The sequence below is a fragment of the Chanos chanos genome, chromosome 5, assembly GCF_902362185.1.
Source record: "Chanos chanos chromosome 5, fChaCha1.1, whole genome shotgun sequence".
NCBI classification, from domain to species: domain Eukaryota; kingdom Metazoa; phylum Chordata; class Actinopteri; order Gonorynchiformes; family Chanidae; genus Chanos; species Chanos chanos.
In genome coordinates, this window is record NC_044499.1 from 37,203,315 (window position 1) to 37,268,314 (window position 65,000).

Here is a 65,000-nt window from a genome sequence, read left to right on the forward strand (position 1 = left end):
TTTTTAGGTTCAGATGTATTCTGTGTATGTTTTCCTATTGTTTGCATTTGTTGGAGTGCGGGTATTAGAGGCAGCTGATTGGTTAGAATACAGAGGGGAAGTGTGAAAGAAATAGAGAGGTTTTTCCAACTTTGTACTTAGGGAGCACTCATGGAGAAGAGCAATAGAGGTGATGGTGAGAAAAAACTATCAGGATGTGACAGAAAAATTCTTGAGAGAATTTTGTGTGTGTGTGTGTGTGTGTGTGTGTGTGTGTTTGTGTGTGTGTGTGTGTGTGTGTGTGTGTTTGTAAGATAACAGAGAGAGACTTCCCTTACATTCTATGAGAGTTGCATGGTAAGGCTTCACTGGGGATAATGTCTCTCTCGATATTGATTAGACCCTGTTACCACTTCTCCATCTACACCACTGTAATGAAATTGCACTGGACCCATTATAGGCCCAGCTAGAGAAACACTTGATTACAACACAATGACTTATTGAGTCCCTAAAATAAGATTAGACCTGTCTCCCACTGGAGGTTTCTCTTAAATGGGCCGTTTTAAATATGATGTCCAGAAACATACATACAGTTACACATGCAGAAACAATATACAGCACAACATACAATGTCCTCAAACAAAAACTAACAAAGAATTTACATGATATAAAAATCAGTATGAACAGTTCATTTACTCTTTTATACCTTTCTATCTTACTAACCTTGCAATACAATACATTGTAATGATTGAAAGCGAGAGAGAGAGAGGGGGGGGGGTGTTTTAGAGAGGGGAGAAAGGTTGTTTGTGAGGGAGTACCTTGTGTTAGAGGAAGAGCATGCCCATCATTCAGTGGCTTTAATGGCTGCATGGGGGTGAATCAACGTTATTTCTCATCTCTAAAAGCCTCAGCTAATGAGATGTCTTCTCAGTGTCCCCACCCAAATGCCCCACCCCCACACACCACCCACCCATCTTTCCTATCCCTCCTACTCCTTTCCCCCATGATGGATGGACTCTCTCTCTCCCTCTCTCTCTTTCTCTCTCTTTGATTAATCATTGTTACCACAGTGAGGTAACCCTTGGACCAATGACCTCAGAGGGAAAAAGAAAGAAAGAAGGAAAGAAAGAAAGAAAGAAAGAAAGAAAGAAAGAAAGAAAGAAAGAAAGAAAGAAAGAAAGAAAGAGAGGGGACATGGAGGAAGGCGGTCACATTTGTTCTGTAATAATATGATGAGTGTAATAGAATTGTGGGGTGTCTGATGTCTTGTGCTGTCTGGGCAGTCTTGAATGATTGTGTCCAGCTCAGACAGGAGTCACCTCCACTGCATGTAACCTCCACTGATTACGACCGCAGCTGCAACAGCCAAACTTTCCCGAAGTATTACTAGAATAATCTAGTTTTAGGTCTATGGAGTTGTTAGAGTGTTTTACATATCGACTCATACATCACACATATAATATTGCAATAATTCTGTGAAGTGTTGTTGTGTTACTGTGTTAATGTTGTTGTTCATACAAAAGATATATCTTTAGTTATCATAAGGTACCATCTACAAAGTAAAATAGTGCAAGTTTTGTCATAGTGCTACTGTTGTCAAGTATAGACACTTTAGCATCTACTTGCTCAGGCTGGATCTGATTACTTAACCTCTCCTTCAGTGAGTACAGATCTGTAGCATTCTCACAGCACGTTCCAAATGCACAGGGCTAGTGTTACCAAAGCATGCCCTCTGTCGAGCATAACCCTGCAGGTACCATAAATAATACGCTTGGTAATGAAATTAAATGTACAGAAGCCTACTTATTTATGCATTCTGCTGCTGCTGCATTCTTAAAACCCCATTCTTTGGCGTTCAAGAAACCCTTTCTGTGAGTCAAATGTTTCCTAGTCAACAGTGAAGAATCCCCTTGAAGCTTCTATCGCACTGCAATTTGATTATGACCATCTGAATCTCATTCTAGATTTCATTCACATCAGTGCATTGGTTTCAAAATATTGCAGTGCTCTCTCTCCTTTTGAAGTCTGAGACAAACCCGAGTGCATATGTGCATATCCAGACATACATGCATATTCATAAAACAGTCAAACACATAGACACACACACACACACACACACACACACACACACACACACACACACACACACAGATCCTTAATTACATCGTAGTGTGTCTTGGGTTCATTAATGAGGCTCTTCTGCTTAGGATGATTTAACACAAACAAGACAGACAATGATAAAATGATGCTGTAGGCAATCTCTCTCTCTCTTTCTCTCTCTCTCTCTCTCTCTCTCTCTCTCTCTCTCTCTCTCTGTCACACACACACACACACACTACACACATACGCTCACACGCGCGCACACGTCTTTGATTTATCTTCTATCAGTGACACATTTGTGAGACATGACGAAAAATGTGCCTTTGAAGTACTGTCTGAGTTTCAAGGCAGAGGAAACTCAGTGCTGGGTGCAAATAAAGCCCCCTGCACTGAATCTCTGTATCACTGTTGCAATGTCTCCATGTGTCAGTCACTGCCACCCTGAAAATTAGTCTCACAATGAATCTTCTAATTGCCTGTTTTTTCCAGTAATTGTGTCTTTGCTTTAGCAAAATTAAAGTGCTTTTCCATAGGCCAGCTAGTTTATTGATGTTTATTAGTGATAAAAATGTCAATGACTCCACACATACCATGTTTGCGTGTGTATGTGTGTGTGTCCACATCCGTGTGTGTATATGTATGTGTGTGTGTGTGTGTGTGTGTGTATGCTTGTGCGTTTGTAAAATGCCAGGTAGATAATTGGTTATTAATCATTGTCTGAAGCTTTTAGGGGGTCTGTCTATAAACTGAAAGGTAAGCTATTAGGTTGATTTCACAGAGGAAGAGAGAAATGGCCAGATTCCTGAATATTCCATATGTATAAATTGCATTACACACTGTCATACTCTTGCAATTTCATGTAAAGCTTTTAAAGAGTAAAAGAAAACAACCATGCATTTTCTCTTTTAGCTCAAGTTTACAAGACTGGGTTCAATCAAGCGAATTAAACTTTTCAAGAGCATGGTTCTGGGCCGATTCTGTATGGCTCTGCGCTGGTTTCTCTGAGGCGCATTCGCTAGGTCTACGTCCTGAATGTGGGGAGGTTTGGCCATACAAGAACAGAGCTACGGTCAGCTGTCTTTGGGAAATTGGGGTTTACATTTGTACCCCACCACACAAAACGACCCAACTTGTCTGGTATGACAGTAACAGAGACGGTGAACTCAGTTCTCAGTGCTCTTGCCTGGTTCTTTCACTGCAGTGGTGAACATGCTCTACAACACCCTCCTCACACATGCACAGACACCCTGACACGGAGCAGAGTGAAATTGGATTAGAGAGGGTGCCTACATGGCACATTTTCACAGTCTCCAATGTTCACTTGGCACGTTCCAAGGTTGGCACCGGCTCTCGTTCCCTTTCAGTGTTTACGTCCATCGGTTTGCTTATGTGTGGTCCACGTCAGTCAATTCACCCGCGTGACTGACTTAAACCATAAATGTGCCAAATCCCGTGAGAGACAAAAAAAAAGAAAAAGGGTTGAGAGGACAGGGAAGGTCGAACAGCCAATAAAATAAATCAGCTTTAATTTAGAGAAGCGCTCCTTACAACACTTCACGTCTGTACTTTACGTCTACAGTGATCAGGAGCCAAGTTCCGTCTGTTGTATTATTAATGCGTTTGTTTGTTTATTTGTTTTAGAGGATCTAACAAAATTATGCCTCGATGTGTGTGTGCGTGTGTTTTCACAAGCTCTTTTAAACAGAATTCTGAACTGCACAAAATCTCACTAGGGTTAACACCTCGAGGATGTAAATACTAACATACTGATCGATCAACCTATTGATTGATTAGTGACTTTGATCAATCCCTGTTGGCTCGCTTTGATTTATTGCCCATTTGCTGAGTCACTGCGCTGGCCATATTTGGTTTGCTCTGTTTTCATTCATCTTAGAAATTGAAACCAAACTCAAACAGATATTGGAGGAGAAGGAACTAGAACATGAGAACCTATTTTTTCAGTATGCTGTGCAACAACTTTGCCTTTTATCTTTGAATACAAAGTAGTACTAAGAGGAGATAGATTTGTGTGGTTGGATGAAAGAATGAATAAATGAATATAATTAAATGGAGTCAAACGCTCATATGTCAAGGTATCTCCTATCTATGCGTATCTGTGTTTGCAATCCTTCTCTACATCCCCTATGCAATCAGTAGAATCCATGTGAGTGTTTAGTTACTTAGCATCTTACAGTCTTCAAAGCTTTATCCAAGCAAATACACAGCACATCACCTAATTGAGTTGCTAGCTGGCAGTCTAAGCATTTTACAATGATGAAACTTTGATTTTAAACCGGTAAAGTAATCCTCTGTTTGAATATCCATTTAGTTAACAGCTAATGGTCTTTCTACTCATACATTTACTTAACGTCTGACCCTCTTCTGAATGCACATTTACTTAGGCACCAATGTTTTGCCAGGATAACATTCTAATGGAACTCCTTTGGGAGATGACTAGACTTCAGAAGCGTGAGTACTATGGATCCATTACAGGAGAGAGAGTGAGAGTCAGAGAGAGAGAGAGAGAGAGAGAGAGAGAGAGAGAGAGAGAGATGCATAGTGCTATGGAACTATATTGATGAAATGAAGCTAGGGGGATTGTTGGAGAGAAAGTCTAAGGCTATTATACATGTGTAGAAGAGGGCTGTGAGGTACAGTGTTTTTAAATCCAATTTTAAAAATGTTGGAAGCTTCAATATTCTTGTGAAATCTGGAGCATAATATTTGGTATTGTGTGTGTGTATGTGTGTGTGTGTATATGTCTATGTGTGTGTCTGCGTGTGTTTGTGTGTGTATGTGTGTTTGAGTTTGTTTTGAGAGCAGTAACTGTATGCGTGCATGAATTGCGTGTCCATTCATTATCGACCCCATTCAGAGACACAATATCTGCATTGCAGACAAGTGTTTAAAACACAAAGTCTCTTCTCACTTCTGCACTTTCCTCCACCACTGAGTGGACAGTGACTACTTCAGAAGTGGTTGAGTGGTCAGCAGATGTCAATTCGCCACTGTAACTCCTGCCAAAAAAGGGGAGACTTAGGTTGAGTCAGCAACTGGCTCTCCCTCTCCGTGTTTTGTCGGGTTTTATAAAGTATTTTCTACATGGTTAGGGAACAGATTGAAATGTCATTTGAACATCCTGATTGACAAGGAATAAAGATAATCTTTTTCTGATAAAGGGCATTACAGATTTTATTCTGATGAATAACATAATCGTTGCATTATCTTTATTGACTAAAGGGAAGGCTTTCAGTTCCCATCTCCTGAATGCCTTGGGTTTTTGGGAAAATTTACGTCATGGGTCAAGCATTTGCAGTCAGGTACCTCTGTAAAGTGTGGGTGGATTTAGCTGTTTAATCCCTGGTTTAAGAGCTTGGACAACTACTCTCTTGATATTCAGTCTCACTATTCAGCCTCTGTCTCTCCAAACCGAGAGGGTATCTAAACTAGGATTGCCAACAGTAGAAGGTCCTAATGAAACCAAATGTACTTAACGATGAGTAACGAACAGTCTTTATAGGAGGGCAAAAAAAAGTCAAAGCACTTAATTGAAGCTTTTTTCTTTAAGTGCAAAAGCCTGTCTAGCTAAACTGAAGCAGAACTGCTGTATTCATTATGGTGTGATGGGACAGTACCAGAGCACCAGGAGGTTGCACTGGGGAATGGAAAGTATAAAGAAGTTATAATTAAGAAGTTAATAATGTTTTGTTAATTCTGTGGTTTCATTACAGGAACTGGGTGGCTTTGTTAATTCATTAAAATGGCTACTAAGTTGGTCTAGCCGTTACTTTAGCTGCTCCGTAGGGTCTCGGTTGCAAACTCTCTGATTGCTGAAGCAGACAGGGCTTGAGGTATGCGATAACCTGTTGTATGCTCCTTAATCTCATTGGCCCTGAGGTTGAGTGTTGTATTAACCAGGGCAGGGCATGATGGATGTTAAGAGACAGGCCCATGTACCTAACCACAGGAAGCACAAATATTTTTTTATCAAAACGGTTGGAAATGGACCAGAGGTTCCACACAACGATTTGTGTTGCACGGGCTTTCTGCCAAAGAGAGGGAATTTCTTCAAACACAGCTGTCATCAACTAGGTGTATGGAGGCAAATTTAAAAATGAATAAATAATCAAATGAAAGAATGATGAGTTAAATGTAACAGATATGAGTGTAGCTTTTTTATTATTATTATTATTAAAGGCATTTTTCTTGACTGCTCTAGCTTGTTTGTGTTACACAGATGCATGTGTTCTTTGGGCTGGCCATTTTTCTTGATGTTCTCATACATTTTTATTGGATTTGATAAGGCCACTTGTTTGTCATGGTCGCATGAGTCGACAGGTCATACTAACTGCTGCTGCTCAAATGTAGTAAAGAGGAGAGTGGGACACATCCTAACATTTTTTGGGGATTAATAAAATTATGAAGAGATTATTTGAGTTAGATTAATATAAGATCATTTTATGTTCAATTCACACAGACTTCTGTGTTACCATAACATCTAGTAGCTATGTTTTTATTTTGTATACCAACAGTCTGGTGCACCAATTGAGTCGAAAGTGGTGAAAGACAAACGTTAAATTATATTAATTGTCAGTGGCATGAAATATAACCAGCTGCGAGTGAAATGCCACACTGATAGGAATAAAACATCCAGCGTTGTACAATACAAATATACCCACTGATCCGACGGCACTGGCTACGTTTTGAATTTTTTGTATGGGTTGAAAGTCTGCATGCTTCTTCATCACCACGTCTCCATTTGTCACTTTCCATGGCTTGGAGACATTTAATCAGTACATTTGTTAATTAACATACACTTAGCTGAAGATGAAGATAAGGGCTTTGTTAGAATGGATATTGATTAATAATTCTACTGTTTTCTAAATAAACTGCCTTGCCAAATATTAACAACTGGACATGCGTCAGCCAAGAACAAATTTATCTCTGATACCGGAAATAGTCTCTTGAGTCACTCAGGCCACTGAAGCCATGTGTTATTTTTATACTTCTTTTGATTTTTTTTCTTTTTCTGTGATGGCAATGACCTTGGCATGGCAGACCAGGATGGCAAAGCCTTACCAGCGGAAGCACCGACTTGCATAAAATGAAAAATCTCGATGTGTTACTGAAGGTGACATGACGAACGTCACGGCTCCTGGCAACACTCCCAGTGAACCCACATCCCTGGCTAATTTCTCAAACAGGTCCCTTTCCTTCACTAACCATTCAGCCGTCTGTCACTCTCTTTTCTTTTGCCATCGTGTGAATAAAAAGTTGGCAGAAGGTGCAGTTTGTCATTTCTTTGTTATATGCGGGTCAGTTGTTACGAGTAACCCACCACTACGGAGCCACGGCTTATTTCCAGCTCGTAGCCGCTGCAAGTCATCCTGACCTTTAAAGACTATGGCATCTGTTAATCACTAGGAGCCTGAAGAAAATGATAGGATATGTATAGTAATGGTACATATGGGTCCAAAGCACAATGCAGCCACTGAAAAACTAACTGAAGGGAAATACATTGTTGGTGGTTCCACACAATTCATGAGAACACTGATGCTACACCTGACCCCCCCCCCTCCACCCACACCCCTAAAGAGAGCAGAGAGGGGTAAACAGAAAAACTCATTTTTCTGGCAGTAATACTAATTCTTTTTTAAAGGCAGAGCTCATTTTAACAGCAGTGTCCATTCAATTACAGAGTGCTTATACATGGTTATGATGACAAAACAGAGAAGAGTAATAAAATAAAATCATGTGACTAACCTCTGAAAGCATCAGCATCGTTGTATGTAATTATTTATAAGGGCTGTAGAACTGTCACAGTATGCCACCGTTAATATAAGGATATAAAATATTCAAACATTATAACAAATTAGCCCCAAGGTAATTTACCATAAATGTGCATATTAAACTAGTATATACAACAGTGCCCATTCAACCCAGGGTCTTGTCACAAGTTATAGCACCTTAACATCTTTAGATTAAGAAAAAGTTGGATACAAATATGTGAAGTAAGATAAACCACAACACTGTTTAGAAATTGATCAACATGGACATGTGAGAGTGCATGTGTGTTTTTGAGAAACACACTTTGTGAAAGCAGAAGAGTCAGATGAACAGGGGCCATATGGAGGACACCACCTGGTGTGTCTGTTCTTCTTCTCCTTCTGAGAGAGAGAGAGAGAGAAGGAGAGGAAGAGGGAGAGATAGAAAACCAGATCAAAGAGGAAAGCTCCATCTGAATCCACATTCATTCTCATTACTTACTTAACCTGACTTGATTGTGTTTATGTGTGTATGTGTGTGTGTGTGTGTGTGTGGGGGGGGGGGTTGATGTCCATGAGGAGAAAGAGAGAAGATGACAGTTTGTGTCATTGTCAGTGGAATCATTATTGTCTTTAATGGGGAGGCATGTGAGAGGAAAGTTAAATATTAAGATGCACCTCAGATCTTATCTGACTCCAGCCAGTTGAGTTCACCTCACGTGGAAAGGATTCGTCCTTTCGAGTATAAGCTTGCAGATTTGTTATTATTAATGACTAGATGAAGGTTTGTGTTTCTCTTTTAGTCCAAATACTTCAGGCTCTGCAACTTAATCTCATATTTTTGAGCTATATTTTTGTGATTGTGATTGTATGTGTGTGTGTGTGTGTGTGAGAGGGAGAGAGAGAGAGACTTTGAGAACACATCTGAAGAGTTGAGAGAGGTGTCACATTTGGAGTGGATGTGATAATGACTTCAGTTAACACTGAGAGGAGACGTAGCTTCCCATGTGCCACACAGACTACAGAGTGAGAGTTTAAATGCTGTGTCACTGTAATCACAACAAACACACACGCACACACACACACACACACACACACACACACACACACATCTTAAGAGAGACAGAGGAGGTGGTCTGTTCTGTCACAGGTAAATAAACATACATATGTGAGGACATTATATGAAATTCCATCAGAATTGTAATAAAACTGACATGAGCAAATCGTACTACTATTGCTGTGACAGCCATACCTCACTCATTTTTTGCACATATTGTCTGTCTACGATGGAAGATTGATGTCTGTCTTTCACACCCACTTTTTACTGGCAATCATTTCATATGTACCAACGCCAGTGGATGGCCATTGGGCCTGTATTTGGGACAGCCTCTGGCTCTACTTTGTACTGTGGAGAAACATTCCTTTGTCAAAACTCATTGTCTGCAGCAGCTGGCAGGATTTATGATGTTATTTCCATTTTGGTGTGTTCCAGTTATGATTCCACCCCCTCTCTCATTCTCTTTTTCTCTCCTTCTCTCGCTCTCTCTCTCTCTTTCTCTCTCCCACCCTCTCTCACCAATTAGAAAGGCTGATGTGGCGTGACTAATTTAATTAATGCTCATTTCATAATTACCTATGTTTTAATCAAGAGAATAAAGAAAGGAAGGGGGAGGGATGTAGGAATAGAGGGATTGAAAGAGAAGAGAAAGAGGTGTTGAAGGAGAGCGAATGTCATGGTACTGCAGAGGTCTGTCTCCATGTTCGTGGGACTTTGTATAAGGACACTCACACAAACACACACCCCCGCGGGCAAACACTCACTAGTGTTTAATCATAATACTCATTAGTGCCTATTAATATTTGAATATTCATTTAATTCTTCATTGATAAAAACTGCCACCAAATATATCAGCATATGTATCTGATTAATTTTAATGTTTTATTCGTCAGTCCGGGCAGTCGAGAGATGTCATAATTAATAGCACTTAGAAAATGATAGCCACACCTTTATTTAAGGTTAATATTTAATGTCAAAGTTGATGACTGTGTTTCTGTCTGAAGTCCATGGATGTGACGACCTGATACAGGAATATCTGTCGTTTGTCCATGGTAGTTATTTCTCTCTCTTTGTCTCTTTCTCTGTTTCTCTCTCTCTCTCTCTCTCTCTCAGTAGCAGTAAAGATGAACCCCATGTCCCAGCTTTATTATAAGAAGGCGAGCTACTCGCCGTACAGGGACCGGATCCCCCTGCAGATCGTCCGGGCTGAGGTGGAGCTCTCTCCGGAGGAGCGGGCCTTTCTCTCGGCCGTGGAGAAGGGCGACTACGCCGGGGTGCAGCACGCCCTCCGTGAGGCCCAGGTCTACTACAACATCGACGTGAACTGTGTGGACCCGCTGGGGCGCAGTGCCCTTCTCATCGCCATTGAGAATGAGAACCTGGAGGTGATGGAGCTCCTGCTGGACCACGGAGTCAACACGGGAGATGCGCTCCTCTACGCCATCCGCAAAGAGGTGGTGGGAGCAGTGGAACTGTTGCTCACACATCGGAGACCTAGTGGAGAGAAACAGGTGTGTGTGTGTTTGCACAGACACTGATCACAAGGAGGTGCAGAGAACTGAGGAGGATACACTGTCATAATGATGGTGATGCAATGACGATGATGCAAAACATATGTGTGTATGTTCTTTTTATGAGTGTGTCTGTGCGTGTGTGTGTGCGTGCCTGTGTGTGTGTGTGTGTCTGCATTGTTGCCAGCAGCGTATGAATATGTTTTGAGAATAGCAGGCAGAGAGGTAGGAGGTGGTAGCGTTTGATTTTTTTTTTCACAAATTTAATTCTAATTTCATGCATTGTTGCAAATCTCTGTTGGATTGCTTTTTATTATCCCTAAATCTCCGTCCCTGACCGAAACTGTGTAACAGGATTAGTGGCTGTCTGTGTGTGTGTTTTGGGATGAGTGTTTTTTTTTTTTTATTTTGTTATTCTGATGTAGACAAGCATGCAAGAATTCTGGACAGAGAACCTTATGACTTTGCATTGCTATCGCTATAGCAACCATATTGCCCCCGGGACTTCCTAGGTAATACGATATCTCAAAATAAAATACTGTTCGATTTTTAGGAATACAGTCATTTTTCTCTGACACTGCTGTGACATGTTTGTACCTCCCTGTCACATCCACATCTCAGAAGACGTTTTGAAGTGTGTGGCAGTCTCGAGTTAGTCTGCAAGTCTGTGTGTGTGTATGTGTGTGTGCGTGCACGCGTGCGTGCGTGTCTGTGTGTTCAGCAGCACCAGGGGAACTGGGATATGGTAGCCTATGTCAGGCCTCTGAATTCCATTAGTGTCAAACAACAGTAAAACATACAGTGCATTTATGTGTATGGGGTCATTCCACTGAATTGCTCAGAGTAATCACGCTAGTTTTATCGTTATTGTCCTGGCAATGAATAACGCCTTCCATGCCAGTGCAGCTTGTTTGAATCTTTCTCTCCATGAAAAAGAGTGAATGGGTAGAGGAAAGAGAGGGGGGGGGGAGAGAGAGAGGGGGGGAGAAGGGAAGGGAGGAAAAGGGTAATGGAGAGATAGAATGGAGACATGTGTTGGACTGGTCTGCAGTTTATCATTCTGTCCTGACAGTACAGAGCCATATGGGAAGGGGACACTGCCTGTATTTCTCTTTCATCATCTTCTCCTCTCTCCTCTGTCTCCCTCTCTCCTCTCCCTCGTTCTCTTCACATTGACCTCTCACCGTTCCACATTTATCTCACTCAGTTTCCCCCCCGTCCTCTTATTGCATCCCATTGTGGTTCTCTCCACCCGAGTCAACACAAGATGGAAAAAAAGAAGAGCAGAGAGGAGAAGATATGATGAAGAGGAGAAGAAAGAAAGAAAGACATAACTGTTGTTTAAACCAAGTTTCCCTTTTGTGTAGGCTCTACAACTATTTCCACTGCCATTGTCTATTAAATCCAACTCGGATTCTTATTCAAATTGAATTTTCATTCTTAACCAGTTACCTTGCCCATCCTCCTCAAATACTGCTTCACTGAAATTACAGTTTATATCATTGGAGAAACCATTTTGATGTTACTTCTTTCTTTTTTCTTTTTTTTTACTAAGGTCATCCTAAGGTGACTCTAATCAAAAAATCAACATGCCATTAGAAGAAAGAACATGGAGATGATTGCCTGGTTTGGTAATATCTATCCTTTGTAGTTGTTAAGGTCTCTCTCTCTCTCTCTCTCTCTCTCTCTCTCTCTCTCTCTCTCTCTCTCTCTCTCTCTCTCTCTTTCCCCAGGTGCCCTCTCTGATGATGGATGCTCAGTTTTCTGAATTCACCCCTGATATAACTCCCATCATGCTCGCTGCCCACACCAATAATTACGAAATCATCAAACTCCTGGTTCAGCGCAAGGTCACCATCCCTCGGCCACACCAGATCCGGTGCGACTGTGTGGAGTGTGTTTCCAGCTCCGAGGTGGACAGCCTGCGTCATTCCCGTTCCCGTCTCAACATTTACAAAGCATTGGCCAGTCCGTCGCTCATCGCCCTGTCCAGCGAAGATCCCATCCTCACAGCCTTCCGCCTGGGCTGGGAACTGAAGGAACTCAGCAAGGTGGAGAACGAATTCAGGCAGGAATACGAGGAGCTGTCTCAGCAGTGCAAACGCTTTGCCAAAGACCTGCTGGACCAGGCACGGAGCTCCCGTGAACTGGAGACCATCCTGAACCACCGTGACGACCAGAGCGAAGAGCTAGATCCTCGAGAATGCCGAGACTTGGCCAAACTCAAACTGGCCATCAAGTACCACCAGAAAGAGGTAAGACGGGCTTAACTAAAACTGGCCGAGAAGGTCAGACGGAAAACACGAACACATTGCACAGGGAAAATCGAGTTTAGAGTCGTTAGGCTAATGGTCGAAGAGACTTGTCTGTTTTGCGACCTTGAGAGAAATGGGTGCCACACTTTCTCTTATCTGCTAATAGCTGATTTGTTGATGCCAACATCTGCTAATATCTGAATGATCGAGATACTCAGAACCATGGGGATTGAAACAGGTTTTTTTCTTTGACCATGTCAAAAAATCTTGGCCCTTTAGTATTACACATCTCAAATATGTATGGTTTGGATGGTGCAAAACAATATATTAAAGATTTCACATACTCTTATTATACATTTTGCCGTCTTAGACCTGTAATTATTTGCAGAAGGGGAGACAAAGAAAAGAACTTATTTGTGAGAAGCAAGACTGGGAAACAGGATTAGTTGTTTAGTGGTTCTGATGTAAACCTCTGCTGTTTTAGCTTCTAGCAGAGTGCAGTGATCAGGTTCAGTTATAACATTTCCTCTCTTTCTCCGCATCGATCTTCAAACTCTAAGGCATTGAGAAGTAAGAGGAATAGCATTCTTCTCTCTCTTTCTCTCTCTCTTTGAGAAGAAACTGACAATTTCTGATTGTTGATGTGATGTGAGAAGGGATACAACACCCTCCAGGGTAAGAGACCTGAAAGATCAGAAAGAGAGAAGAGAAGGACAGAAAGAAAGTGAGCAAGAAAGGGAAGGGTGGAGAGGGGGATGAAGTTGCAGAACAGAAGAAAAAAAATGAAGTGTAAGATATCCTGGGGGGACAGACTAAGGTATGTGTGTAGTTCTGGAAGCTGGATCAAGGCCCTGAAACACGACCATCTACTTGACATGAACAAGTATTATTCATTCTTAGCCACAATGTGAGAAAAATAAAAATGGAGACTACATTTTTCTTTACCATAGCATATTCTGCTTTGAGGGCTTGTTTTAGGCATTTTGATCTGAAGCATTCTTAATTGATATTCTTAACTTAATTGCCTCAGTAGATATTAAATTGCCCTCACTAAAAATCCTTTTTGCTCTGGAGGGATTTTCTGGTTCTCCTTTAAAATCCAAATTTGTCGTCAAATTGATAAAATTGTACCAGTTTTAAAATGTTAATTGGTATTCTGTAGGGTCAGCACTGTTCTTCTTTGGTCTTTTTTTTTTGTTCTTAGAGGAATGCAAATGGAAGGAGGTATCACAGTGAAGAGAGAGGCCTTGGCTCTCCTCCTGTCAGTCTCTGTGACGATGCTAGCCCAAGTCTGCACCTCCAATTAACTCTAATTGTTTATGTATCTCAGTGAAAGCTGCTGGGAATACAGAATAGGCGCGATACAATACAGATAAAGACACTTACAAGTACACTTACACACACACACGCACACACACACACACACACACACACACACACACACATACACACACATGCACTCAGTAACACAGTGGCACACGGATTCAGAAACATTAAGTGAAAGATGGAGGAAGACAGATCCTATAATAAGAAAAGAGGTGAGTAGAGGAGAGGAGAGGAAAGGAGAGGGGAGGAGAGAAAGAGGAGAGGAGAGGAGAGGAGAGGAGAGGAGAGGAGAGGAGAGGAGAGGAGAGGAGAGGAGAGGAGAGGAGAGGAGAGAAAGAAGAGAGGAGAGAGGTGGGTCATGTTTCAGTAATTAACCCTAGCCAGCTGTGCAGGGCAAGTTAAAGTGAGAGAGGCAGGCTCTTGGGTGCCATGGCGACAGATGTTCTCAAACAGGTTGCTGCTGATTTCCATCATTACCAGACGTTGAATCTCAGGGGTCCCTGGGAAAGCTTCTGTGTGCCCACGGCTGTCTTATTTAGAGAGACCTTACACTCCCCTGTGTCTGTCTCTCATTCTCTTCTCACCCTTTCTCTCTCTGTGTCTCCTTCTATCATTGACAGACCTCTCTTTTTCATTTTCTCTCTTTTTGTTTCACTTCTTTTTCTTCACTCTTTTCTTTTAAGACAGACAGTTATCTTCTCTCTCTCTCTCTCTCTCTCTCTCTCTCTCTCTCTCTCTCACTCTCTCTCGCATGCTCTGTTTTTCTCTACCTGTCATCCTAGCTGAGGTGCTATAGTTGTGTTGACCCAGCTTCTGTTGTGCAACACTTGTAAACACATCTACCTCTGCTCTGGGATGACACTGTGTTCACACCGCACTGTATCCCAGTGGGACTGAGTGTCTGTGAGAGAGCTCAAGGCTTTCTGTCAGCTCCTATGACACCCTCTCTCTGTCTCTCTGTCTGTCTTTCTCTCTCTCTCTCTCTCACACACACACACACACACACACACACACACACACGTGCTCACATGCACATGCACACGCACACGCACATGCACATACACACAGACACACACTTACTTTTCCCTCTTCTCTTTTCTTTGCTGGAGTCTTCTGTTCTATCTTGTTCTCCTGTCCTCTTTTTTCATTTGATTTACCTTTTTTACATTACTCGAAGAGAGACAAAAGTTGAGTGACAGAATAGTCAGCAACCTTCTCTCTCTCTCTCTCTCTCTCTCTCTTTTTCTCTCTGTCTCAAGCAGCCCAGATCAATAGAGATTACATACCCAATATACTTCACGCAGCATTTGAATCAATAGCTCTGGTCCTCTGACTCGGGCACCTGGCCCTGTGCTCCACTGAAGAGCGGCACAGTGGGCATGCTAAGCACACCGGCTCTCCTGACTCTCATCCATCCACACACTGCCTCTGCCCATACACTCACTATTCATAACATCACGGCAGGATCCTGTCCAGAATGGGCAGAGCTGGACATATATTACGGCCGTTTGACCAATAACATTAATGCTCTTGGTCTGGAGAAAAATTCTTTGCTGTCCAAAGTGACTGTCAGATCAAATTACAGTATTTATTGGCTGACTCTAGATGAGCATTTGAATCTGATTGGCTGTCTTGACGTGTCAGCCATAAAAGTCTTGAGCTGAAGCCCCTCTTTTTGGTGTTACTGAGACTCAAGGATTTAGCAAGTACGACAGGTTAAGAAATACTTTGGTGGTGTCGTTCAGATTTTTTCTCTTTTTCCTGCTGAACTGTTAAGCAGAAAAAACGTGTTTACTCAGGAAAAAGTGTGATGGAAGTTGCCTGATACTTTGAGCACTTAAACAAACGCTTGATATACAGGAGACTTTATAAACATATACTTCATATAAACTATAATTACAGACTAATGGATTTATCAATTCATTTGTGTGTGAGTGTGTGTGTGTGTGTGTATTACTCTGGTTAGCACGAGAGAGAGAGTATGTCAAAACCTGACAACTCTCAGGATATTGAGTGAGAAAGAGTGAGAGAGAAAAAGAGTAAGAGAGAACAGGAAGACAGAGAAAGTGGATGCACTATAGAACAAATTGTCGCTGGATAATACAAAACAAATCAATTTTTCTCTCCTCTTAGTCTAAAGGTTGGATGGTATCTGGCCAGCAGAGCTTCTTTTGTCCTGTCCGGAGCAAGTGAAGAGAGGAGATGCGCAACCGATTCTTTCACTCAAACAGTATCGCTTCCCTCGTACTAGACCCCCTGTTGCCTACCCTCTCTGAACAATTCTTGCTGTTGATGGTTCAGTTTGTCAGAGAGATCAAAAGAAGTTTCCAGGCATCCATAAACACGCGCTAAATCTCTCACAGGATAGAGTAGGCCAACGAGAACATTAGCTTACCCTATCTCATTCTACTCTTTCAGAGAATAGAGTAATCCAACAAGGACAGTGCTCAGAGACTTTGAATTGTCAGTTTCTTTTGTCCTTTTACAGAAAGAATATTAGAATCTTTTCCTTCTCAATGGTTATGCTAGTGGTTACTTTCATGAATTTCCTTACAGTAAGGAATGAATTTCATCTCAAAGTACAGTAATCCTCTTACTGCCAAAAGATGGAGAACAGACCTGAACTTAACCCGCTCTCTCTCTTCTAGTGAAGTATTTCTCCCCAGGCACCTCTATCTCTCTCCCGCAGTGTGGCTTTCCTGGCACCGCTAAAAGATAGAGTTCATGTTTTTATCATTCTGTAATAGCTTCTGCTGAACACCGAGCATGTCCTGCTTTAAATGTCATCTGAGGTTAGATGTTACACAAGTACTGGATAACAGCTCATCACAGTACTATAAAACATGGATGTCATTTGTTATTTTGGAGAGAGAGAGAGAGAGAGAGAGAGAGAGGAAGAGAGAGAGGGAGAGAGGGGAAGAGAGGAGAGAGAGAAAAAGAGAGAGGCGGAGAGGGAGAGAGAGAGAGAGACAGAAAGCGGGAGAGAGAGGGAGAGAGAGAGAGGGAGCATAAACATGATGTTGCAGTGTTAAAAGGAAAGAAATCAATTTCAGTGAGAGCTGGATCAGACATATCTGTGCGATGGCTTGTGAAGTATGTGTGAGCTCAAGTTTTTCCCCGTTGCCTGCCTGCGTGCATCTACTCACACCACTTCCTCCTCTTCATTTATTTATCTCTCGTCGTAAGAATAGCACGGCTGGCATAAATTAACAAGCAATCCCAACCTCTCTGAACCAAGCAGGAATGCTTCTACTGTTAGCACAAACTCTGCTGTACAACAGCACTGCATTGATGAAAGAGACAGAGAGAGAGAGAGAGAGAGAGAGAGAGAGGTGATTAAAAAGCATTGTACTCTTCTACGCTTCTGATGTACACAATGTTGTGCCACTTAACATTCTTCCTTGACCTTTGGATCATCTGTATATTGAGTCAAGCAAAAAGAGAAAAGAGCACTAGACTATCTGTGGAGCTGTTCTTGACTACCGTCAAGTGAAACCAGTCACATGCAGTCTGTAGTATTTCAGAATATTAACAATACTGTGCAGTCAGTATTCATCGTATTCTGACGTATGTCAAAGGCTGCTGTATCAAAGTTTTGGAAGAAGAGAGAGACAGAGAGAGAGAGAGAGAGAGATGTGGTTGGGTGACATAGCTGGGGGGAGGGTACTGAAGTGGGAAGTGAAGTGAAACAAAGAAGAAAAGTTTGAGACATATCAGTGAAACATCAGTTGTGGAAAACAAACCATCATTTGGCACCAGTCCATGGCTCATGCTCAGCCAGTCACGTTGATGCTTTCTTTCCCTAAATGGCATATGAGGCCTCCATAGAGTGTGAGTGAGTGTGGGAGAGAGAGGAAGGTTCGAATCATATAAGAGGAGGATTTAACGACGGCTGTGTGTATAAGGGATTACTCAGAAGACGAGTCATTTTCTGAGCATCTGTAAAAACCGCTGTGACTCTCAGGCAAGGGTCTGATCTGAATCACAGTTTTGTCAGTTGAAAGTGGCAGAGCTGATCTTCCTAAAACAAACCTGATCTTAAATTATACCTTACTCCCTCCTTTCAAAGATTTATGGTGTTTATGTTATAGCCGTTTTGATACTTTCTGCTCAGATTAAATATATATTATGTGAGATTAAATTATACATACGTTTAAATTATAGATTAAGCCTATCTATTATTCAGCCGTTGATAAGTGATTGCTCCTACTGTCGTTTGAGACTTGCCGATCTGTGTGGTGATCATTTTTGAGTTGAAACTTTGGAGCACCACTGCATAAATAAATGCTAGAGTACACGTGCACATTCGTCTCCCTCACTGTCTCTCTTACGTGCAGACTGCTCAAAGTAATTAAGTTTGCTTACTTGTCAGTGGCATTGGCAACTAACAGGGCACAAAACAGCATTTCCAGTCAGGTGCGCTAAACGCTCCTTGTGGTCGCTGAACATGCCAGCGGGCATCGCTGGAGGAACGGGCATCCTGCCTGTGTTCCGCCCGTACACAGACACAGACTTGCCCGTGCCAGTATGGATAACATGCTTTGGCTCCGACCGAAGAAAAAAAAAAAGCGCTGAACAGTGCTCTCTCTTCCTTTTTCCTCTCTTTTCTGCATTAGGCTAAACCTTGTGCTCTCAGTGTAATGGCTGCCAGTTACTGAAAATTGCAGAGGTCAGACCTCACACTCCTGCAACAGACCCACTACATTTGTCGTACAGAGCTATCTTCTTCCTGCCTTCTTCCTTTCTCTCGCTACCCTGTTCCTTTCTCTCCCTCTGTCTCTCTGTCACACACACACACACACACACACACACACGCACTCACTCTTTTTGTCCTTCTCTCTTTTTCTCTTCCCTTCCATGTCTCTTTTCTCTCTCTCTCTCTCTCTCTCTCTCTCTCTCTCTCTCTCTCTCTCGGCAGTGAGGTGTCCAATCGTATCACCGGCAGCAGTGGTTATTTTTAACAGCTCTGTGGGTTTGTATGCAGGTTTACGGTCTGTGGTGGATGTTTTTTGCAGGTGGGGGAACACCAGTGGGCTGACTGAGGGGTGTGCGGCTGAGCTTCTGCTGAACAGCAAGCATCTAATCCTAGAGTCATCCAGCAAGGGATGCAATCACTTACAGACAGCGATGGTATTAACCACTGATTTGATATGAGATGTTAGTTCAGGTTAAGCTGAGAATGGAGAACTGCTGACAATATGAACTGTTCTGGGTATTAAAAACTGTTCTCGGTATTAAAAACTGTTCTGGGTGTAGAAACTGTTCTGGGTGTACAAAGCTGATTTCACTTGATTTGGTCGTCTACTCTCCACATACAGAGCGACTTCTTATGCAGCTATTTTGTTCAGACCCTGCAAACACCTGATTCGGCTAATTGTGGATCTGTGCAGCATATGGCTAATACAGCCACATGTATTAAATCCAAACCGGACAAAGAGCCTGCAGGAATGAGGGTTTTTAAGAGGACAGTTGGCCAGCCTTGGATAAGAGCAGAGGGATGTTTTATGTGCTTAGTTTATCTCAGTGGGGACAGCACACAGGTTGTATTGGAATCAGCTGTGAGACTAATTGTCCATTATAGCGTCTATCTGGGTTAGGGTTTATATTCTGAGGATGGACGGCATGTGTCTGAGGAAAGCACAAAAGGTTCTCAAGTCGACAACGCCGCATGTCCGGGGGCTGCTTATTGTAGAGCATGTTGCAACCCCCCCCCCCCCCCCCCCCCCCCCCCCTAAAAAACGAGTCACGTTGTACTAAGAGCAGTTGTGATCTCTTGGTTAGAGCAAGGGCTTCCTCGCCACGGCAACCGCAGGAGAGCCTGTGGGATCTGCAGGGGCTAAGTGAATTAGCATTTAAATCACATCCAAACCTGAACGGTGCAGAATGAGATTGAGCTTCCTGAGAGAAGAGGAGGATGATGGAGAACAGTAGGATGAAGGGAAATGGAGAAGAAAGAAGGAGAGAGATTTGAAGAGGGACAGTTCAACAGATTTTCCCAGATCAGAGTTTTGAATAAGACAAGTTTTGGTTATGCTACGTGTGTGTGTTATGCTCTTGCTTTGCTTTGTGAAACCTCCATGATCTGATTCCATATTTGTTTTGCTTTAGCACTGCTACTAACCTGCTAATGTTAAAACACAAACCCCGAATCCTTGTCCCAAATCACCTGCTTTAGAACCAACGTTAAGCTACAAGCCCTCTACACTGGACTTTGCCTCAACTCTCCTCCTAGCTTTGGATTTAACATTAATACACATGTACTTTCCACTACTCAACTCAAACAAGCCATACTCCCACACAGTTACATATATACCTCCTTGTAAAGGGAATTTCATTGCAAGAGCCCACACAAGCATGAAAGTTTTGCTAGATCTGCCTCAGTAATGCAATGCAGCGGAGGAGTCTGGAAAGGGCCAACTTTGTGGCAAACCAGTCGTACCTAACAGTAGAGGAGAGTGGGCCAAAAACCAGCACAGGTCAGTTCTAACACTGATATTTTCATGGGATCCAAGGAAGCTGTGGTGATGTGTTTATGTAGATGACTTTACTGTGGATGCATATAGACATTAAAGTCATCTAACTCGACAGCGAAAAGTTTGCCAGTTCAAAACAAATTATTTGACTGTTGGTCCAAAGTTGTTGGCTTGTTCATTAGGGAATCTAAACGTGTATGATTTTTTTCACCTTTCTAGTGACTAACAGAAGGCATAGATTTTGATTATCATGCCTGCTTACAATGGCAATGATCCAGCAACTCTGTGTGTGTGTGTGTGTGGGTGTGGGTGTGTGGGTTGGTGGATGGGTGGGTGGGGAGAGGTGGGGTTAAGACACCCTATAAATCTTCATATCTCTAAAATAGTCTTACAGTTTTACAGGTTTATTGCTTCATTTATTGCCATAAAGAGCTTCAGTTAAGGATGTATGTATGTGTGTGTGTGTGTGTGTGTTGGGGGGGGGGGGGGGGGGGGGGGGGTTAAGTTGTAACACCATGTTACCGTTGACCCATGTGGAATTAAAAATGAATGAGAAATGTAAAGATAACAGGTAAATGAGCAGCGTGGAACCCATTGGCGATGACAGTCACGTACGGTTTCATTGGGACTGTGGCCAGGAGCCGTGACATCTGTCGTGTTGTCCTCCATCAGTATTGAAAATAAATTTGTTCATGTTTGATGCACAGCCTGTTGTCAATAAGCCAAATGAATTTATTTAGTGATGTCTGTTCTAACATAAACCTCACATACATTGTTTGTTCTGCCTATTACGTATTAATGAACACGTGTATATGATGAAACCACTGACTTACCCACCTCTGCAAATCTATGAATGAGAATGTGTGGAGAACAAGTTATGTTTTCATTAATGATTAATTGTTCTAAAATTGTTTAACACTTTTCCCCCTTGCCTGAGACCAGTGTTGTACCTGCTGTTCATTTTGACCTATATACAGTATACATAGGTCAAAAAACTTTATATTTATATATATATGTGTGTGTGTGTGTGGGTGTGTGTGTATAAATATAAATATAATATAAAACACACACACACACACATGCACACACACATATATATACACCACATATACAGATATATATTCCACATATATATTTTCAAAAATGTAATCAAGATGGTTAAAGTAGCTGGTCTGTCTGTCCCATATAATACTGAATTATATTGAATATATTTCGTTTACATCAATTTTCAAGTCTTTTCGACGCTATGTGACATTTTGGCAACAGCCTGTTCCCTCTACTCTCCTCAGCCAATGCTCTGTGTGTATGGGCACACATTACTCTTTTACTTTTTACTCTTTGCCTTTCTTTTCCTTCCACATTCTTTCATCCTTTAATTTTAGTCTGCCTTTGGATGACAGTGGGACAATCTCATCTTCTATCACCTATTATTTAATTGTGAATGATTCAACATTCACTCACATAGGATCATTTTTCAAGCATTATGGTAGCAGAGGTAAGTATTTAGATTAAAGAAGCTATTATTAACCCAAAAATCTTTTATGATTCAACCAATTTGTTATGCAAATTGAAATGGAAACGAACTCATTTTAGTTAACCGATATCTCATCTGTCACCAACATTTTAATTTCTCCTCTTTCGTTTTGATTTCTGACACTGTACAGCACAAGGTGCGAATACTATCTTGTCACTTTGTCAAAATCAGAGATAAATCTGTGCTGGCATACCAGCCCCTAGCAACAGATCACAAACAGGACACTGTGTTACATCATCATCTGCCCCCCCCCCCTCCTTTATTTTTCCACCACTCCAACCCTCCCTCTATCACTCTATTAATCTTCAACTCATTCATCTGTTTGGTTGATAAGCTACTCTTTGAACGGGGTGTGATAGCAGTCTAGCTGACTGAGCAGAGCGTTAACTGTTAGCGGAACTTGGGCCTGGCGGTGGGGCGGCATGTGTTAGCTGGAAAGGCCAGCTGAAGGTTAGTGCTGATTTTGATGGATGAGGGACTGCTATGAATGTTCAGCAGAAGAGGAACTACCAGAAAACATGGGGAATACCACAGAAGGTTTACCCAGCTACACACACTCAAAATAGGGCTGAGTTCTTAGTACCCCCCCCCCCCCCCCATATACACACACACTCTCCTTCACCTAGACTCATTATGTGATGTCAAGCACTGCCCCCCCCTTCTCTTCTCTCCCACTATTTTGTGCTTCATCTTTCCTCCTCTCCCTCCCCTCTCTCTCTCTATTCTCCTATCCTCTCTTTATTTTCCTGTCCTTTCCTCTGTGTAAAGATCAATTTTTCATTTACTCAAAGGAGTACAGTATATTTTGATTTTTTTGTTTGGCATTTCATTTGTTTCATCATATTATAACTCAGAGGTGCTCCAGACAGAGATTTTAAACCCAATGATATTTATGGACTTGATCCCTGGACAAATCTACAAAAAATGCATATATATTTATATAAACATATACACATTCTCATACGTATGCATACACATAAATATACACATACACAAAGGTATACGTACACACACACACACACACACACACAGATGTACACATACCTATGAACACACACACACACACACACTCAATCTCTCTCTCTCTCTCTCTCTCTTTCTCTCTCTCTCTCTCTCTCTCTCTCTCTGCAGTTTGTAGCTCAACCTAACTGTCAGCAACTCTTGGCCACACTGTGGTATGATGGCTTCCCTGGCTGGCGCAGACGACACTGGGCAGTGAAGCTGGTCACTTGCTTCATCATCGGACTATTATTCCCAGCATTCTCACTGGCTTACCTGCTAGCCCCTAAAAGTTCCCTTGGCCTTTTCATAAAGAAGCCCTTTATCAAGTTCATCTGCCACACAGCCTCCTACCTCACCTTCCTCTTTCTCCTCCTCCTCGCATCCCAACATATTGCGCGCACCAACCTGCACATGCAGGGACCTCCACCCACAGTGGTGGAGTGGATGATACTGCCCTGGGTGTTGGGTAAGAATCAGTATATGTACGTGTGTGCATGCTTGCGTTTACGGCGCCACCGTGGTTTTTGTTGTATGTGTTCTAAATGTGTTTCAGTCTTATTGTGCGTGTATTCTCTTTTCAGGGTTTATCTGGGCGGAGATTAAGGAGATGTGGGATGGTGGTTTCACTGAGTATGTGCACGACTGGTGGAACCTTATGGACTTTGCCATGAACTCCCTGTATCTGGCCACCATCTCACTCAAGATTGTCGCTTATGTCAAGGTGAGCAAAGGGGCTTAGAGCCAAAATGTTCTCACGAGATGTCAAAATATGAGTCTCATCTGATTCAAAAGGTTTGTTGATAAAAGTGAATTAATCTGAACATGGAGGTTATGTGTGTGCACTGTCCTCTACAGACGTGTAAATTGTGTAAATTTTAGGCCAGGAGCAGAAGGGAATTCATCTGTAATGTTTATTTGTGATTCAACTAATCAATGCTGGAAGTTAAAACCACATTTTGTGTTGAAAAGACGAAATAAATGGGTTGGAGAGTAATCATTTAGGTTTATGAATACAATTAAAGAAAATCTATACTCACTAAGCTACAACTAAAGTGACACTGCTCTACATTAAGCCAAAGATGGCAAACTGAAATTCCCACACTGGGTTTACGGATTAATCACACAAGGTTTCGTTTAGAAAAAAACAACAACTCAAAAGTGAATTGGAGCACAGTATGAATACTTATGATTAACACAATAAACAACTATAGTTATAGATTTCCTTCAATGTTACACCCATTATTAATACAAAAAAAATCATGTGTCAGCAGTTCAGCAGATTGTCTCACGTCTAGTATCACCACGGGGAGGAAGAGCAGGTTATTAATACAGGTGGTTGGCCTGGGGAATGGAATATTAAAACCCTATTACAATAAAATCACTTGTTAATTGCCTCTAATCAGCTATGAAACCTACAATGCAGCATAGGCAAAGCACATGTGTTAGCTAGACACATCCCTCTGGCATGTGTCTAGTTAAGCCATTACATTGGCAATACAGATATTCTAGTTTACGTATCTTGAATATTTGTGTGCATGCTGCGATATAAAACAGTCATAAACTCTCAAATCAGTTCTCAGTTTGGGACACTCACACATACAAATATACACACACTCACAAACACTCACAGACACACACACACACACGCACATGCATACTCCAGACGTCTTGGCCATCTGCAACAGTGTGAATCACCCTGGATAGCAGGGGTTCCTGCCTACACAATTTTTTTTACAGACTGTTTGTGTGTGTGTGTGTGTGTGTGTCCATGTGTAAGTATTTGAATCTGTACACTGCAGTGGACTGTGCTGATGTAGTTTAGTCTTCACACGTACAACTCGTGCATGTGTGTGTGTGTGTGTGTGTGTGCACGTGCGTGCGCGTGTGTGTAGTGTTAGTATGAAATGTTGGGGAGGAATGCTAATGCAGTCGGGGCTAATATGATGGTTTCAGTGAGGGCACAGAAAACAGAATTTAAAGCAAGCTGAGCTCAGCCAAGCATGGCTCAGTGAAGCCAGTTTTTCACCTCTCTCTCTACAACATGAAATTGAAGAGGAGAGAGAGAGAGAGAGAGAGAGAGAGAGAGAGAGCGAGAGAGAGAGAGAGAGAGAGAGAGAGAGAGAATAAGAAATTGTGATATTTAAAGAGAAATTGAGAACAGGGTGAAAAATCCCACTAAGGCTCTGACTGAACAATGCTCTTGTGTCACTTCATGAGTACCTCAGCACTGAGTCAATGTAGATCAATTATGTCTTATTATTATGCAAATTATGTGCAGAGAATAGCATTTTGTATATCTGTGTGGCTTACTATGATGTCAGTCATACTTGGAAAAGTGTCATGTACAGTTTAGTCTTTAGACACCAAAGTGTCACATCAATATTTATATCTGGTAAGAACCTGGGGGGGGGGGGGGGGGGAGAGCATAAAAAAGGGAGGGTGGGTAGTGTAATGTTTCTGTATTTAGAGAGCTCAGAGTGAGTGAAAGATGGAGAGAGAGTTGTTGGTTGCAGTTTGGTGGATATTGTTTTTTACTGAATGTAAAAGGTCTGAAAGTCTGGAAGTACTTCCTGAAAGTCACTCTGGAGCCTCTGATAAATGAACAAAATTGTACTTTGTGAATTGTTCACCATTTAGCCTGATTCTCTCTTTAAAAATATAACATCCACATTTTTAACCTGTATGAGCAATCATAAAGCTCATATCTGTTCGGCTTTGTGTGTATGTGTGTGGGTGTGTGTAAGACAGCCTATAAATCTTCATATCTCTCAAATAGTCTTACAGTTTTGCAGGTTTATTGCTGCGTTTATCACCTTCAAGAGCTTCAGTAAAGGATGGATGTGTGTGTGTGTGTGTGTGTGTGTGTGTGTGTGTGTGTGTGTTTCTGTCTGTGTTTGACATAATTTGTGCATACTTCTACAGAGGCTGCACATAGCCCTCACTTTATGCTTATCAGCTCTATCCATTTAAATTCAGTCATTAGCCTAATTATTTTTCTCATTCTCTTAGTAATAGAAAACAGCTCAGTCTATCTGAACATATACATGACCCAGTATTCTCTTATTTGCATTTATGACTAAGGCTGATGACCTCATCCAGAGTAATTTATTATTGTCTATGTCACAGGTCACGTTCGTCCGTAGCGACACTGAATATGAAGTGATGTGCTTAAGGGTGCATAAGCAGCGAGTCATCGCGCTTTTTATTTGAACTCACTATCTTGAAATTAATGTTTTTTCTCACCTCCGTGCCACTACCTTATTTTTCTCCTCAATTTTTGTATTTCTGCAAAATCGTTCTCACAAAGTATCATGTTAAGAAATACTACCACAGTGTTTGTGAATTCACTGTACAGTCAGCCATTTACAGCAAATTAGAAAAACCTGTGAATATTTGAACATATCACCAAAGCACGAATAAATCAAAGTAAAAGTTATAGTAATGGCCGTAATCATTTAAATAATTTTGTGTTTTCACATTGTTAAAAATAAATGTAGTTCAGAGAGATTTTATTAAAGGTCATAGGCTACGTGCTAACGATGGCACGTAATCCTTTAGTTCTCTGAACTTGTAATAAAATTTCACAAACAAAATTATTTAAGAGTTGGCAACTTTGTAGGAAAAAAATATGGGATTAAACTATGGGATACGTGACATTCTGAATAACAAAGCCAATCAGCCTAGATACACCGCATAACTGTTTTATTCATTTATTTATTTTCATTTTGTCAGTACAACAGCTCTCGTCCCCGCGAGGAGTGGGAAATGTGGCACCCGACGCTAATCGCCGAAGCTTTGTTCGCCATTGCGAACATCTTCAGTTCGCTACGTCTCATCTCTCTCTTTACGGCAAACTCCCACCTCGGCCCGCTGCAGATTTCTCTGGGTCGTATGCTCCTGGACATCCTCAAGTTTCTTTTCATCTACTGCCTGGTTCTGCTAGCATTCGCCAACGGCCTCAACCAGCTCTACTTCTATTACGAGACGCAAGCCTCCGAAGAACCCAATAACTGCAAGGGGATCCGATGTGAGAGGCAAAACAACGCTTTCTCCACGTGAGTTTCAGGAAACTTCAAGGAGGATGATTTCTCCCAGTCGGTGTTAGATGAGGGATGTTTTTGGGGGTGCTAAGGTATAAATGTTGGTCAGATCGGGCATACGTGGCTTGTGCAGCCTATATGGTGTGGGCCCGTGTGTGTGTGTGTCAGTTTCTGATAGATCCTATGAATAATGTGAGTGTTTGATAATGAGATGATACTGTGGTCAGGTGTGCACATGTGCAGAGTGCCATGTTTTCATTTCATTCTTGATTTCAGTACTCAGAATGCCAGATATGTATTTAACCGAACGATGTTGCATTCATGTTTGAGTGTTAAATTGAAGTCTCTGTGTAGGGTTTTTGTAAAAAAAAATGGGTTTAAATTTTGCCAAAGGTTTAAATGGAAGGGATTTCTCTATACTGGAGGACTGTTACACGCTCAACTAACATACCGTTAAATCCATTCTTCAAGCACCATGTCACATTACACGCTCTCCTTTTGCTTTCCATCTTTCATCTCTCTTGCCTTCTTGTCACAAAATTGCCTGTGGTTTCTACCAGCTAAACAAAGCCATCATAGACACACACACACACACACACACACACACAGAGAGAGAGGCAGATCTATACCCCTGCACTGCAGTTCCAGGTCAGCTTTGGTTCTTGCTGATTGAACAGAGGTTTCATTACTCATGAATATTGATAAGGACCTCTTGCTTTGCGATTATGTCCTTATCGATATCCATCGATACGAGTATGCTGCTAGTTATGCTGTTTTATGCAGGATCCAAAAAACAATGCCTCAGACAGAACTGAACATGAATATTTATGAATCTGTTGAAGACAGAGAGAGAGAGAGCATACAAGTGAGAGTGAGAGAGAGAGAGAGAGAGAGAGAGAGAACGCACGCGCGAGAGAGGAGACAGAGATGTTATAAATACAGAGGAAGGGAAAATTACAGGGAAGAGGGGAGAGGGTAGGGGGGGCATTGAGAGAAATATATAGAGAGAGAATTTTCACTGCACAGAAGAAAATAAATTTTACAGAGTGATTTCCATAAACTCTATCTGCTCAGGGATGTCATAAGATATTCATAAACAGTAAGCGAGATAGACTTAACTGTCATAAATCAAACTCGTGGGCTTTACTGATGAGAAATGAGGTGTAACATATTGAAACATTATGGCTGACGAACCCATTTTCTAATGTTTTCCAGTATATTCCACACTGTTCTAATCAAACCATCAGACCATTACACTGTTCTGATTTAGAAACACATAATGAAAACCTGTGGAAAAATCTAGAAGAGGAGAATAGATCATTTCTTTCACTATCTGTCTCTCTCACTGTTTTTCATAATAAAGGCTTTATTAGTCCTGTCTTATCTCATTTTTACCTGTAATACCATAGCTTAATGCCACAGGTACCATTCAGCACCAGTGTCAAATGCATTTCCTGTTCTGCTCCTTTCTTCTTTTCTTCTGGCTTTGCAAAATGACACACTTTATTTTTCTCTGCCAAGACTTTGATGAGAGTTGGCTGTTCAGCACTGAATATTTAATGCTACACAAATAAAAAACATCACACTTACTTTCACCCCGAGGAGGGTTAGAGTATGGACGTGTGCATGCCTGTACACACTGATACGCGCACACACACACACACACACACACACACACACACACACACACACACACACATTCTTAATCTATTCTGTACATTTATTTTTGTTGCTGTAGATCACTGTTGAGGTTATCTGCATGAATGGGACAGACTGATTTATGACTGTGTGTGTGTGTTTGTCTGTGTTTTTGTGTTTGTGTGTGTTATGTACAGTTAGAAAATTAGACATTTACATTGTACATACACAAACATACACACCACACACACTGCTGTGTTTTGTTATCAAATAAACATAAAGCCATCACATCATTGCACATTTTTGGAAGAGTCATTCAACCATCCTCATTCACTTTGTCTGGTACAACATACAATATCTTACTCTTGATGTAAAATACTGTTGCATTGTCTTGTGCAGAAAAAAGTCACTTTTGAAAAAAGGCAGAATTATGTTAAGAATGAGGAATAGTATTTCCCGAATGTCACAAAACTGCACTAAATGGTAGTTTCTCACAAGAAATATTCCAGTAGTTTTAAACCATTCAGTTTCTCCATCTCTCTCTCTCTCTCTCTCTCTCTCTCTCTATCTTGCTCTCTCTCTCTCCCTCCCCCAGGTTGTTTGAAACACTGCAGTCTCTATTCTGGTCGATATTCGGCCTATTGAATTTATATGTAACAAATGTGAAAGCGCGTCACGAATTCACAGAGTTTGTCGGGGCCACCATGTTTGGCACCTACAACGTCATCTCGCTTGTCGTCCTGCTCAACATGCTCATTGCTATGATGAACAACTCGTACCAGCTCATCGCTGTAAGTGCTGATTCAGCCCTAAATACTGCCACCCATCACTTTTCTTTTTTGTACTGGTATATTAGAAATCATTACAATATGAGAACTGGTATATTAGAACTCATAAGAACTTCATATGATATCATGTTGTAATGCAGGACCATGCCGACATTGAGTGGAAGTTTGCCAGGACCAAGCTGTGGATGAGTTACTTTGATGAGGGTGGAACCCTGCCCCCTCCCTTCAACATCATCCCCAGTCCAAAGTCCATTTGGTATCTGTGTCTGTGGATGCACAGCCGTCTGTGCAGGAAGGGCCCTGTACCTCCAGAGGAGGAGAACAAACATGAGAACCTGAAAGAGTTTACTGTAAGAAAGAGTTCACACACACATACATACACACACACACACATACACACACACTCACATGCACAAACACTTGCTTGCGCGCACACACACACACATGCACACGCACACACACGCACATACGCACGCATATAAATAATCACACATACACACACACGCACGCACGCATGCACACGAACAATAACAAACACACACACACACAGGCACATGCACACACACACACACATACACACGTACCAATGCACACGCCCACACACATGCACAATCACACACACACACACACACACACACATATGCAGTCACGTAAACATGAAAATGTCAAAGACTTCACTATTTACCAGTGAGATCTAACGTCAGCACAGTCACCTTAACCTATTCACTGTAAAACAAGTCAGTGTGCATTCTACAGTCAGTAGAATTTTGTTTGCAGAAAAGAATGAAACTGAACTGAATTGAATGTATCAGTCCAGTCATGGATACTGCTGCTGTTTTTGCTGAACTGGACACAGTTCACATACACCCTTCAGTATGCTGCTTTGATTTGGTGATGTGAGATTGTGTAATTCAATCTGGAGCACTGTTTCTGTTCCTGGACTGAAGATGGTGTTCTGCACAACACTTCCAAAACACCCCACACATACGTCATCTTTGCTCCATCAGTGCTGCCTAATATCTCACACATGGATGAGCACACACACACGCGCGCGCACACACACACACACACGCTCTCTATCACACACCTCCACGCCTCCTCACCCTGTATACAGACAGCAGGGTGTTGTGTTCAAACCTTTCTAGTGTTATGTAAGGCAGCCTACACCTCAACTTAAAAGCATTACTGCAGTTTAGTACCCACTCACATCTGATAAAAATCATGTCCTTCCTAATCTTGTAACCTTGTAGGAGAATGTGTCTGTTCATACTTGTGTGTGTGTGTGTGTGTGTGTGTGTGTGTGTGTGTGTGCGCGCGTGCGCACGTGTGTTTGCACGTGTGTGTTTGCATCTGGTGGGTGTGAGTAATTACCACCTCAATGGTGTTCTGTGGGTAATTACTATAGCACTATTCAATTAACAGTTTTTTGTTTAGTTTTGTTTTGGGTTTTTCTTTTCACGTTTTAGTCACCATTTTCTGTTCCTATTGTTTTTTTTCCTTTCAGGAGCGGCATGCAGATAGGCTGATTCAAAATCAGCACTATCAGGTAGGGGAAAAGGAACATATACTAATATACACACATATCGACACATGTATGCATGCCAACACACAAATAAGCAGAGAAAGAAAGGATGATAAAGACAGAGTGAAACAGTTGGGGTCAACATAATGCTCCTGCTTCAGTCTCTCCCGCTCAGCACCGTGTCTGTCTCTTTCTCAGGAGGTGATTCGTAACCTGGTGAAGAGGTATGTGGCAGCCATGATCCGCAGTGCTAAGTCAGATGAGGGGCTGACAGAGGAGAACTTTAAGGTACATTGAAACCTCATAATTTACGTTCCAGATCTGTATTCTATTTCGGTGATTCTTAACCTCAGTCCTGAGGGCCCCCTGTCCTGCACGTCTTTGTTTTAACTCTTCATTATCACAGTTAGTTGAGCTAATCAAGGGCTTGATGATGAATTGACCGGTGGAATCAGGTGTGTCAGTCCTGAGTTAAAAAAAAAAGACGTGCAGGACAGGGGGCCCTCAGGACTGAAGTTAACAATCACTGTTCTATTTAATGTTTTTATTTTTGAAGGAAGACTTAAAATATGTAACTTAAACTGTCCAGAAGAATGGTTAATTCCAGTTGACCTCACTGTTACAAAAGCAAGATAGAAACTAGTCAGGATGAACCTTAAATCTAAAGAAATATTTAAGCCTTAAAAATATTTTTTTTCACAAAATCTTACAAAGCGTCTCTGTTGTAGGAGCTGAAGCAGGACATATCGAGTTTCCGTTACGAGGTTCTGGACCTGCTGGGGAACCGGAAGCTTCCGAGGCGGAACTACTCCTCTAGCAGTGAGGCTACTCTCCGAGATGAGGCCAGCGATGATGGTGAGGCAGGTAGTAACCGTTTCCACGGAGACAGCGACAGGGGCAGGTCTAAGGGAGTGTCCTTCAAGGCAGCTGCCTCTGAGAAGTGCAACTGGGAGTCGCCGTTTGGAGTGTCTGCCCTGTTCCGCTCCATCTCAGGAATGGAGGTTAACACAACAGTGACATCAGTGAACAAAGGTGAGGAGATACCAAAGAGCAACGGGGTGAGGAAGGCTCCCTCCTCCTCTGCCTCCTCGTCTTCGGTGGCTGGCCCCTCATATGCACGTACGCGGACCCGCTTCCCGCGCTTCACCAGTTCCAAAAAGGACTCTTTCAGGCGGCTTGGCCTTCTGTTCTCTCGCATGGGCAGCCACCTGCCTCAGCCAGCCGGCGTCACCGCGGCAACTTACACCATATCAGATGGACTGCTGCACCCTCCGGGTGCCTGGGACGACCTGGGCATCTCTAGGGGTGAGGGCCCAGTCACCCGCAGTGAGACAAACCTCAATCAGGTAGGCGTGGCCACTACCAGTGACAGCCGGGGCAGTGTCACAGCAACCAGCAACCAGAGGGCCAATGGGAGGGACACACTGCTGACTCTGGGACCCATTTCCCCACACTCTTCCCTGCACTGTGCTTCCAGTTTCTCTGCCTCCAGCTCCCGACTCCTGGACTCTAACGAAGATGTGTTCCATGGATGGGCGGGACCCTGTGATAGACAAATGTTAGACTCCGCCCACTGGGGCGTGGAGCAGGAGGACTCAGTAACCACACAGTTATAATGGCTCTGCCATTACCATGGTTACAGCACTTTAATAATGATCATCATAATAATGCTCATGAACTGATCTCTAAAAAAATCTGTTTAAGAGTTTTGAGTTTGCTGCAAGAATGAATTTGCCTGCTAGATTCATCTTGTTTCCCTTCAGTTTATGCCAGAAGTGGAGCAGGATAATTGCAAAGACTTTCTTGGCAGGCATGACCAGTAACACCTATTTATTCAGTCCCAGGGGTCTTGTTCTGAAATATAACTGATCTTTATGGGGAACAACAGGATAATAGGAGCAAAGGGAGAGTAATGAGTTTAGAGAATGTTATAATTAGTGGTGTGTCATCAATCAGTGAGTTAGCTGCCATTCTTCATAGACTTACAAATACAAACAATTAGTGTCTACTCATTCACCCTTAAACCAGCACATATGTACAACTGCACATAATCTCACACACACACACACACACACACACACAAAGCTATTTGAAGTGCATGAATCCCAAATGACCAACTGCCACACCTACTTTTTCTTGCTGCTGCAGGTTTCCAGGGGCAGGTGATCAATCCCTTTCTTACTTCATGCTGTTAACCTTTGGCCTGGCATTGAGAATGTCCAAGTTGTTGATTGATGATTTTTGAGCTTAAACCGATTGATAAACTACACAAAACCCTATTGCTACAAACAAAAAATAACCCATTGATCATCCCATCAGATGTGAGTATCAGTCAGGACACCGGATACCTCATGCCACACGACTTCCTGTTTTCTCTGTTTGGTTGGAATTCAGTTTTTGCTTAAGTTCTTCTGCAGTTTCACTTAATGGAGATCCTCTGACAAAATGAGAATGATGATAAAATAGCATGTATTTTGGGGCTTGGATTGAAACAGCCACATTCTCTTGACATAGAAGTATGTGTATCCAGATCAGTTCTCGGTTTTGACTGAAACTTATCTGTGTTGGCAACAAGAACAGAACTAGTCGCTTTCATTGTTTGCCAAGAAGTTTGGCTGTTTGAATTAGACCTCAGTTCCAATACTTCCATAAGACAAAATATTCACTAGTTCATTATTTTCACTTGACTGTGGATGGTGCCAAACCCCGAATGAGTATGTTTCAGATAGATAGGTATATTAGAAAGAAAAAATTCGTGATATGTTTTTGGAGTATTTAGCCTGGCTAACGTCTTAGAGATCTGAATGTGAAGGTCGGTCCAAAGCCCCTTAAATATTAACAGCAAAAGACAGGGAAGTTTTAAACATTAATAACTAAAGAAGGGGAAAATCATATCTTTTGACGTAAAGGTTGGTTAAAACTCTTTCCTTGGAGTTTGACAGAACCTGCAACATGTTTTCAAAGACTTTAAATTTTTATTTTTTTGTATTTTTCAACAAAAACTCTTTTTTCTGTAGTAATTTTTTTAAAAATGACTTAAAATGACAATGATTTACCATTCCGTTAATGGCAGTAGCTATGTCAGAAGTGAACTTGCAAATGAACAACATTTAAATGTGAAAAAAGGAAAGCCTGTTTCTTGCTGTCCCAGGGTCTTTAGGTATGTGTAGAATCAGGTCCCATTTGAGACAGCATAGGCATTGACATTGGTAGTTGAAACCCACAAATTAGACACAAGACCAGTCATCATTTGTTCTGGAAACAGCCTGTGGTTCTGTCCCGATGGCCCACTCCTGTCTCTTTCTTGATTTTCTCACTTGGGTCAGTTCGCAATTGGACCGGACCCTCCTTAATGTAAACCATTAAATAATTTAACTCAAAATAAGTATGAATAACAATTTCACCTCTCTCTCTCTCCTCTTTACACTTGTATTTTGACAATTTCGGCTATTATACAAGTTGAATTTACTGAGTGACTGATTGCTCTAATTACCTTGCTAGCTATTGTTTTGTTAGGCAAGGCCCAGCACAGAACGTGCACATTGCCCGAGCTGATACAACATCGGGCTACTAAAGAACAACAACAACAACAACAACAAATTGGTCAATGATGTAATTACAAGCATTTAATCCATCTTCTGAATGAATTAATTTATAAAAAAGGCTGAATGTCCCCTTTGAGTGCGGAAGGAGGGTACCTAAGACCAGCAGAGGCAGGACAACAGTGGAAGAGAGTGATTGAAGTGACGTAACGCAAATGCTAAGGTAATGATAGCTTTACACTGTGATGTGATCAGATTGGTAGGAGTGAATGGGCTCATTTAAAAACTAGTCCCCCTGAGCCCGCGTCAAATAAAAAACAGCAACTTTATTTGGATTGAACGACACTAGCTCAGATATATCGCTGACTGTGTATAAAAAGACTTAGCTTAGTTCAGCACTAGCTCAGTGTGTGTGTGTGTGTGTGTGTCTAGGTTTGAGTGGGTATGGGAGAATGATCACAGAAGTGAGTGTAACACATACTGCCTTTGGGAGAAACACAAATTTCAATAAAGACGGTGGATCTGTACAGGAGGTGCTGTGGGAACGAGGCACAAATCATCCATGATTCAGCATCGCGCTGCCAGGCACAGATAAATAATCCATTTTTGTCACCGCGTATCCTCACGCCGCACAATTCTCCAAAGTCACTACTGCTGTTTTCCCTTTGCAGAAGTGACTGGCTGTGAATGGTGCAGTCAGCAAATGTTGAGATCTCTCTGTACGCGCATCAAACACTAAACCCAGTCAGTTTGTGACTTAATGTTTAATCATTCTTTTGATGATTCATAACCCAATCATAATTTTTTCCCCCTGTTTTATGAATCTAAGATGATGTTCCAAGGCAGTTTAAAATGGTTTCCAGGCCTCACGCCCCAGTGGACACATTTAGCGTCAGCAACAAATCAGTTCTCCTCGCACGGGATTGTCTTCTACTTATTCCAGACGCACCTCCTAACCCCTTCTTCCTGTTTACAGCTCCCAAAACCAGTGGAAGTAAAAATGGTGGAAACATTACCAAATCAACTGGTGAGGTAGAAGTTTTTACCTGATCATTTCGTTCAGTTTGTCCAGTTTCTTTCAGACGAGGGCTATATGTGTCCGTGCTCCAACCCCATAGTTCCATATGTGCCGCGTTTTGACTGATTCTGGTAACCTGTCACAATTTTTTTTTTTTTTTTACTATTGACAGTATTGATTGGTTGGATTATTGATGGTTAATCAATATATAATAGGCTGTCACACACAAAAATTACATATAGCTGGCTTACATCATTTGTACTGACATTCACAATTACACATTCAGGTTTTAGCAGTATTCTGCATTTGAGGGCTGGAATTATGCTACTCTCACGTTGTGTAAACTTTTTTTTATTTTTCTATTTTTTAGAGCATATTAAAAGAGTTCTAATTAATGTTAAGACTGTTGTAAGTGAGGCGAGGCTATCAGCCAATTCTGTTTGGTGTAGAGGAAACATCCAGAACAGAAATTTGTCCCCAGTCTGAGATAATGATGGACACTCTGGGTCTGTCTTACTTAAGCCTTCAGCATGTGTAAATGTTATATCCTCTTCAACAGCAATAACGCAGCCAGTGGCTAGTTAACAGATCAAGGACAAAACATCACAGACTCATTAATCACTGGTTGCGTTAATGCTTTTTCTTTTTCAGATAAACTCAACACAGATAAAGATTTTGACTGATTAATTTGATAAAGGCATTGGTAAATCAGGCCCTTCATTAGTTATGATCCACTGAGGACTCAAGATATACAGAAGTGCTTGAATAAACTACAAAGATTTTCTTGAATGATTTATACTGATTTCTATAGTCCAATGAAACGTGTATATGTTGCTGACAAAAGAGAAAGGAATGGTTCTTGTTCATGCCTGATCTTGTAAGAATGTATCTGGACCTTCAGAACTGACAATGTGATATGCTGAAATAATAAAAGAGACTAGAAACCTGCTAGATTTTTCAGCAGATGTTTCAGAAATCATTGTGGAGGTGTGTTTGTGTGTGCATGTGTAAGTGTTTGTTAAGAGAGCAAGAAAAAACACGTTGTGTTAGAAAGGATGCTTAGCTTAAGGATGCTGTATCTATCCATATCTCTCGCTCCCTCACTTTGTTTTCATCTATAGCTTTCTTCACTCTCTTCACTCCACAATCTTCCTCACTCCAGAACGCCCTTATAGCATTGATAGATCTCAGTAGATAACAGGCAGTAATAAACACATGCTTACCTTATCTTACCTTAAAACCTTCATGATAAAATATAATAATATAACTACATCTACATATCCTGAGCTATTCAGTATGTATAAGACATATTTGTACACTGTAGGAGAGAGAGAGAGAATGTTACTTCACTATGTTCCTAGAACAGGATGTTTGTTTATCCCCTGTGGATGTAGGATGTATCTGTGCTAGAACAGCACAGTGGATCAAAGCAAGAGTTACAGAAGAGGGCCTTCCACTCAAAAAATAAAAGCTTTCTCTCCAGTTATAGCTTGCCTCCGTGCTGACACTGAAACTATTTTCCTTTCTGAGCATGCCTGCTTGCTGAAACAATGATATCACTTCAGATGATGAGTTTATTGGTACGGTCTAGATAGCTTGTTTTAAAGAGTTTGGCAATGACACACTATTAAAATAGACAGATAACCTCTGCTGGGACTCTGCAATAGTGTGTGCAAACAGTTATTGTCATGAGATCGTATGACACTATTTTTGTCATCTGCTCCACTGGTCACCTTGAATGCAGTCCAGAACACAGACTAGAATACAAATATGTATTTGCAGTCAGTTTAAGAGAAACTGTATTAAGGATTTTTGAATAAGGAAAAATCAACATCCCATAGCTGCTGTATCTGTACCTTGGTTACTTCTAATGGTTCTCCACGCTCCTCAGGTCAGAGAATTCATATCAGCAGCTCTCCTAAACCCATTCGTCAACCTTGGCCCAGCCATGCCCACAGAGAGAAGATTAATGACCCCCTCAAACAATTCTTGAATATAGCCAATCACAGTGAGTGAATGACAGAGTCAGGAGTTCTGAATTAGGCTTGTCTAGTCTTGCATAGGCTTGTGTGCTTGTGAGGGACAACAAGAGTGTAGTCTCCAGTGTGCATGTTAAGTCATACACATCTCAAGCTGTCTGTGAAGCCTTCCCAAGGTAATATCATTGATTTTACTAAAAACACTCTTACGTGTTTAATGTATTTGGTTTACATGTGATGTAAGAAAACAACTGAGTTTAGCTCAGTGAGCCACATGTGGCTGGCAGTGCAAAGCTTGAACAAAAAGCCTAACTACAGTTGCTTGTGAATAGGCTGAGAAAAGGCCCTTGCCTCAGCTTTCATCTCTCTCTCTCTCTCTCTCTCTCTCTCTCCCAGCTAAGCTAAGCTCCACCAACTCAATGTCAAGCCGCTGTGGAATGCAGCCGGTTCTTTTGTTGCAAGTCATCGAGTCTTTTTCTTCCTCTTGCTGCAATATATTCATTTCAGTCAATGAATAGGAATAGGATGTGTTTCAGCAGCAGACGTTTTCTTTTCTTTTCTTTTCTTTTTTTTGTTTTATCTTTACTTTTAGTTATTTATTTATTTTCACTGCCACATGATATGAAGGGACAGTCTTAATAATGCCTAGGGAACACTTGAACCTGCAGCTGAGGTGGCCAGTTGAGTGCTGTCCAGGGTGCTGAACTCTGGGCACCAGAGCAATGCAGCTCAGTGGAGGAACATCAGAGCCTGGGTCCAGAAACTCTACTGAAATACACCATTAATGTTACTATAATTTTTAAAATGGCGCAGGGGTTTACCTCAAGTGAGTGATCAAGGATTCCTCTGTCTTGTTCAACCCAAAGAGTGTACCGTCTATCTTAACTAAACCAACCCAACAAACGCGAAAGCAGACACACATTTAGACCACGTTTCCTTAATTTATAAGTTCTGACCTGCTCATTTAAAGCAAACTCTGCATTATCTTTACAGGGAATCACAACCTCGATCAATAAGTCCCTTTAAACTGTCACTTCTTTTTAGTGTGGCGCTGAGTTCAAATTAATGCCTCCTCATACCACACAATTATCAGAGTCAGCCAACCGTTTTTTATTACACCCACCAATCATTTCATCTGCAACAAACACGAGATCCTTACTCCGTCGCTAAAAAAGGCCAAACGTCGGTAACATTATATTAACTCTCGCTCAGTCAGATCACTTAAGAGGATGTTAACAGCGGTGTTTTGCGTTTAAAACAGCGCGGCGCTTGGTGCCGCTCCGTAAATCACTGAACTTGGCGGAGATCCACGCTCCACCATCTCCAAGAATGACTCTCAAGAGCATCTCTACCTAACTTGTGTAGCGGTAAGACTTACTACAGAAAGGTTTAATCACAATATGCCAAATGTTACCAGTACCTATACCACTACTATCGGTACTTTTACTGTAAGTATTTCTAGTACTACGAGACCGGCAGACCTGCAGACCTACATGTAGTTGGAGGTTCCCTCGACTCCTCGTCGTAGGCCTACAGTAATACACCACTATAGAAGAAGAAAAAGAAGAAGAAGAAAAAGAAGAAGAAGAAACATTGTCGTAGTGGTAGAAGTAATAATGATTATTCACGTCGCTGTAGTCGTCATCATCATCATACTCTAAAAACTGCAAAAACTGTAATCTTCTTTAAACATTAAATGTTGCTCTGAATATAGCTAGCGTTAAACGAGACCTCAAAGGCCATGTACGATGATGCTTGTTAAGTTAGCGTCTGTAGCCTATGGCAGACGCTTAGAGTGGATGTATGTCGCCCCCTGCTGTTAATTTTTTTATGCTTTTTAGCTGTAGGCTGTGATCCATCTACGTAACTCGAGCACTTTTGAACGAAATGCGCTTGCTTCCTCTCACGTTTGCCATTGGACAGTTGCTGCCACTTCTGCGTCTCTGATTGGATCCGCATTTGACAGCTGTGTTTGTATTGCTTCCCCCACAGCGGAAGTGAAATACTCAGGAAAATAATCTGCAAGCTGAGAACGCCAAGAGGCATGCCAGCAATTCAGTGTCTTTAGTTTTAGTCCTCTTTTTTCCGTTAGGACGTTTTAAAAATCTGTGATTAAAATGAAACACTTCGTTTTTATGTTTTTATTTACCGCATTCACCCACACAGCTCAAAAAGGCGATGGCGACGAGTGGGTCCATCTACCCAACAGATGTGAAGGTAGGTCCTTTTCATTCATCACTGAATGTAAGAAACTTATGTGATGCAGCATCTTGCAGCACATAATCCATTACTTAACTGAAATTAGCAATCGATACCTGCGTAATTTTACGCGTTTACAGGATAATGGTAAGCTCCCAGTTTGCAATTGAACAGGTTTTGTTGGGATAAACCGTTATAAAAAAGCAGAAGCGAAACCACAGATACTTTATCGTTCTGAAAAAACATGTTTCCGTTTCATGGAGTCCTGTCACTCAAATGATTAATTCCTCTCTAAAATGGCCGAGCTGAGAGATGTGCCATGTCCCCACAGTGTGCAAATTCGTCAGCATTGAGATGAAATCTGCATTTGAGGAGACGGGCAAAACAAAGGAAGTAATTGAAACCAACTACCGCTTTTTAGACGACAAAGGTGCCCCGCCAATCAAATACGTCAAATCGTAAGTGAATGAATTTATAATTAATGGTGGCGCACAATGTGGTATAACGATTTTCTCCCTGCTCTTGCAACCTATGCTATAGGTAGGTGCTTTCAGAAACAGAGCATGTGAATTAGAATTCATTTTGGGGTGTGTAAATGCCAACGATTTTTGTACCACCCTTGCTCTGTCATTTCCCACAGTGATATTCGCTTCATAGAAGTGTTGGAGAATGTATGTCAAAGGCTCATGGAGTACAATCTGCATAAAGAGAGATCAGGCAGCAACCGCTTCGCCAAGGTGAGTCTATCTGCTTTCATTAACTTCTCTTCCACTCCCTTTTCCCTTTTTTGTGTGGTTCGTTCCTACCTTCCTCTCTCATTCATTGGCTTGATTTTCCTTGAGTCCTCTGTCCCCTACATGAAGGACTGTCCCCTATTGACATTAATGTCTTTACTCCCAGAGTAAATTTACACTCTTTACTCTCTTAGTAATTAGAGAACTAATTATATTTACATGAATATTATGACTTTGCTACCTATGGAAGACATGCAACTGAACACAATCTCTCTCTCTCTCTCTCTCTCTCTCTCTCTCTCTCTCTCTCTCTCTCTCTCTCTCTGTATTTAGGGTATGTCTGAGACCTTCTCTACCTTACATAACCTGGTACATAAGGGAGTGAAGGTGGTGATGGACATCCCCTATGAACTGTGGAATGAGACGAGTGCAGAGGTTGCTGACCTCAAAAAACAGGTGTGTGGGTTTTACATACAGATGATTTCAATGTGATTATTTAAGAAAGTTTTCACACATTACCACTTGTGGAGTTGTGTAAACTGTAGCAAAGCAGTGTTTTAACGAACTTCCCATATTCTTAAATAGACGGCGCGGTTTCCGGCTACTTGCAGGATCATAGTTCAGTATTCAGCATTCAAACACGAGTGTCATAGGTTTAGTTTATCTTTTAAACATTTATTAAATGTTAATTTGGCCAATGTTATATGTTCAAAGAGCCTGAGCTGGAAGGAAAACATGACATAAAAAGGTTTCTAAAGTTTCTTACTTTGTCCTTTTTCTCTCTCTCTCCTCTCAGTGTGATGTGATGGTGGAGCAGTATGAGGAAGTGATTGAGGACTGGTATAAAGGGGACCAGCAGGAGGACCTCACTACATATCTGTGTGAGAAACATGTTCTCAAGGGACAAGACACAGGTGAAAAACAACACATGCTTATCCAAAATAATTCGAACTGTCTTTCTGAAAACGGTGTATACCACACTACATTGTGTACAACAATTCCTAACATTTTCTACAACACTTTTTTTTTTTTATTGTTAAATCCTTGCAGTCAAAAGTCAAAACAATGTATAAAATGCTGAGTCCTGTTTAACCCACATAGTCAACAACACAGCTGTTGTTTGAAACAAATTAAACATATATTGTTTTCTGTATACCCCCACAAACAAACAAAAAAATGTAAAGCACAGTAAATCACACCAATTATTGTTTTATCTTCATGGATGTAATTATAATAATAATCTATATAATATTCACCATAAACCATTTGTGCAAAACACTAAGTACTATATGTTACTGCTTATGTCTCATTAAGTCTGAGGACCAGATCTGCATCGACACTAAACCATCTAATCATCTCTCTCTCTCTCTCTGTAGCTTGTTTGAAGGAGTCATGGTCTGGGAGAAAAGGAGATACAGCGGCCATTGCAGAGGACAAGAAGAAAAAGAAGAAAAGCAAAAAGGGAAAGAACAAAGACAGTGAGGAGGGACAGTCGAAGAAGAAAGAGAAGAAGGTGAAAAAGAAGAAAAAGAGCAAGCATACGGAGGAGAAAGAGCGAGATGGGTACACGTCTGATGAAGACGTCCAGAAGAAAGTTCCTCTTAGAGAAGAAAAGACCGAACTTTGATTGTGGGGCAGAAAAGGACTAATTTACTGACCTGAACTTTCTTATTTTTCTCTCTCTCCATCCTCCCTTTTTGTTTGCAGTGTTAAAGCAACTTTTCTCTCACGTCGGTGCTAAAGAGATTTATTTCACCACTGCCGGCTCCATGTGTTACTGCAAGCTTTCCTCTCAGCTTCTCAAAGGCAGTTTTGACATGAAATAGAAATTGGAAGTGATTAGAATGAGCTGAATTCTGTCTATTTGCCCCAGTATTTGTAACATCTCTGCAGACTGACTTAAATAGTGTTTGGCTAGAAATTGGCTGATGCTGTCTTTGAAATGTTTTAAAATTTTATAATTTTTGTATTATTTATGGACAATATACCAGTAAGCATATCTCTTTCTTTTGTCCCCACCCAAAAGAGTGGAAGAGAATATATATTTCAAATGTAAACTTAGAGGCTTGATAATCTGTTCTTTACTGTTACTTTATGGGAAGGATGTTTTCTTTATCCTTCAGATTTGAAAAGTACTGTTGTTGCTAAGCTAAACTTTCTGTGTGGCAGTACAAATACTGACAATGTTGACTTTTGTATCGCAGAATATCTGAGAAATGTGAAATTGTATGAAATTCTGTGCCTCACGTTAATGTATTTGGATGCTGTGTTAGTAAATGAATTGGCTGTATGGTCAGTGACTTCAGTTTGACAGGGGTCACCCATGGAATCTTCTGCAAGGTCAGCCATTTGATCACATTGCTTTTCATGTTTTGTACATTCTCCTAATTTTTAAACCGGGTTGATGGAGAAAACAGTAAAACTTGAGAAATGAAGCAATATAATGGAGTTTTTCTCAGGCGTAGCCCTGGGGATCAAGTACACTGCACATTTTAGGGACTCTTTCTGCTCTAACATACCTGGTTCAACTCATCAGCCAATTATGGAGCCCTTAATTAGCTGGGTCAGACAGAGGGAGAGAAAATGTGCTGATCTGTGGGTCGCCGGGCAGCAGGCCTGGGAGATGTTAATGTAATGGAATCTTAGCTTGTGAAGCAGACACGTCCATAATTGAAACATATTATCTGATGCTCCTTGATACAGAAATTTTGTAATTCTGAGAATTGATTTAAAATTAATTGCATTTGTTCTAGTCACTGATTGTGGTCCTGACTTAGCATATGCTAGTGTTTCCCCCTGAAGCGGTTTAGTATTAGTTTGTTTCTTTTTGGATGAATGTGTTTGTTGTGTTTGGGTTACCGAAAGCTGCTACTTAAAAAAAAAAAAAAAAAGCAAGTGTGTAAACCATTAAATGTGTCTGTGTGTTTGGTTGATGTTTTCAGTGATGAGTGGTTTAATTGCTGTGTGTGTGTTTGTGTGTGTGTGTGTGTTTTGGTTTTAAGTTGTGACAAATGAACAAATTAGTATTAAAATGTTGGAAAACATTTCATCCTACCTACACAGAACATTGTACAAAAACAGGGGAAAGGACCACACAAACAACTCATAATTCGTGAATGTCAACAAGCTGTTGGTTGTCATTCAACAAACAGCTATAATGAAGGAGATATAAGGAAGAAGAGCGTGAGTGTGAGGATAAAGCGGATGTTGAGACTGCCATGACTATTCTGGTAAAGCTTTGCGCTTCCTGCTGTGCCAACATAACAATTTCTTATTACCACAGAGTACTGTAATGAATTGTTTTGACAACGATACCCTTTCATGGGGGGACATATAGTCTACCCATTGAGTCTTTTTAGTTATTATTACTACTGTTTTTGAGATATTCACAGCTCCTGTGGAGACCTGAGGTGGGCAGAGGGTTGGGTGAGGATGGGTGAGAAACTTAAAAACATTGCCATTTTCAAGTGTGAACACAGTCCTCAAAATCTTCAGAGTCTCTGTGAAGTCACCTTGTTTATGAGGTTTTCTGCACACTTAGTGACTAGATAACAATAATGAACACTGGTTCCTGATGGAGAAGAGTGTTTAGAGTTCCTGTCTCACACCAATTTAGCATGATTGATAGCAACCAATGACACAGGACACCTGCTGCGTTTGGGGAACGTTGAGGGAACATTAAGCAGCTTGATGGAGCAGAACGCTTCTCTGGGGGAGTGTGTTTGGAAGGAGGGGGATGTTTGTCTGTGTTTGTGATAGCTTAGGTCTTTCTCTCACTGCTTTTGCTCTGGATCAAAACATCTCACCACTCAAGGAATTTTGTTTATTCTATCAGTAACACAACAAATAATGGGATATTTGAGAGAGAGAGAGAGAGAGAGAGAGAGAGAGAGAGAGAGAGCACATGCATGTGCATATCTCTGTACTGTAATGATATGCAATGCCATTTTCTACAGATGTAAGACTTAACACTTTAAGATCTCAACATTGGTGTTGAGTTTCTATAAAGATTTGACTAATCCATATTATAACCATTCCCCATATTCCTTAAAACTGCAACTGTGAATTAAACATCCTGAGAGGGAGGATAGCAAGTATTAGGGAGTGAGGGATTCTATAAACAGAATGGGATGCGTTACAATTTTTTGTTTATTCTAACTGAGATTATAATGGGTGGTTAGGCTGTGTTATTTCTTTTCTAAAGATGGAATGATGGAATGAAACAGCTACCCTACTACCCCGTGTCCTCTATCCACAGACTAAAAATAATTATGATTAAGTCCAGTAGGTGGTGTTGCAGCTCAACAGGAAAGCTTGACGTTGGGTGAATTACTTTAACGCATGTTTTAAGCGTAAAACCCTCTAGTGTATGTGCTTCAACTAAAAGCTTTACAGACTTGAGAAAATTATGTAAGTAAATAATTATTTATCTATTTAGTATTCTGTATATACACTTTATGCATCAATAAAAATATTTCCATCTTTTTTTGCAGTTTACACGTTTTAAAGCTCAAGTTCACAAAATATCCAGAAATTGATTTATTTATACTTTATATTTAGAGATGGATTTTTGTGTGTGTGATTCGAATCATTTGATTCTGTTCAGCCGAAAGATTCATTCACTGAGATCCATTCACGATTCGGTAAGTGACACTCCTGGTTTGCCCAAAACGAGCTCTAACCACCCTGACCGTTTTTTCCATGACAGCTCAAAGTGATATTATTTCCCCTTTTTTGTCAACGGGAGACCTAATTTGTTTCAAAAATCTTAAAGTAGTAGAAATGGATAGGAGAACAAAAATGGGTATCTACCGCTGTAAAAGTAGCGTGTGGATAAGTTATAAATTCCCATAATGTTCTTTGCAAAACACGCTGTTTAGCTTGGTTGAGACAACACTGCATATATCACAGTGTTATAATGTGGAGCGAAAGAACTACATCTCTGATAGTCAACTGCCTTTACAATTAAACATTATTTTGTCTAAGAATACAGGTGGTGAGGCAGAAAAGACGCTTGCTTGCTCACCACCGTGGTGAAATCACCTTCAGACCTGCGCTTGCGTCCTGGCCGGGCGTCTGCATGAACAGAAGCTGCAGAGTTCGCGGGAGTGAAGCCAACAGAGGAACTTCTTCTGGTGGTCGCTGCATTAGCGACTCCCACTGGTTGGTCAGACCTTGCATTCTAAATGTTAAACAATCTGTCACTTTTTATGGTAGCCATTGCAATTTGTGATTACAAGAAACATCCCAAATAAAAATGTCCAAAGTTCTTTGGAACTATTGTCTTAAAACCACAAACATTAAGTTAAACAAACCAGACACATACATGGGAACACAATTTTAGAGAACTGGGAGGCCAAGGGTAGAGTACCGTCTACCCTTTAACCAGTGACCCCTGATTCCCCAGCACTGATCACCAGTCCCCTAGCAACAACTCCATCATCCCTAGTGCCATGTCCCACATGTGGCTCCAGGGCATATCCTCACAAGTATGGGAAACCCCTTGCTTTTCAAAGCCATAACTGAAGACAGTTAGATGTTTGATTGTCAGCCCCTAACTAAATCATCACCTTTGCTGAATACAACGGAGGCAGAAGGTCTGGAAAGTAAAAGAAGATGAAATGGCAGAGGGGGGTTCTATGTAATAAGAGAGGAGGAAGGGCACTGAGAGAAAAGGGAGGAAACTGAGGGCAAAGGTGGGTTTGGCAGTAACATATTAGGAAGGGAATTGCACAGTCTGTTGCAATACTGAGCCACCAGAAACGGACCTGGAGGAGATAAATGGCTGCAATTACAGTTTTGTTGACTGTGGTTCCATGTCCAGTGTGTGGAGTTGGAGGTGACACCAGAGGGGAACTAGTATTGCCACAAATGTTGCCTCACTGAAATGTGGAAACCCCTATGTCCCAACAGAAAACACAAAGACTCGATGAACAATTTTAGACAGCAGAGGTGAGAAAGAATGAACACAACTGTCACTATTGAGTCATTCTGTGGTCTCAGACCAATGGTTACACAGAGGCCTGTTTGCTCAGAATGTAATGTGAACCTTCAGAATATTTAAAACTCCTGTTTAACTACAGAATGACAAAACAATATTGGTATCTTTCCATTTTTTTAAATGCTGAAATTTGATCAACATTTAAAATTGTGATGCATTTTCTCTATTTGGAACATGATGAGGTGCTTTAGGGTTACTGTACATGGAGATTTAGGTCAAAAATATATGGTAGAAACTGCAGTGGTTTGAACTGTTGAAGAGAGAAGATGAAAAGAGAAAAGTCAGTGGTGCCCCAGCTGCACATTACCAACCCATTACCTGACACCACCTTCAGTTAACACATGTTGAAATTTGACATCAGGTTTCATTACATCAGGTACAAAGTCCCAGGATTCTTCTTTAATAAATCACATTGAATAAGAACACTCACTGAACCAAATGAACTGACAACGAGGGTGATTATTCCCTGATCAAGCACAGGGAATATGTGAGTCCATTCTGATACACGCAAGTCATGCTTGCTTGCCTAAAACGTGGAAACAGTCTGCTTTCTTACATGTGCAAAAATAACTGTTTAGCATATCTGTAATATAAGTGATTATGCGAAAAGTATGTTAAAGGCAGTTGCATTTTCATTTTAGTACACTTATCTATGGAGACAACAGAAGTCATCAAAATCATGATGAATCTAAGCTTCTGTTACTTGAGTTGATGCCACTAAACTGAATGCTATTCTGGCTCTTAGATTTTGGTAGTCTTCGCTGTGACAACTCACTGCGGTTTCTGGTATTATGCGATATTCTCTATCTAAGTTTTGATTCAATGAGTTTACGTCTCTGGAATGTCTGGACTCATCCTACTCTTCTGTAAAGTGTTGAAATCTTTTTCTGTTGCTCTTGTTTGTGCAATCTTTATTATTTGCCCTTCGATATTGGAGCTAGTGGCTATTCACTTGCACAAACAGATCTCAATGAATAATTCAGAAAAGCAAACATCTTGCAACCAGGGCGAAAACCTTTTTGTTCACTTTCTTCAAGGAGCTGTGGTCGGGGACTTTATTGTATTAAATGTCCAATGATTTATTTTCTTCACTGGACAGAGAAAATGGAGAATTTGATGGTTCTGTAATCTCTGTGAATAAAACACAGGCTCGAATTGAAATATTGATCTTTTACATTGCAATCTTCATTGGGTATTATCTTACCTGCTATATTGCACGTGTCTGGAATAAAATACACACAGTGTGAGAGAAGCAGGACAGACCGGGTTCTTCTTCTCTTTTATATTTTCCTGTAAATCAGCATTCAGTCCAACATGAGTCACGTATTATACAGCACCCCATCCCGGCCAAACTCTCGTCCACTCATTTTTATTTTTATTTCATGTTTTATTTTTGTATTTGTTGTTCGCTGTTTTGTATTTCGTACATATTATCCCAGCCATGAAACTGTCACAGTCAAAATAGTAATAAGACATGTTTGAATCTGTTGGAGGATCATTTGTTGAATAGCTCATGTTGACCTTATATTCCTTCAAAACGGCCCTAATGTCCGTTTTTTGTTATTCTGTGTCGTGGAATTTCATTATGTAATCTGAGTGACAGAAAATGATACAAACTTCAAGAGATTATGCATCAGCGATACTTCGTAGTTCAAAAAAGTCCAAGCTGGTTATTAGTTACAATGCAAGCTAGTGAGTGTTTCAGTGTTTCAGACTGCACAGCGGTGTGGCTATGACAAATGAGGAGGTGTGCGCGTCCGTGTATGTGTGTGTGTGTGTGTGTCCATCTGGAAAGGGTCACTTGCCCGTGGGCTGCTCATTAATAACCAGTGACCTTTCAGGCGTTTTTGTAGTTTCAGAGTGTGATTAAAAGCTACCACTGACCTCACCTCAGTCTCCTAAAATAGGAGATCTCCTCAGGATGATTACAGCGTATTTGGAGTCAGCTCCGCAGGGTCTCTCACTCCCTCCTTTAAACACGTGAAACATGGCAAAGCTCAGCTTTAGGACAGACAATTAAGCATCTCAATCATAGATATGTTGAAGTCTTTAAAGCATACATTACACAACACAGACCTTTTACTCTTCTCCTCCTTATACTCCTCCTCCTTCTGTCTGTTCTGTCTGCCTCTTTCTCACTCCCTTGCTACCAGTATTGTTTTGTCAGTACTGTAGCCAGAGCTACTGGCTTTAAAAGAATCTAGAAGATTCTACCCTGCATTGCCTAGCAAGCCCTTCAAAGGCCCTTGACAACTGTAACTTTTTTCCTGTTTTCACTTCAAAGAGAAAGAAGGAGTTTGAGGGGAGGAAGAGGTCCACCTCAGTTTCCTAAAAAGGAGTATGACAAGGGGCAGAAAAAAGGGAACTTCAAAGCACCTGGGTGACTCCAAAGTGACTGGGTTGCCGAGTGTTTTTTAGAACCATGCTTAAGGGCAGAAATCACTCCAGTGCTTTTGTGCCCCAGAGTGGAGATCAATTATTCAAACTATAAAGAAAAAAAGCAAACAAAAAGAATTTAAGGAAATGACAAGGGTGTTTTCTTTTTGCTGGATTTTAATGAAACCCACTTAACAGAATCTACTGTATGGCACAAACTAGTGGACTCATTTATTTTTCTCTCAGTGGGTGAGCGTAGCTTTTCAAACAATCTACCATGAGAGAATGAACCAACAAATTTATAGAGATCAGAGGTTTTACAAAGTTGTCATGCTGAACCCCTTTAATTGATAATAAGTAAAAGATGTGCACACAACCACACACACCCACACACACGCACACACACCCACACGCACGCACACACACACACACACACACACACACACACACACACACACACACACACACACACACAAAAACAGAAAAAAAAAAATGTAATTGAATATCGAATTGTAAATAAGTTCATTAGGAGTCTTTTCAAAAGAAAGGTTTGGAGAACAATAAATGTTTATAGTTTATGTTAAAAACAGGAATAAGTAAGACAGATTGCATAGGAGATGGATATGATTTGTCATTTTCATCTTCTGTGAGGGGTCTCTCAATGACTTGTGCAGATCCTACCCTTATCACCTCTTGCACACTGACGTCCTTATACAGACGTGAACTCGGAGTCTGGTCTTTGTCTTGTTTACCACATATATTCTTATCCCGTGTCCTCTCTGAATACTTGTGTTTTATTAGGAGGCTCTGGTGCGTGAAATCACTCTACAGCTCCTCAGAGAGGACAGTCTGTTTTAAAATCTGACCAAAGAGGAATGTTAAGACCCTGCACCCCCCTCTTTTTTTTTTACTTATCTTTCTTTGTTCAAGCTTATATTTTTTCAGACATCTTGTGAGATGGAGCAAGATCTCTGTCGCAAATTCTGTATGTTAAAGCTAGAAGGACAGTGCAGACCAACTTAAAGCGGAGGTTGGTGGTTTATAAAGTGAGGCTCTCTGTGGTATAACAGCATGATACAATATCTTCCCCCCCATCCATCCATCCATCCATCCATCTATCCATCCATCCATCCATCCATCCATCCATCCATCCATCCATCCATCCATCCATTCAGTTCATCCATCCATCCATCCATCCATCCATCCATCCATTCAGTTCAGTGTGATGCTTTTCTGACCTTTATTTGACCTTGAACTGTAGGTGAAGTGGAATCAGTGCCGGAACATTCTGAGTATTGTGAGAGTGTGCATGAGTGTTTGTGTGTTGCAATGTATGAGTGTGTCCATATTCCGATCTCATGTGGAGAATTTAACTAGGGGTTGTGACCACCCAGTGCATCATGACTCGTCTGTCCTCTTCTCGCTGTTTTATTATCCTCTCATTAACTGATATTTTCAAAACCACAGTCTGTTCCCATGTTCCCAAAAACAGTCATCTTCTAAAAAACATTGGTCTGGTTTTAGAGAGGGTTTCTAATTTAAACTGAATCATAAGAAAAACAGTTTTGTCATCACTACATGTTCTCCAAGGAAATGCTCCCCAGGGAATTCAAAATATGTAAGGAAAAAAAATCCTATGTCAAAACATCAGTTAGATTATAATTCCATGTTGAGAGATTGACCTTAAAAGCATCTAATTTCCTCAATAAATACTTCCCTCTTTCTCTAATATTTCTGTTGGTTAGCATGGATATGGATACCGCCCCCCCCCTCTCTCCCTCTCTCTCTTCCTCTCTCTCTTCAACAAGGTGTCACTGATGGAAAAGGCAAAATTCCTTGAGGTGTGAGGTGTCTAGATCCAGGACAGAACCAATGAGAGAAAGACCTAAGCTGTCATATGCACAAACAACCCCCTCCCCTAAAACACACTCCCCTGGAGGAGTGTTCAGCTCCATCCATCTGCGTTCCCTCAACGTTCCCCAAACGCAGCAGGTGTCCTGTGTCATTGGTTGCTATCAATCATGCTAAATTGGTGTGAGACAGGAACTCTAAACACTCTTCTCCATCAGGAACCAGTGTTCATTATTGTTATCTGGTCACTAAGCATGCAGACAACCTCATAAACAAGGTGACTTCACAGAGACTCTGAGGATTTTGTTTACACACATGATGAAGTATTTCTCTCTCTCTCTCTCTCTCTCTCTCTCTCTCTCTGTATGTGTGTGTGTGTGTGTGCATGTGTGATGGATAAATGATGAAAAATTACAACTGTCTTTGATAATGAGAAATTCTCATGGTGTTGAGGAGGAAGACACAAAGCCACACACACACACGCACACACACATGCACACACACACACACACACACACACACACACACACACACACACACACACACACAGAGGAGATTTTGGATCTACAAAAATGGAAAACTGATCAGTCTTGCATGCTTACAAAGCAAAATATAGTCCCAAGATTTATTTTCCATGCTGCTTTCACATACATCCTGTCTGTCTGTCTTTTGTAGTCTCTCTCTCTCTCACCTTAGGAACATCCTTGTGATACTAATTTCTTAAATACTAATTTCTTAAAATGAGCACAAAAACAACAAATTTTCATATATTTTTCTGCTGTGACTTTTCACATGTTACAAAGAGCATACATTGTCTCGGGACTGTTACAAGGTGACAAGGTAACAAAATGAACAGAAACCCCCTCTTCAATAAACAGAAAAACTGGGAGAGGTTAGCATATAGCATATATCTCCAAAATCTTTTTTTTTTTCAATGTAGCGACTTTTTGTTGAGTGCCCTTTTTATTTATTTATTTATTTTTTTTCCAAGTTCTCTTCTGGAAAATGAGGGCTTTGGTAAAATAGCTGTGATATTGATTTCTGCTTCCTGAAATCAGAAAATCAAAAAGTCCTGCAGGTGCAGCCAAAACCAAGAGGCTAAAACCAAGTGTCCCCAGAAGGCCAGTGTTTGTCTTGACACGCCTAGACATATTCTATACCGTTAAGACCAAGCATTTCATCTTGACACATCCTGACTGATGTCATCATTTTTTCACATCTGCTCACCTAAGCAACACTGTCACCCATAACATCCCCACATCCTGAATATGTGCACGTGTATGTTTGCCTGTGTGTGTGCGTGTGTGTGTGTGTGTGTGCGTGTGTGTGTTTGTGTGTGGTTGTGTATGCTTGTTAACGTAAGTGTGCTTGTGCCCGGACCAACAGTGTTTCATGCTGTGTTTGATTGATGCTGTTGAGGAACAGTGATATTTTCCTGCTGTGGACTCAACCATTTAGCACTCTATATTTCATCTGATGGCAGGTCACAAGCCACACACACACACACACACACACACAGTACCTGCCCTGAGGGCTACACATATCTGTTTAAAACACTTTGTGCCAAATTGTGCGAAGCATTTTAATGGACAAGTAATGATCGCACTATTTAGTTTATAATCTTTTTCTGTTGTGTTGGAATTGAACTGAAGAGGTATTTAATTTGAGGACTGGGGAGAAATAACAAAAATGAAAAGCACTAACAAAAAGATAATGGCAAGACTCATTTGTAGTCATATTTTAATGATCAATTCAGGTTATCTGTGATTTTTCTTTACAGGAAGCAGAGCAAACACTCATACTTCATGTTGACTGTCTGCTCTAAAAAAAAACTAACAGGAAACCAGCTAAGACATAAAGCTAAACTTTCTGTTACAAACTAAATTAACAGAGACTCCTCAGATGCTGGAATGATATTAATCAGGCATATAAAGCGCCAGTCACATTATATCTGAGAGGTGAAGTGTATGACATAGACAGAGACAAAAGCTCCTCCCTCTTTTCCTCTCAAAACGATTCTGCCAGGCCCGAGTGCAGACGACTTACCAAACAACACCTTTACAGCATCACTGTTCATGTACACTGCAGAGAGTTTTCTTCAGAAGCAGTGCTTCTGTAAGGCATGCCGTGACATTCAGGACTGGCTTGAGCCTCTGAAAGGTAATGATTGTTTTTAATATTGATCAGCGCCAGAGGAAACGGAGATATGCGGAGAGAGACTTTTGGTTCTGTTAAGATCTCATTTCCATGGCTCGAATCAATGGACACGTTTATTTGGACTCGACTGAGATGTCAGGGAGCGATTGATGCCAAGGTGACACGACTGTCATCACTGTTTGTTTGTTTTGAAGGTGTAGGGCGGCGGAGAGGGCAAGGTGACAGACATTGATCACATCGTCAGGCTCAGCATTATTATCAGGTTCTCCACACGTACGCAAGATGAATGACTCCAGCTTATGACATCAGCTGCGGAATTTAGAATGTCTGTCTGTGTATCTCTTTGCAGAAGGTCCATCCTGAGGAACAAAATGTTTTTGTTTAGAGGACTTATGAATAAATTATACACATTGATCAGAACGTTCTGCGTGTTTGTATCCACTGGACAGACAGACAAGTTGACCGGATGAAGTAAACAGTGATGAATGTTTTGGTCTTTCCTCTGATGTCTCAGCGGTGAACCATGTTTAAAGTTTATCAAGGAACTGAACTAAGTGCAGAGAAGCAGACAGAAAACAACAACAACAACAATGACAACAAAAACAACAACAATAACAATAACAACAAAACCCCCTTAATTTCTTACCTTCAGTCTATCTCTGGACTACTACAGTCAAGTAAACAAAAACAAAACAAGCCCAAACACAATGTTGTTCCATGTCCATGTGTAGTCCAAGCCGTGTGTTGTTTTTTTTGAGTGTGTTTGTATATGTTTTCGGGTTGCTAATAAAGACTGATCTAGACATAGTCAGCAGGGTTTGATAAGGCAAAAAAGACACATTAAAACTATTACAGCAGATAACTGCAGGGAGCTAGTTAAAGGAGATTGTCTCCTTATGCCTTTGGCTTCTCCTCACATCTGCAGTAATACAGAAGTAAAAGCACAGCCTATGGGGTGTGGTTGCCATAGGGTGTTTGTGTATAGGGAGAACCGAGTCTTTCTCATTTCCTCCCATAAACACTAATGGTAAATAATGATGGCTGTCTGATTTTTACAATACTGGAACACTGTCTAGGAAGTTCTGTCTCCTCTCACCCCCCCCCCCCCCCCCATTGCTAAGCAATGCAAAAACACGGATCACTAAAAATGTTAATGAGTAATGTCTATAACCAAAGGAGTAAAGGGGGAATCATTACACTGAATCAAATATACCCCAGGTGTAGACAGTGTTACACAACTTTACCGTAAAATTGGCTTAAGAAGTTAACTTTTTGACTTTTCTACTTTTCTACTTTAAGCTTTCCGACTCAACTGTTTAAACTTCTGAGTTAGAACCACCAAACCTGGCCGGCAGCTTCGGGCTAGACATGGCCGGTACTATGAATTTGTCTAGTTTTCAAAGTAATTACACGTAAAAGAAGAAAAAAAAAAAAACGACAGCGAATCAATATTTCACTATATTCATGCACAATGATAAAGAGCTGTTAGATGTATAACTCTCTTAATCACTCAAACGCTGGCTCCTCAGGCTAGACGCAGTGACAAAAGTGAAATCTATTCGTTCACTTCTCACTCTGCAGTCTTACATGAGTGCTATTTAGTGTTTAGCACTGCGTGAAAAGAGGTGTATTCGGCCTGGAATACTCCTGTATATTCCCGGATACTCCACAGATTATCGGCTGTATCCGGCAGTTTGCAGCTCTGTTACGCGGCATGGAATACTCCTGAATATGTACCGTGTTTTGGGGTCTGCCTAGAGCCCTTAGTTGCCATGGTGAATAATCCCTTGGGGGTGCTTGGAAGGGAACATTTGCACTTCACACCTTGGGCCACCAGGTATCCTGCAATTGGTCAAAAGTCTTTCTTTGGATTGGTGGAGCAATGTCTTGCCCCTCCTCTAAAACCCTTCCCCATTGGTCCATTGTGGGTCCCCAGACATGAATTCATATGGTTTATATAATAATAATAATTATTATTATTATTAATAATAATAATAATATTATCATTATTATTGGTGGTGGTGTTGTTTTATGTTCATAGGTAGATTGTATAGATAGTCTGGCAAAGAAAAATGAATTACAGAAATTTTATTACAAATAAAGCAAATACAGTATAATATAAGACATATAAATTGACAATTATATATATATATAATCAATGTACAATATATAACAGAATACATTAGAACAGAATATACTGTAATATCATAGTATATAATACAAATGCTTTTAGGAGCATAAATGAAACTCTAAATGTTGAGCATTCCCAAGAACAACCCAGCTTCCGTGGTCTCTATTCTGTAGCACCCCACACAGTGCAGACAACTCTGCGCTAGGCGGGAGGACCCACGCTGGCCTTCCATCGAAGATGGCGGCGTCCCCTTCAGAAATTATATCTACTGATGCGGTCCTCCATATGGCAGCCTCCTCATCTGTTTAAAGAACACTAGCTCTGGCCTTGAGGAGATGCAAAACACAGTGAAAACAGAAATTAGATCACTGAAAATAGCAAATGGAGAAAAAGTCTAAGAACTACTAGGGAAATGATGTTTTGACTTACTCTTCTCCTCCTTTGCCTCGTTCGAGTGGCGATCCTGCCCCCCTCTTTGTTCTCTGGATTCACCCGGTAACTCTTTCGAATAGTCTCAATCGGTCTTTCAGGATGCTAGAGAGAAAAAAAAAAGCGGAGAAGAAAGGAAGATTGATTAAAAGTTCGTTTAGAATTCCAAGCACTGCTATGAAACAATCGCGACGATATAGTCTACCAACAAAACACGCTGTCCTACCTTGTCCGTGGATCATATCTGTGCGTGTTGTTTTCAGCATTATGCATTATCCGCACAGCTTCCTGTAGAAGCAAACTTAATACAAGAGTTAAATTCAACCACATTAAGGGATAAAGCAGATAAAGAAATGTGAACGTATCAGACAGTCAAAGACGAAAGCCAGAAGGCTACAGAAATAAACTTACCGAAACAGAGTTATTCCCCGCTCGTATTCTTTTCTCGGGCAGACTCCTCTTGCGCCTCTTTGATGGGACTCCATCCTGTCCAACCGCCGAATAACATTCTCCATGAACGTTTACTGCTGTTCAGACATCTTCTTAAAAATGCATTTAACGGGGACACCAGTTGTTTGTTTTCGTTCGGACTCGGCATTGGAAAAATTGGATATTCCCGGCGCACGAGTAGCTCCACTCTCCACTCTGCTGTCCGTTCGAAAGCTTAAGTGTTCTTTTGCAAGCCATCTTCAAAATGCACACTATCGACAGAATACGGAGTACAACTTCTGTAATCCTTCACTGACTAGCTTCTCCTTACCTTACTACAGGTAACCCCTTCCCCAAAGCAAATTTCGCGCTGCAGTTGCACACAATGCTATTGGTTACTGTCACCCTACGCCATGCACGCACAGAAAACTGATTGGACAGGACTCAACCTTAGATTCTAAGTGGGTGGTTTGAAAACGGGGCGCGTCCTCGTACTGAGGATAAACATTCCGAACAAACAAGCGAGAATCAACAACGAAAACTCCTATGCCCTGTAAACTTTTTTTTTTTTTTTAAAGTCCTGTATCCTTTGTCCCGCATCCCTCATACTGAGATAATGTCCCGCATTTTCGCTGGTCGTTTGATTTTTAACTGTCAGGAATAAAAAATATATGGATCCATTATTTTACCCACCCGCACATGAGCATAGTTTCTAATCTATTTAATAGCGCTATGCCAAAAGCAGTAAAAATGCAACATAGGCGAGTTTTTTTAAAAGCCCTGCTTTCACCAAATGGCTGAGAGGAGAGCGTTGAGGGCGGTCATCAAGAGTCTGTGGCGGCCGTCAATCAAACTGTGCAGCTGTGGGGCCGACGAATTTCTTTGCTACGACACAAAAACCAAACTTAGTAAAACTTTACAGATAAACGCTGTCAGCCGACGTCATGGTCAAAAAGAAAGGAAAAAGTTATTTTATCCCTTCTGACCATGCTGCTCATCCAATAGAGATTTTGGCTTGATATAAAGATTTGCATTGAAATTGTTTTATTTTATGTAATATTTTATTTTGAGCCTTATTTGTTCTTATAGTTGGATTTGGTCAGGGGTTTAACTTGAAAGACTTGAGCTGTATGATGCCTGCTGCTTTGCTTAAGTACAGTTGCCTTTGATGGGCCTGTAATGGCCAATGCATGTTGGATGTCTATCAATGCAAGTGTATACAAGTGTTTCTTATACAGTTAGACTGACATTATATCTAAGTTTTACATCATCTCTCAGCATTAGTAACATGTCCCACATTGTCCCACACAAACTTACTACTTGTCCCCCATTTGGTCTGTTTGCATCTGGTCACCCTGTACCTTTGACCCCAAGTAAAGGACAGTTGCATAACCATCAAATATGTAATTAATGAACCTCTCATTTAGACTTTTTTTAAATTATGTTTTCAGTGTGTTTTTGTATGCTCCATTTGAAGTGTGTCCATTGTAATTTAGCTGCACGACAGAGCAATGACATTAAAGGCTACATGGGCCTACCACTGCTATATTATACACCATGCAACACCTAAGAAGTTTGTGTGGTTATCAAAATATCGGCTAAATATTACATACAGGCTAACTGATAGAAAGTCACAGTGAGGTAGGGGGGCAGGCTTCTATACCCAGTCCCACCTAGACCACTGACTGTTATTAGCATTTGAAAGGCCAAGCCATCAGCTAACGACTGTGGTCATGCGGATGCCTGAAAACTGCCGTCTAACAGCTGTATTCGGACATTTGCGGAAGTTTTCAGGTCGGCATGACAAAGTTCTGCGGGCATCCGAATACCTCCGGAAAACAGCAGGTTTAGCGGAAGTTCACTTTGTCCGGATATTTCCGAATACACCACTTTTCACGCAGTGTAGTCTTGTGTGACATGCCGCTGCCCTGATAGACTGTCGGACTTGTTCCTGGCTCTGCCTCTCACTCAGCTAAATCTCCTTTGAAGGCTCTCTCACATCGCCTGTCAAAGGCTAATCTAGCAGCCAGAGCTAACACCACTCAGCCAATTTGTACCCCATTAAGGTTTACACTGTCGTATTAGTTACACCGCCCTGCTCCCAGTCGCAGTGTAAACACTGGCTTTACGCTGCGACTGGCAACCAGCTGGCTCCAGCTCCCTGTCTTCTTTCTAATGGTCTGCTCATGCAGTAGTTTTTCATCTTCTCATGAGGAAGAGAGGTAAAGGAGGTCAGGCGACGGGACATTTCAACAGACAACTGTTTCAGTGGCATAGGTAGGGATGGGAATATATATATATATATATAGTACACACACACACACACACACACACACACACTCAAACTCTTTATGGTAGTTAAAAGGGCTGTTAAGTGACGCTATGACCTCATCTTCTTTGTCAATCAGTAAATAAACACAGTGATGGAGAGACTCATTAGTGTGTCTTTGTGTGTGTGTGTGTCGCTTCATTACAAACCGCAGTGGAAAAATACACAAATGAAATTGGAGACAGACAGTATGTGTGCCGGAGAGAAAGATGGAGAGAAAAAATGATGGAGTGTGTTGAGTTGTGAGGCGTTCCATCTCTCTGCATAATTGCGACTGACCCACCCAATAAAATGGAGTAGAGAGTACCGATGTCATAAAACATACCATGGAACCTTATTCTGAAGTCAAATAAAAAGGTCAGGGTTTTTTTTTTATTTAAATTTTTTAAATCATCTCAAACTTTAAGCTCTAGGTTCACTGATCACTTCCTTCTCTTTCAGTGACTGTGTTCTTGGACCTATTATTACAATTACTCTGTATAAAGCTTTACTGCCCCCCCCCTCTCTCTCCCTCTCTCCCCTCCTATTTTCTTCTTCCCTTTTCAATTATCCTCCTTTTTCCTGTAAAATTACCTCTCTTTCACACTCAGTTAGCTTTCTGTTCTTTCTGACACCGGCAGATAAAACGATGGCGGTAAGCATAATATGATTACTTCTTCAACTCGCTCAAACACGAAGCTTTAAAATGACCTCACGTCACATAAATTGCTCAGCCGTGGCACTTTGAGATGACCTCATGTTAAACACTCCACTAAACCATGTCATTTTAAATGAGGTAATACTCAATTACCGTTCATAAGGGCCAATCAAACTCAAACTTTGGTTCAAATGTCATTACTCATGCCTGTTTCTACTGAACTCTGTACTCCACTTGCAAACACAGACAACAGCATCAACGTTCACAGCAGGACTGATCAGAGATAAGACTGTTGAGAGAGATCATCAATCTCATTTTATGTTTGCGTCTGAAATATTTATCCAACTTCCTATTCATCAGTCTCTTAATATGAAAAATGTGATATGTGATCATACTAAATATGATATACTGAATGTTTTTTTTAATGTGTTCTTAATAACTGGGGAACGGAAATGAGAGAGTGACAATACTGTATTTTTCAGCAATAAAGTTTCTTTAACAAGTGTTTTTTTTCTAACTGAATACAGTACAACATAGAGAGGGGGGGTGGGGGAGGGGGGGACAATTTCTAGTTCTATGGTATGTCTCCTCTCAATCTGAATTCAATAAAACCATAAAATAGGAACAAAACAAACAAAGTAGACACAAACATAACAACAATAGTTGATTCTATTGTAGGAAAGTCAAACATCAAAGATAAATGCATCATAGGAAGCAAATTAACTTCTTCTCGTTTTCCAAAATGAAGAGCTCGAGTATTTGATAGAGTGAGAGAGAGAGAGAGAGAGAGAGAGAGAGAGAGAGATATGAAAATAGAAAAGGCAGGCAGAAACATAAAGAAGAAAAAAGAACTTTCCCACACACTCATTCTTTTGAACCTGTCTAAAGAGCTGATAAGACACTTGGGCAGCCATTGCTGAAGGTTCAGAAGTGTTCCTATGTCCATCATCTCATCCCTCCTTTAATTCTCTCACACTTTCTCTACTTTCTCCATCCACAACGAATGTCCTGAGATCTTCAGACACTTTATTGTCCAGCTGTTCCTGAATGAGTCCAGTTCTGGATGAGTCCAGTTCTGGATGAGTCCAGTTCTGGATACTGAAAACAGAGGTTCCTTCTGGCCCATTTCTCTAGCCTCAAACATTTAGCTCAAAAAGCCAAATAGTGACGCTCATTTCTCATTGAACAACGGAACGAGAGAAGGAGCAGAAGGGAAATGCGAGACTGAAATCATAAAAGGCTTCAAAATAAACGTAATAGAGTCTTGAGTGTCTAATGTGTAGATTTGTGGAAAGAAAGTAAGGGTTTCCATGGTTTCCATGTCGAATGTTGCCTTGTCAGGTGAAGTTCAGAAAAGTTCAGGCCGTCTCACACCAAACACAAAACGATACGTCAAAGAGGGGTTTTTAAGATCGTTCTTGCATCAGACTTTTATGTTGTTGACAAATGACACAATGTGAGTAATCCACATGTCCTTTCTCATCACTCAGTGGCCACAGTTTCATCTTTTGTTTATTGGAGGTTTGATTTTGTAATGCATGTTCTATCCACGTCCCAACATGAAAGAGTCTAAAAGGTTACTGAAGTCCAGCCCAGCCTTCTCAGCAATATGTCCTCAGTACATTATCGGGGTCTTCAGAAATCCTCTGTTTTCTGTAGAGGACACGAAAAAAAGAAAGAGAGAGAAAAAGGATCAAACAGTAAGAGGTTAGAGAACATTGTAACTGTCACGGAATGTTACAATATATCTTCAGATACTAAAATGACTCAGAGATAATTCATCCTGTTTCCATTATTTCTGATGATCATCTTCTATCATTCATCAACTAAGTTTGGACTAAGCTTGTGCCAAACAGTCATTGGGGGATTAAATGATTCTATGTTCCCACACCCAAATGACCATTTCAGCTGGGAGTCGGGATGGACACATACCAAAACGGAAAAGAAAGAAAAAAAAAAACCAACAACAACAAAAAAAAAAAGAAAAAAGGAAAAAAACACGGACATGAACTTCTCTTTCTCTGAGAGCGGAATCCATGTGTTCCAGACGTAATGTTAGTTCTATTCTAATCCAATTTGCATGGGCAATAATTTGAGCTATCTATCATGTAGCATTGGCTGTCAAAGGAGGAGGGGGGGGGGGGCAAACAGCTGGAGGCTGCGCTAAATGAGTGTGGCAACGGTGGAATCTTAATTCGGGCGCACCACAAAAGCATCGTTAGAAACAGGAAAGGGCTAATTAGCAAGTATTTATTTTTTGCTAGCTCTTTTCTTTTTTTTTGCTTCTTCCCTTGTTTTGATGGACTTTGCTATGAAGAAACTAGTATTTCTGTATATTACGGGAAAAGAAGGATGTTCATTCTCCAAACAAATGTTGGTTTGCAATGACGACACTCTTGTCCAGCTGAAAAGGACAGAAATGTCTTTCTGTTTATCTGGGCCTCGTGTGTACTTATATAACCCTGCAGATCCTATGAGAAATCCTCTGGTTCTGTGCTCCCATGAGAGAGAGCAAGTGAGAGAGAGAGACAGGGAGTGAGAGAGAGAGAGAGAGAGAGAGAGAGAAAAAGAAAGAGAGAGAAAGAGAGAGAGTGAGAGAGAGAAAGAGAGAGAGAGAAGGATATTCTTTACAGTTCCACCTGTTATTCTGTTTAGTAAAATGGTAGATTTCAGGGGTTGGAATATAAAAATGTAGAGATGGAATATAGCGATTAGTGAGGGTAATTAAATAAATGACATGTTTGTGCTGTGGTATTTGAGAGGATGTGTTTGGGCTGTGAAGCAGCTGAATGGTTTGATTGTTTAGAGTGGTCATTTCATTAAATTCATCACACTTGGTTCCTTCATGGGTCGCATCAATGTAATGAAAACAGGGACGTGGAACCACAGACACACCTTGACTATGCACAGACACACACAGACAAACTGATACACAAGGTCAATCATGTGACCTACTCAACACACACTACACAAACACACACATGCACACACACACACACACACACACACACACACACACACACACAGACACACACACACACACACATACACACACACACAAACAAAGAAACAAATACACAGCTCACGCAATGCTCACTGGCCCCATTATTTTCTGTGAATTCAGCAGAGCTGTTTACATTTCTGCAAATATTCACCCATAAACTCTCACCTTCTTCTAACACCTTCTCTCTCTCTCTCTCTCTCTCCCCCCCTCTCTCTCTCTCTCCTGTACTGCTCAGCTCTCGTGCTGCACTAAGGATGACACTCCTGAGTCTCGTTTGCAGGAGAAAGGGGGTGCAGTGCTAAAACAGGTCATTTGCTCATTTCTGCATCCTCTGCAAATGTATGATGTTAATTAGCCCCCAACGCTGCTCTAATGACCCCTCTGACACCGCTCTGTTTTGCCTCAGTATGCAGGATCATAAAAAGAGATGTGAAAATATAATTCTGTCTATTTCTTCTTTTTCCTGCAAAACTCATATTGTACAGCCACAGCCAATACAATCTAAAACATTCCTCTCTCGTTCTCTCTGTCTCTGTCTCTCTCTCTCTCTAAGGTGATATGTAATATGGTAGGTGAAAATTGTGAGTGTTCAGCATTTCTATTTGCTCTGCTCTGTTTAATTAAGGAAAGAGAAAGTGATGAAAAGAGAAAGAGTGGTATAGAGACATGGCAATGAGGACTGTGTGTGTGTGTGTGTGTGTGTGTGAGAGAGAGAGTATGTGTATGTGTGTGTTTCTATTAGGCCATAAACTAATTCTTTTGCTCCATACATGACAGAGACAATACAAATGAGTACCTTGTACAGGGGAGTTCTCCCGTGGGCTTCCATTCTGCTCTGCTTCCTTCTCTGGAATAATCGCCTCTGTGGCCACAGTCAAAGACAGGTAAATTAAGTAATATTTCAGGAGTAGTCTTTAAACAACATTAAAAGATCCTGTGTACGTGTGTGTGTGTGTGTGTGTGTGATACGTGTGTGCGCGTGCGTGTGTGTGTTTGCGTGTCTCACCGTTGAGACTCATGCGCAGCGTGTCTGGTGAGGTGGCTTGCTTTAGTGCCTGCTCCACCTGCTCCCTCCTCTTAGACTCAAACTCCAGAGCCTCCTGCAGCTTCCTCTTAGCTTTCTTCTCCTTCTTCAGACGCCGCTGAATGGTAGCTGACAGAGAGAGAACAGAGAGAAAGAGAAACAGAGAGTGAGCGAAGGAGAAAGAGAGAGGAAAGGGATTAGAAAAACAAAAAAACAAACCAAGTATCAGGTTATTTATGAAATACACACACACACACACACACACAAACAAACAAACACACACATACCTCTGCTGTGCAGTTCAGAGGTGAGTTGTTTCTCTAGACTCTCTCTCATCTCTCTCTCTCTGTAGAGCTCCATCTTCAGCTCCTTCCTCTCCTGCTGAAGCTGTTTCTCCTGCACACGAGCATTCTCCACTGCCACCTTCAGTAGGCCCTGACACAAACACAGCCAAACTTCACTACAAACACCCACATCGTCATCCCTCAATCTCCCAAAATACACTTCACAGTGAAAACATTAAACATTACAGAATACAGAAAACAATAGAGAGGACAGAAGAGGCATGTATTATATGGAGGCTGTGTAGTTTGTGTGTGTGTGTGTGTGTGAGATGTTTACCTGGATGTTGGTGAGTAATGTCTCCACAGAGGACAGGCCGTCAGTCAAAAGGAATGGGGCAGGGAAGTTAGAGGGGAGGGTCTGTCCAGACAGGGGCAGCTTCTCGAAAACTGATGACTTCACCACGCTATCCTCAACTACAGAAAGAGAATGAGAGAGAAAGAGAGAGAGAGAGAGAGAAAGAGAGAGAGATTACAATACTTGTTTACTGTAGCCTACTGCATAAACCCATAAACTTGTCCTCTGCTCTCTTCTTTTCTTCTCTCCTTCCCCTGTCAAACCACCTTCCGTCACTCTCTCCTCAAGCTGACAAATTCACATACCCGCCCTCCAGCCCTTAATCACATTTCGCCGGCCTTAAACGCAGCCATACGCATAAACCATTTTTAGTCCTCGGACGGTTGTTCCATCTTTGTGCAACAGTCAAAAGCAAACAAACATTATGGCTTCAAGAGAACTGTGGTCTTCTGTCCTACCACGGTTCTTACACACAACCAGACCACCTACAAACTTCACCCCGCTGATGATGATAATGACTCCATCAATTATTCAACCATCAAACTCTCTTTTCTCTATTCTGGAAAAAGTGAAGGCATGTGTCCTGGATCACATCAGCCAGGTAAACACACAGATGCAAGCTCTGCTCTGCAGGATAAATATCTGAACAATGTAAACTATATTAGGAAAAGGAAAGACTTGATAAATGGACGGCAAGTGGTACAGGAAAGAGGAGGAAAAAAAGGCAGCAAGATTTTCACTGACATAAAACTTCATTTATCAATTTATCCTCTTCATTCTGCATTTTACAGCAACAGCTACTACTACTGTGCAAACAACTACAACTATTATTATTATTATAAGTGCTATTAGTACTACTGCTGTACCTGAGATGTATAATGTTGTGAGAAAATAAGTACACTCCCTGGGAAATTGCTCTCCTAAAATATGGATATCTGATCTTCTTTTTATTGCTACCAGTGGGCTAAGGCGACGTGATTCAGGTAATGACTGAAGAGCCATGTTCAGTTTCAGCTTTTTGACAGATGACTTCACATTGCACTGGAACATTCCATGCCACACTGTGTAAAACTGGTATTTGGTGGACTCTATAACAGCAAACTGCCCCGGCCCTGAGGCAGAACTGCATTCCCCAGATCTTAATGCTCCCCCTGCATCTCTTACCAATGGTACCAGGGCCCTGTGTTCAGAGGTAATATTAGGCAGTTTTTTGGTTTGGACCAGACAAGACCAGACATCTCCACCCTTAACTCATCTGTCCAGATGTCTTGTTATAGGCCCAGATCATCTGATGTAGAGTGAGTTTGTACAATCTCTCTCTGACAGGCTCCACACAGATGTTGACATTTTTTTTTGTGGCGAGAGATGCCCGTGGATCCTGTGATGTTAAGCTGCAGGTGACTTTGAACATCCCTCTGTCAACAACGACCTTTTCTTTGAGTACCAGCTTACAGAGCTCTGCTGACTTTGGCCCACGTCCCACACACCTGTATGGTTCAACCAGCCAAACCAGACCACGTCACTGGTCTTC

At 41.2% G+C, this 65,000-nt stretch overlaps 3 protein-coding genes across 3 annotated transcripts in view; 2 read left to right on the forward strand and 1 right to left on the reverse strand.

Moving 5' to 3' along the window:
* The first annotated feature begins 10,025 nt into the window (after positions 1-10,025).
* On the forward strand, positions 10,026-32,606 carry trpc5a (transient receptor potential cation channel, subfamily C, member 5a). Its single transcript, XM_030775984.1, has 10 exons — positions 10,026-10,412; positions 12,146-12,667; positions 23,132-23,468; positions 23,584-23,723; positions 26,735-27,057; positions 29,276-29,471; positions 29,609-29,818; positions 30,973-31,014; positions 31,189-31,278; positions 31,719-32,606. The coding sequence occupies exons 1-10, from the start codon at positions 10,026-10,028 to the stop codon at positions 32,604-32,606; spliced, it is 3,135 nt and encodes a 1,044-aa protein (XP_030631844.1).
* Positions 32,607-39,575: 6,969 nt separating this feature from the next.
* On the forward strand, positions 39,576-42,399 carry cnpy3 (canopy FGF signaling regulator 3). Its single transcript, XM_030776018.1, has 6 exons — positions 39,576-39,746; positions 40,060-40,186; positions 40,369-40,465; positions 40,796-40,918; positions 41,259-41,376; positions 41,839-42,399. The coding sequence occupies exons 1-6, from the start codon at positions 39,647-39,649 to the stop codon at positions 42,087-42,089; spliced, it is 816 nt and encodes a 271-aa protein (XP_030631878.1). The 5' UTR covers positions 39,576-39,646; the 3' UTR covers positions 42,090-42,399.
* Positions 42,400-60,417: 18,018 nt separating this feature from the next.
* The window catches only part of dachb (dachshund b), a 48,720-nt gene continuing 44,137 nt past the window's right edge, over positions 60,418-65,000 (reverse strand). Inside the window, exons 7-11 of the mRNA XM_030775993.1 lie at positions 63,452-63,588; positions 63,118-63,265; positions 62,813-62,959; positions 62,603-62,668; positions 60,418-60,455 (exon numbers count right to left, since the gene is read on the reverse strand). Of these exons, the coding sequence (XP_030631853.1) occupies positions 60,418-60,455; positions 62,603-62,668; positions 62,813-62,959; positions 63,118-63,265; positions 63,452-63,588 (536 nt within the window). The remainder of the gene's footprint in view (positions 60,456-62,602; positions 62,669-62,812; positions 62,960-63,117; positions 63,266-63,451; positions 63,589-65,000) is intronic.

Bases quoted from the DNA above. Each gene is read 5' to 3' on its own strand.
- cnpy3 (XM_030776018.1), top strand. From the start codon at position 39,647: ATGAAACACTTCGTTTTTATGTTTTTATTTACCGCATTCACCCACACA. The intron at 40,187-40,368 runs GTAAGTGAATGA...CATTTCCCACAG, and splicing joins CCAATCAAATACGTCAAATC to TGATATTCGCTTCATAGAAG. The intron at 40,466-40,795 runs GTGAGTCTATCT...CTCTGTATTTAG, and splicing joins GCAGCAACCGCTTCGCCAAG to GGTATGTCTGAGACCTTCTC.
- trpc5a (XM_030775984.1), top strand. From the start codon at position 10,026: ATGAACCCCATGTCCCAGCTTTATTATAAGAAGGCGAGCTACTCGCCG. The intron at 23,469-23,583 runs GTAAGAATCAGT...TTCTCTTTTCAG, and splicing joins GATACTGCCCTGGGTGTTGG to GGTTTATCTGGGCGGAGATT. The intron at 29,472-29,608 runs GTAAGTGCTGAT...GTTGTAATGCAG, and splicing joins ACTCGTACCAGCTCATCGCT to GACCATGCCGACATTGAGTG.